At 54.4% G+C, this 70,896-nt stretch overlaps 2 long non-coding RNA genes and 3 gene segments (V, D, J or C); 4 read left to right on the top strand and 1 right to left on the bottom strand.

Annotated features, from left to right (window-relative positions):
- The first annotated feature begins 26,336 nt into the window (after positions 1-26,336).
- On the top strand, positions 26,337-28,713 carry LOC144319962 (Ig gamma chain C region-like). The segment is given in 5 exon segments: positions 26,337-26,502; positions 27,027-27,332; positions 27,640-27,681; positions 27,807-28,136; positions 28,239-28,713. Coding segments are annotated over 5 exon segments (1,176 nt in total).
- A 1,284-nt stretch (positions 28,714-29,997) lies between these two features.
- Positions 29,998-32,954, top strand: LOC144320222 (uncharacterized). Its single transcript, XR_013385782.1, has 2 exons — positions 29,998-30,125; positions 31,729-32,954. It is a non-coding gene; the product is annotated as an uncharacterized LOC144320222 (long non-coding RNA).
- Positions 32,955-33,415: 461 nt separating this feature from the next.
- Positions 33,416-53,792, bottom strand: LOC144320221 (uncharacterized). Its single transcript, XR_013385781.1, has 2 exons — positions 53,725-53,792; positions 33,416-33,820 (listed from the first exon to the last, which is right to left on the bottom strand). It is a non-coding gene; the product is annotated as an uncharacterized LOC144320221 (long non-coding RNA).
- On the top strand, positions 47,647-49,452 carry LOC144321307 (immunoglobulin heavy constant epsilon-like; the record flags this gene model as incomplete). The annotated part of the segment is given in 4 exon segments: positions 47,647-47,989; positions 48,186-48,509; positions 48,602-48,922; positions 48,997-49,452. Coding segments are annotated over 4 exon segments (1,329 nt in total), but the record flags the coding sequence as incomplete, so codon positions are not given.
- A 2,221-nt stretch (positions 53,793-56,013) lies between the features above and the next one.
- On the top strand, positions 56,014-63,062 carry LOC144319961 (Ig alpha-1 chain C region-like). The segment is given in 4 exon segments: positions 56,014-56,023; positions 61,537-61,842; positions 62,077-62,424; positions 62,626-63,062. Coding segments are annotated over 4 exon segments (1,053 nt in total).
- Positions 63,063-70,896: the final 7,834 nt, after the last annotated feature.

The following is a 70,896-nucleotide window of genomic DNA, read 5'->3' as shown; positions in this document are numbered from 1 at the left end:
ATCACTCTCCACTCACAGTCCCATCACTACCCCTCACTGTTCCCACACTGTCCCCTCACTATCTCCTCAAAGTCCCCTTATTGTCCCCTTACTGTCCCCCATTGTCTCCAGACTGTCCCTCTCTGTCCCTGCACTGTTCACTCAGTCTTTTCCCTGTCTCCTCACTGTCTCCCCACTGTCTACACTATCCCAACTCTGTCCTATTGGTTTCTTCTCATTGTCCCCACACTGTCTCCTCACTGTCCAATCACTGTCCCTTGACTGTCCTCTAAGAGTCTGTTCACTGACTCCTTACTGTCTCCTCACTGTCACCTCATTTACTTTTCACTATACTCTCACTGTCTCCATACTGTCCCCTAACTCCACACTATCTCCTCACTGTCCCCACACTGTCTCCTCAAGGTCTCCTCACTGTCCCCAAATTATCTTTTTCTCTCCCCTCACTGTCTCAACAATGTCCCCTCTCTCTCCCCACAGTATCCCCAGATTGTCTCCTTACTGTTCCCTCACTGTCTACACACATCACCTCACTATCGCCTGTCCCCTCACAGTAACATCACTGTCTCCACACTGTCTCCTCACAGGACCCACATTGCCACCACAGTGTCCCATTACTATACTCACACTGTCCTCACACTGTCCCCTAAATGTCCTCTCACTGTCCCCACAGTGCCCCCCACACTATCTCTTCATTGTCCCCTCACCATCTCATAACTGTCTCATCACTGTCTCCTCAACTGTCTCCCCACAATATCTCAACAATGTCCCCTTACTCTCTCCACAATATCTCCACATTGTCTCCTTACTGTCCCCTCATATACACGATCACTTCACTGTCCTCTATACCCACACTGTCTCCTCAATTCCATCACAGTCTCCTCACTGTCTCCATACTGATCCTCACAGGACCCACACTGTCCCCACAGAGTCCCAACACTACCTCCTTACTGTAGCCTCACTGTCCCCTCACTACCCCCACACTTCTCTGTCCCATCCTTGTCCTCTCACTGTCTGCTCCCTCTCCCCACACCATCCCCTCCAGGACCCCCTCACAGTACCTAGCCTTGGGGACAGGAGCCTGGTCATGGAGGGAAGTGGTCCGTGGGGGTCCAGGCCAAGCTCACACCCACCTCTCCCTGATGCAGGTGAAGTGGATCTTCTCGTCAGTGGTGGAGCTGAAGCGCTCAATTGTCCCCGACTACAGGAACATGATCGGACAGGGGGCCTAGGGCCAGCCCTCTGGGATGGATGTCCAGCATTGCCCTAGACCCCATGTAGGAAACGAGTGCCTTGGTTTGTGCCACTAGCCTGCTTCCAGGCCTGCTCCTCTGCCCTCTGACCTCAACAAGCTCTGACCTCACAGTCATCCTGGGCCTGTACCTCCACCATCTGGCCTTGTGGCCACCATGGGCTGTATCTTGCGCTCTGGTTCACTGTCTGGAGAATCGAGGGAACACCAAGAATGTCCCCAACCTGAGCTGATAGACACCTGCTGGCCCCTCCTAGCAGCCACCAAGATACATCTGGGGCCATGTGGACACTGAGGCATAGGGCAGTATGGCCCCCAGGGGATGGCCCCTAGGTAGATCAGCTCATTCATACCCCCAGGAGACAGAGGGATGGAAATCCCAGTGTCTATCTGGGTAGGGTCTGGCCTCTGTGAACACTCCATCAAAGCCAGGCTCCAGAATGCTGGATGTCCCCAGACAGGCACGTTCTGGCACGTCGAGAGGAAGCCATGGGCCACTGTCACCCAACGGGGAAACTATGACATTTCGCTAATGGTCAGTCAGGTCTTCTACACCAGAGGAGACCACAGTGAGAAGGCCCAGCCCTGAGGCTGCTGAAGGAGCTCCACAGCTGCTGGACGACAACACTTGGGGAAGCAGTGATGTCACCCAGACACCCCTCCTGGAGAGGGACTGCTGACCCAGTCCCAGGCAGGGGGACGCAGGCTCCATGGACAGAGCTGGAGGGTCCTGGAGGGTCCTGGAGGGCCAAGGCAGCAGACCCAGCCCACTCTGTCCTGTGGCCTGGACCTGAGTCCCATGGGGCAGGAACTCCTGCTAGCTCGCAGTACCAGATGAGGAGCAAGGGTCAGAGAGAGAGCATACAGCCATGGGTAATGGCCGGGGGGCCCCTACACCTGGATCTCTGCCTGTCCTGGAGCTACTGCAAAGTGGGAGCCCCTACATAGCCTGAGACGGCCATGCCAGGGAGGAGAAACAGAGCCCCTGTGCCCCCTGGGAGAGAATGTGCAGGGATCACACAAACTAAAGCCACTGTTGTAGCTTGGCTAGCTTGTTTTAATCTCTTTACATTTCAGGAGCTCATTAATTTCCTTATAGTTTCTTTCTTTTCTTAAAGACAATAAAATATAAAACTTCCAGAAATCACTGGGGAAAGACTTCCTCTGTTGATGGGCTGGTGAAATCCACAGCCATGCCACACCATGCATTGGCTCCCTCCAGCCATGGGAGTCGGGTGGGGAGCAGACCCAGCCTGGGGCTGGAGACACAATGGCTACCTGCCCTGGCTGTGGACAAAGCAACAGGCATGTGTTGGGTGTGTATTAGTCAGTGCAGGCTACCAGACAAAGACCCTCATTCTGGCATCTTAAACCACATGCGTTTATGCTTTCACAGTCCTAGTAGCCAGCAGTGGGATATGCATGCCTCACAGGGCCCCTCTCCGTGTCCTCCCTGGCCAACCTCCTGTGCTGCCTGTATCCTGACACCTGCTCTTACAAGGACAGGAGTCCATATGGAGGACCAGCAATGCTGATGGGGCTAATGACCTCCTTTCACCTTGCTACCTCTCAAAGAACCCATCTCAAATGCAGCCACATTCTGAGGTCCTGGGTCAGGGCTCAAGACTTGAATTTGAGGGACACATTTAGGCCAACATAGGCCAGTTGGGTCGAGGCACGAGGACCAGTTGGGATCACAGGTGAAGGCCAGGCCAGGCAAGGCCATGGGGAGAGCATTGGCAAAGGTAAGCAAAGCAGGATGCCGGTCAAGTGATCAGGGCACTGGGTAAGGAGAGACCCTCAGGGGATGTCATGTGAACTCCACTTGGGGACAGAGACCGTGTTTTCCAGGTAAACAAGGAGTGAGGGCAGGGAGGGCACCAATGAAGACTCAGGAAGGGTTGTTCACACGCAGGTCTACTCAGGCCACAGATCCAGGGCCATCAATTACAGAGTTGAGATTCTGTCCTTGTGGTGACTGGGAGGTCTCAGGTCCAAGAGAGATGCCCCTGGATTGTAGGGGACACACACTACTCAGAGGCAGAGGCAGGACCATACTTCCCAGCTCTTTCCAGTAAGGTATCCAGGGAAGGGAGGTGGGGATGTTGGCAGCATTGGGCTTTCCCAGGCCAGCAGGAGGCTGAGGGGCCAGGAGCCGAGCCACCGTCCATTCTGGCACCAGTGGGAGTGGGGAGCGGGCTCTGAGTCTGCAGTCCGATAGTGCAGCCTGAGGAAGAACACAGATCTTGATCAGCATGTCCGCAGCCCCCTGGGATGGTCAGGAAACACCCTTCCAGCTCCCTGTGGGTGACAGGGAATTGTCTGCAGAACAGGGGCTGTCTCACCAGTGGCCAGGGCGGCAGGAGAGGCAGCTACAGACTCCTGGCCTGGGACCCACAAATTTCCTGCCACAGAGAGCACATCCAGGAGAACGACCCAGCCCTCAGGGACCCTGGAGGCTCCAGGTTACCATCCTGAGGCTCACGCCCACCCTCCTGCCCCTTCACACTACACATCTACCTGAAAAGCCTATTTGCCAGTGTCCACACAACCTGTCCAGCCCCCTCTTACTCTGCATGCCAGCACCTGCCCCACTCCCATTCCCTGGAACAATGATCATCCCACATCCCACCCACCACTCCCAAGGGTATGGCAGGATCTCCCATAACAGGAGGACCTCATGTCCTCCTTGTTGACACCAAGCCCAGACAGAGCTACACTCTCACCCTCAGGGCTACGATGCCTACCCTGTGAGTACAACTGCTCACAGGCTCTAGGGCTCCCATATGTGACCCTCAAATATTGTCCGAGCATGCAGACACCCCTCACATCTCCACATGCATCCTATCACCCACACACAGTATGTGAGACTTACACAAGCTTCAGAGACTATGCATCAAACAGCACAAGAGTAACAGACCAGAGGAAATAGATGAGAAGTAGGAGACAGAGACCCAGCATAACAGACCCAGGAAGAGAAGGATGAGAGATAAAGGAAAGAGCCCCAGAGTCACACAAACAGGAGGAGAATGAAGAGAAGTAGGTGATAGAGGCCCAGAGTCAAAGAACCATGAAGAGAAAGATGGTAACTAAGAGATAGAGACCCAGAGTTAAAGGACCAAGACAAGAGTGAGTACTTTCACATACAGACCCAGAGTCACACAACCAGGAGGTGAATGATGGAAGGTAAGAGATAGAGACCCAGAATCACACGCAAAAAAAAGGAAAATGTTCATGTCTTTTGCCCATTTCATGATTGGATTGTTTGTTTCTTTGCTGTTGAGTTTAATAAGTTCTTTATAGATCTTGGATACTAGCCCTTTATCTGATAGGTCATTTGCAAGTATCTTCCCCCATCTGTAGGTTGTCTTTTCATTTTGTTGACTGTTTCTTTTGCTGTGCAGAAGCTTTTTATCTTGATGAAGTCCCAATAGTTCATTTTTGCTTTTGTTTATCTTGCCTTCATGGATGTATCTTGCAAGAAGTTACTGTGGCCAAGTTAAAAAAAGGTGTTGCCTGTGTTCTCCTCTAGGATTTTGATGGAATCTTGTCTCACATTTAGATCTTTCATCCATTTTGAGTTTATCTTTGTGTATGGTGCAAGAGAGTGGCTAGTTTCATTCGTCTGCATGTGGATGTCCAATTTTCCCAGCACCGGGTGTTATTCTATATGTTGGCAAATTGAACACCAATAAAAAATAAATTTATAAGAAAAAGGAAAATGGTGAGAGATAAGAGATAGAGGACTAGAGTCACAGAACCAGGAGGTGAATGGCGAGAGGTAAGAGAGAACTAGAGTTACAGAACCAGACGATGAATGCTGAGATATTATAGAGACACAGAACCAGAAGATTGATGAGAGGTAAGAGATACAGACCAAGAGTCAAGAAGCAGGATGTGAATGATGAGGAGAAACAGAAACCCAGAGTCGCAGAGACATTAAGAGATTGATGACCCATAAGAGATAAAGACCTAGAGACAAAGAGCCAAGGAGCTTGATGAGAGTAAGATAAGGAGACAGGTCAAATAACCAGGAGGAGAAATGAGAAGTAAGAAATAGAGGCACAGAGTCACAGAAGTAGGAGGAGTAGATGAATGGTGAGAGATAGAGACCCAGAGTCAAATAGCCTGGAATAGAATTGAGGGTAACAGATAGAGACCTGGAGTGAAAGAACAATTTAGAGAAATGAGAAATAAGAGATAGAGACTGAGGGTCACAGAAGCAGGAGAAGAACGATGGAAACTAAGAGAGAGACCCAGAGTTACAGAACCAAGAGAAGGGTGATGTTGCAGATATAGATCCAGAGTCACAGACAAGGAGGTGAATGATGAGGTAAGAGATAGAGACTAGAGCTATTGAACCAAGAGGTGAATGATGAGAGGTATTTTAGATACCCATAGTCACATAACCAGGAGCAGAGTGATGAGAGGTAAGAGATAGAGAACCAGATCAAGATCCAGGAGGTGAATGATGAAGTAAAAGATAGAAACCTATAGTCATAGAAATGGGAAGTTAGATGAGTGATAAGAGATAGAGACCCAGTGTCACAGAGCCAGGAGGAGATTGATGAGAGGAAAGAGATAGAGACCCAGAGACTCAGAGCAAAGAGGAAATTGATGAGAGTAAGGGAAAGAGGCACAAGGTCAAATAACCAGGAGGAGAGATGAGAGGTAAGAGATAGAAACCCAGAGTCACAGAACTTGGAGTAGATGAGTGTTGAGAGATAGAGACCCAGAGTCTCAGAGCAGGAGGAATTGACGAGTGGTAAGAGACAGAGACGTGGAATCACACAAGAGGAGGCAAATGAAAAGAGGTAAGAGATAGAGACCCGGAGCCATGGAACCATTTAGAGACATGAGAAGTAATAGATACAGACTAAGGGCCACAGAAGCAAGAGAGGAATGATGAAAGGTAAGAGACAGAGACCCAGTATCATAGAACCAGCAAGAAATAATAAGAGATAATAGATCCCCAGAGCTCAGAACAAGGAGATTAATGAGAGGTAGGAGATAGACAGCAGGGTCACAGAACAAGAAAGGATTGATGACAGGTAAGCGATAGAGATCCAGGGCCACAGAGACAGGACTAGATTGATGAGAGGTAAGAAACTGTGACACAACATAGATCAGTGGAACAGAATAGAGAATCCAGAAGTGGACCCTGAACTTTATGGGCAACTAATATTCGATAAAGGAGGAAAGACTATCCATTGGAAGAAAGACAGTCTCTTCAATAAATGGTGCTGGGAAAATTGGACATCCACATGCAGAAGAATGAAACTAGACCACTCTCTTTCACCATACACAAAGATAAACTCAAAATGGATGAAAGATCTAAATGTGAGACAAGATTCCATCAAAATCCTAGAGAAGAACACAGGCAACACCCTTTTTGAACTCGGCCATAGTAACTTCTTGCAAGATACATCCACGAAGGCAAAAGAAACAAAAGCAAAAATGAACTATTGGGACTTCATCAAGATAAGAAGCTTTTGCACAGCAAAGGATACAGTCAACAAAACTCAAAGACAACCTACAGAATGGGAGAATATATTTGCAAATGACATATCAGATAAAGGGCTAGTTTCCAAGATCTATAAAGAACTTATTAAACTCAACACCAAAGAAACAAACAATCCAATCATGAAATGGGCAAAAGACATGAACAGAAATCTCACAGAGGAAGACATAGACATGGCCAACATGCATATGAGAAAATGCTCTGCATCACTTGCCATCAGGGAAATACAAATCAAAACTACAATGAGATACCACCTCACACCAGTGAGAATGGGGAAAATTAACAAGGCAGGAAACAACAAATGTTGGAGAGGATGCGGAGAAAAGGGAACCCTCTTACACTGTTGGTGGGACTGTGAACTGGTGCAGCCACTCTGGAAAACTGTGTGGAGGTTCCTCAAACAGTTAAAAATAGACCTGTCCTACGACCCAGCAATTGCACTGTTGGGGATTTACCCCAAAGATACAAATGCAATGAAACGCCGGGACACCTGCACCCCGATGTTTCTAGCAGCAATGGCCACGATAGCCAAACTGTGGAAGGAGCCTCGGTGTCCAACGAAAGATGAATGGATAAAGAAGATGTGGTTTATGTATACAATGGAATATTACTCAGCTATTAGAAATGACAAATACCCACCATTTGCTTCAACGTGGATGGAACTGGAGGGTATTATACTGAGTGAAGTAAGTCAGTCGGAGAAGGACAAACATTATATGTTCTCATTCATTTGGGGAATATAAATAATAGTGAAAGGGAAAATAAGGGAAGGGAGAAGAAATGTGTGGGAAATATCAGAAAGGGAGACAGAACGTAAAGACTGCTAACTCTGGGAAACGAACTAGGGGTGGTAGAAGGGGAGGAGGGCGGGGGGTGGGAGTGAATGGGTGACGGGCACTGGGTGTTATTCTGTATGTTAGTAAATTGAACACCAATAAAAAAAAAAAGAAAAAAAAGAATAAATAAAAGAAATCTTTAAAAAAAAAAAAGAAAGAAACTGTGACACACAAAGAGATGGAAAAATATTCCATGCTCATGGATTGGAAGAATTAATATTGTGAAAATCTCAATGCTACTCAGAGCAATTTACACATTTAATGCAATCCTATCAAAATGCCATGGACATTCTTCACAGAGTTGGAACAAATCATCTTAAGATCTGTGTGGAATCAGTAAAGACCCCCAATAGCCAAGGGAAATTGAAAAAGGAAACCAGAGCCGGGGCATCACAATGACAGATTTCAGATTGTACTACAAAGCTGTGGTCATCAAGACAGTGTGGTACTGGCACAAAAACAGACACATAGATCAATGGAACAGAATAGAGAACCCAGAAGTGGACCCTCAACTTTCTTTGGGGTAAATCCCCAGCAGTGCAATTGCTGGGTCGTAGGGCAGGTCTATTTTTAACTCTTTGAGGAACCTCCACACAGTTTTCCAGAGTGGCTGCACCAGGTCACATTCCCACCAACAGTGCAAGAGGGTTCCCCTTTCTCCACATCCTCTCCAACATTTGTGGTTTCCTGCCTTGTTAATTTTCTCCATTCTCACTGGTGTGAGGTGGGCTCTCATTGTGGTTTTGATTTGTATTTCCCTGATGGCAAGTGATGCAGAGCATTTTCTCATGTGCCTGTTGGCCATGTCTATGTCTTCCTCTGTGAGATTTCTATTCATGTCTTTTGCCCATTTCATGATTGCATTGCTTATTTCTTTGCTGGTGAGTTTCATAAGCTCTTTATAGATCTTGGATACTATCCCTTCATCTGATAGGTCATTTGCAAATATCTTCTCCCATTCTGTAGGTTGTATTGTAGTTTTGTTCACTGTTTATTTTGCTGTGCAAAAGTTTCTTATCTTGATGAAGTCCCAATAGTTCATTTTTGCTTTTGTTTCTTTTGCCTTCGTGGATGTATCTTGCAAGAAGTTACTGTGGCCAAGTTCAAAAAGGTGTTGCCTGTGTTCTCCTCTAGGATTTTGATGGAATCGTGTCTCACATTTAGATCTTTCATCCATTTTGAGTTTATCTTTGTGTATGGTGAAAGAGAGTGGTCTAGTTTCATTCTTCTGCATGTGGATGTCCAATGTTCCCAACACCATTTATTGAAGAGACTGTCTTTCTTCCAGTGGAGAGTCTTTCTTCCTTTGTCGAATATTAGTTGACCATAAAGTTCAGGGTCCACTTCTGGGTTCTCTATTCTGTTCCATTGATCTATGTGTCTGTTTTTGTGCCAGGACCACACTATCTTGATGACCACAGCTTTATAGTACAACCTGAAATTGGCATTGTGATGCCCCCAGCTCTGGTTTTCTTTTTAAGTATTCATCTGGCTATTGGGGGTCTTTACTGATTCCACACAAATCTTAAGATGATTTGTTCAACTCTCTTTAGAAAGTCCATGGTATTTTGATAGGGATTGCATTAAACATGTAAATTGCCCTGAGTAGCATTGAGATTTTCACAATATTAATTCTTCCAATCCATGAGCATGGAATAATTTTCCATCTATTTGTGTCTTCTTCAATTTCTTTCAGAAGTGTTCTAGGGATCCCTGGGTGGCGCAGCGGTTTGGTGCCTGCCTTTGTCCCAGGGCGCGATCCTGGAGACCCGGGATCAAATCCCACGTCGGGCTCCCGGTGCATGGAGCTTACTTCTCCTGATGCTTATGTCTCTGCCTCTCTCTCTCTCTCTCTCTCTCTCTCTCTCTCTCTCTCTCTCCTCTCTCTCTCTCTCTGTGACTATCATAAATAAATTTTAAAAAATTAAAAAAAAATTTAGAAGTGTTCTATAGTTTTTAGGGTATAGATCCTTTACCTCTTTAGTTAGGTTTATTCTTCGGTATCTTATGCTTTGGGATGCAATTGTAAATGGGATTGACTCCTTAATTTCTCTTTCTTCAGGCTCATTGTTAGTGTATAGAAATTCCACTGATGGAAATATCAGAAAGGGAGACAGAATATGAGAGACTCCTAACTCTGAGAAACGAACTAGGGGTGGCAGAAAGGGAGGTGGGTGGGGGTGGGGGTGACTGGGTGATGGGCACTGAGGGGGGCACTTGATGGGATGAGCACTGGGTGTTATTCTATATGTTGGCAAATTGAACACCAATAAAAAATAAATTTATTTAAAAAAGTAAATGTCACTGATGGGGATCCCTGGTTGGCTCAGCGGTTCAGCACCTGCGTTTGGCCCAGGGCGAGATCCTGGAGTCCCGGGATCGAGTTCCCTGTCAGGCTCCCGGCATGGAGCCTGCTTCTCCCTCTGCCTGTGTCTCTGCCTCTCTCTCTCTCTCTCTCTCTCTCATAGATAATTAAATAAAATCGTTAAAAAAAAAAAAGAAATGCCACTGATTTCTGGGCATTGATTTTGTATCCTGCCACACTGTCAAATTGCTGGATGAGTTCTAGCAACCTTGGGGTGGAGTCTTTTGGGTTTCTATGTACAGGATCATGGCATCTGTGAAGAGGAGAATTTGATTGCTTCTTTACCAATTTGAATGTCTTTTATTTCTTTTTGTTGCCTGATAGCTGACGCTAGGACTTCCATTACTATGTTGAATAGCAATGATGAGAGTGGACATCTCTGTCATGTTCCTGATCTAAGGGGAAAGGCTCCCGGAGTTTCCTCATTGAGAACGATATTTGCTGTGGGCTTTTTGTAGATGGCTTTTAAGATGCTGAGGAATGTTCCCTCTATCCCTTCACTCTGAAGAGCTTTGTTCAGGAATGGATGCTGTATTTTGTCAAATGCTTTCTCCGCATCTATGGAGAGGATCCTATGGTTCCTGTCCTTTCTTTTGTTAATGTTGTATATCACATTGACTGACTTGCAGATGTTGAACCAGCCTTGTATTCTGGGGATAAATCCCACTTTGTCATGGTGAATAACTTTCTTAATGTACTGTTGGGTCCTATTGGCTAGTATCTTGTTGAGAATTTTTGCATCTGTGTTCATCAGGGATATTGGTCTATAATTCTCCTTTTTGGTGGGGTCTTTCTCTGGTTTTGGAATTAAGGAGATGCTGGCCTCATAAAATGAGTTTGGAAGTACTCCATCTCTTTCTATCTTTCGGAACAGCTTCAGTAGAATAAGTATTGTTTCTTCTTCAAATGTTTGATAGAATTCCCCTGGGAAGCCATCGGCCCTGGACTTTTGTGTCTTGGGAGTTTTTGTTTCTAATTTTATTTTTAATAATAAATTTATTTTTTTTAATTTTTATTTATTTATGATAGTAACAGAGAGAGAGGCAGAGACACAGGCAGAGGGAGAAGCAGGCTCCATGCACCGGGAGCCCGATGTGGGATTCGATCCCGGGTCTCCAGGATCGCGCCCTGGACCAAAGGCAGGCGCCAAACCACTGCGCCACCCAGTGATCCCTAAATTTATTTTTTTATTGGTATTCAATTTGTCAACATACAGAATAACACCCAGTGCTCATCCCATCAAGTGCCCCCCTCAGTGCCTGTCATCCATTCACCCCCACCCCCCACCCTCCTCCCCTTCCACCACCCCTAGTTCATTTCCCAGAGTTAGGAGTCTTTATGTTCCATCTCCCTTTCTGATATTGCCTACCCATTTGATCTCTCCTTTTTCATTTGTGATTTTATTAATTAGAACCTTTTCTCTATTGTTTTTAATAAGGCTGGCTAATGGTTTATCTATCTTATTAATAATTGCTAAGAACCAACTCCTGGTTTTCTTGATCTGTTCTACAGTTCTTGTGGTCCCTATTTCATTGAGTTCTGCTTGAACCTTTATTAACCCTCTTCTTCTGCTTGGTGTAGGTTTTATTTGCTGTATTTTCTCCAGTTCCTTTAGGTTTGAGGTTAGCTTGTGTTTTTGAGTTTTTTCCAATTTTTTGAGGGATGCTTGTATTACAATGTATTTCTCTCTCTCAGGACTGCTTTGTCTGTATCCCAAAGATTTTGAATGGTTATATCTTCATTCTCATTAGTTTCCATGAATCTTTTAATTCTTCTCTAATTTTCTGAATGACCCTGTCATCTTTTAGCAGGATGCTCTTTAACCTTCAAGTGTTTGAATTTCTTCCAATTTTATTCTTGTAATTGAGTTCTAGTTTCAAAGCATTCTGGTCTGAAAGTAGGCAGGGGACAATCCCAATCTTTTGGTATCAGTTAAGACCTGATGTGTGACCCAGTATGTGGTCTATCCTGGAGAAAGTTCCATGTGCTCTTGAGAAGAATGTGTATTCATTTGCGTTTGGATGTAAAGTTCTGTAAATATCTGTGAAATCCATCTGGTCCAGTGTATCATTTAAAGCTCTTGTTTCTTTGGAGATGTTGTGCTTAGAAGACCTGTCATTTGCATAAAGCGCCATGTTGAACCCTCCCAGTATAAATGTATTATTATCTAAGTATGTCTTAACTTTGTTTATTAAATGATCAATATACTTGGCAGCTCCCACATTCGGGGCATAAATATTCATTATTGTTAGGTCCTCTTGTTGGATAGATCCTTTAAGTATGATATAGTGTCCCTCTTCATCTCTTACTACAGTCTTTGGGATAAACTTTATCTGATATGAGGATGGCTACCCCTGTTTTCTTTTGAGGACCATTTGTTTTTTGTTTTTTTTTAATAAATTTATTTTTTATTGGTGTTCAATTTACCAACATACAGAATAACACCCAATGCTCATCCCGTCAAGTTCCCCCCTCAGTGCCCATCACCCATTCACCACCACCCCCCACCCTCCTCCCCTTCCACCACCCCTAGCTCATTTCCCAGAGTTAGGAGTCTTTATGTTATGTCTCCCTTTCTGATATTTCCCATACATTTCTTCTCCCTTCCCTTATATTCCCTTTCACTATTATTTATATTCCCCAAATGAATGAGAACATACAATGTTTGTCCTTCTCCGATTGACTTACTTCACTCAACATAATACCCTCCAGTTCCATCCACGTTGAAGCAAATGGTGGGTATTTGTCATTTCTAATGGCTGAGTAATATTCCATTGTATACATAAACCACATCTTTATCCATTCATCTTTTGATGGACACCGAGGCTCCTTCCACAGTTTGGCTATTGTGGACATTGCTGCTATAAACATCGGGGGGCAGGTGTCCTGGCGTTTCACTGCATCTGAATCATTGGGGTAAATCCCCAACAGTGCAATTGCTGGGTCGTAGGGCAGGTCTATTTTTATCTCTTTGAGGAACCTCCACACAGTTTTCCAGAGTGGCTGCACCAGTTCACATTCCCACCAACAGTGTAAGAGGGTTCCCTTTTCTCCGTATCCTCTCCAACATTTGTTGTTTCCTGCCTTGTTAATTTTCCCCATTCCCACTGGTGTGAGGTGGTATCTCATTGTGGTTTTGATTTGTATTTCCCTGATGGCAAGTGATGCGGAGCATTTTCTCATGTGCATATTGGCCATGTCTATGTCTTCCTCTGTGAGATTTCTGTTCATGTCTTTTGCCCATTTCATGATTGGATTGTTTGTTTCTTTGCTGTTGAGTTTAATAAGTTCTTTATAGATCTTGGAAACTAGCCCTTTATCTGATATGTCATTTGCAAATATCTTCTCCCATTCTGTAGGTTGTCTTTTAGTTTTGTTGACTGTATCCTTTGCTGTGCAAAAGTTTCTTATCTTGATGAAGTCCCAATAGTTCATTTTTGCTTTTGTTTCTTTTGCCTTCGTGGATGTATCTTGCAAGAAGTTACTGTGGCCAAGTTCAAAAAGGTGTTGCCTGTGTTCTCCTCTAGGATTTTGATGGAATCTTGTCTCACATTTAGATCTTTCATTTGAATGATAAATGGTTCTCCAACCTTTCATTTTCAGGCTCTAGGTGTCCTTACATCTAAAATGAGTCTCTTCAGAACATGAGAGACTCCTAATTCTGGGAAAGGAACAAGAGGTGGTAGAAAGGGAGGTGAGCAGGGTGTCGGGTGACTGGGCTGCGGGCACTGAGGGGGCACTTGATGGGATGAGCACTGGGTGTTATTCTGTATGTTGGCAAATTGAATATCAATAAAAAATAATTTTATTATTTAAAAATATTAAATATTAATTAATTAATTCATTAATTAATTAAAATAAAATAAAATAAATAAAACGAGTCTCTTGTAGACAGCAAATAGATGGGTCTTGCCTTTTTATCCAGTCTGAAACCCTGCATCTTTTGTGATGGGATCTTTAAGCACATTCACGTTCAGAGTTACTATTGAAAGATATGAATTTAGTGTCATCATAATACCTATTCAGTCCCTGTTTCATGGATTGTTTCTTTGGACTTCCTCTTTCTTTTACAGAGCCCCCCTTCATATTTCTTGCAAAGCTGGTTTAGTGGTCACATATTCTTTCAGTTTCTGCCTATCTTGGAAGCTCTTTATCTCTCCTATTCTGAATGAGAGCCTTGCTGGATAAAGTATTCTTGGCTGTATGTTCTTCTCATTTAGGACCCTGAATATATCCTGCCAATCCTTTCTGGCCTGCCAGGTCTCTGTGGAGAGGTCTGCTGTTAATCTGATATATTAAGATATAGTGACCTAGAATCACAAAACCAGGAGAAAATAATGAGAGGTAAGAGTTTGTAATCCAAAGTCACAGAACCATGAGGTGAATAATGAGTGGTAAGAAATAAAGACCCAGTGACAACTGGGTGACTCTGCGGTTTAGTGCCTGCCTTCAGCCCAGGGCATGATCCTGAAGTCCCAGGATTGAGTCCCACATCGGGATCCCTGCATGGAGCCTGCTGCACCTTCTGCCTATGTTTCTGCCTCTCTCTGTGTGTCTCCCATGAATAAATAAATAAAATATTTTAAAAACAAATAAGGAGGAGGTGAATGATGATAACTATGAAATAGAGACCCAGAGTCACACAAAAAGCTGGAAAATGCTGAGACATAAGATAGAAACCCAGAGTCAAAAACCAGGAGTCGAATGTGAGAGGTAAGGGAGTGACAGAGTCAAGAACCAGGAGGTGAATAATGATATGTCAGATTACTAACTTTGAGTCAGAAAACCAAAAAAATGATGAGAGGTAAGAGATAGAGACCCAAAGTCACAGAACCATGAGGAGAATGATAGCATGTAAGATATAGGGACCCAGAGTCAAGAACCAGGAGTACAATGATGAGAGGTAAGAAATAGAGATCCAGGGACACAGAACAAGCAAGAGACAGATCCAAGGTAAGAGATAGACACCCAAATGGATAAAAAAGATGTGGTTTATGTATACAATGGAATATTACTCAGCCATTAGAAATGACAAATCTCCACCATTTGCTTAGACATGGATGGAACTGGAGGATATTATGCTAGTGAAATAAGTCAATCAGAGAAGGACAAATATTATATGGTCTCGTTCATTTGGGGAATATAAAAAATAGTGAAATGAAATAGAGGGGAAGGGGAAGAAATGGGTAGGAAATATCAGAAAGGGAGACAGAACATGGAAGACTCCTAACCCTGGGAAACGAACTAGGGATGGTGGATGAGGAGGAGGGTGGGGGGTGGGGGGGACTGGGGGCGGGCACTGAGGGGGGCACTTGACGGGATGAGCACAGGATGTTATTCTGTATGTTGGCAAATTGAACACCAACAAAGAATAAATGTATTATTAAAAGAAAGAAATGGCAAATACCCACCATTTGCTTCGATGTGGATGGAACTGGAGGGTATTATGCTGAATGAAATAAGTCAATCGGAGAAGGACAGACATTATATGGTCTCATTCATTTGGGGAATATAAATAATAGTGAAAGGGAATAGAGGGAAAGGGAGAAGAAATGGGCAGAAATATCAGAAAGGGCGACAGAACATGGAAGACTCCTAACTCTGTGAAATGAACTAGGGGTGGTGGATGGGGAGGAGGGTGGGGGGTAGGGGTGAATGGGTGGCGGACACTGAGGGGGGCACTTGATGGGGTGAGCACTGGGTGTTATTCTGTATGTTGGCAAATTGAACACCAATAAAAAATAAATTTATTATTAAAAAAAAGAGATAGACACCCAGCTTTCAGAACCAGGAGGAGATTGATGAGAGGTAAGAGATAGACCCAGGGTCAAAGAGCCAGGAGGAAATGGTGAGAGATAAGAGTTACAGACCCACAGTCATGTAAACAGGAAGAGACAGATGAGAAGTAAGAGATAGAGACTCTGGGTCACAGAACCAGGAGAGAGATGACAGGTAAGAGATGGAGATCCAGAGTCACAGACCAGGAGATTGATGAGAGGTAAGAGATAGAGAGCTAGAGTAAAAGAACCATCAGGAGACAGATCAGAAGTAAGAGATAGAGACCAAGGGTCACGGACACAGGAGGTGAATGATGAGAGGTACGACATGGAGACCCATGGTCACAGAAGCAGGAGCAGATTGGTGACAGTTATTAGATAGAGACCTGGAGTCACACAAAAAAGGAGAAGAATTTAAGAAGTAAGAGATGGAGACCCAATGTCACAGAACCAAGGGAGACTGATGAGAGGTAAGATATAAAGACCCAGAGTCACAGGGCAGGAGGAGAGAGATAAGAGGTAACAGATGGAGACCCAAAGTCACAGAACCACAGGTGAATAATGAGAGGTAAGAGATAGAGGCACAGAGTTACACAAAAAGGAGGAGAATGTTGAGAAGTAAGAGATAGTGGCCCAGAGTCACAGAAGAGGGAGGAGTAGATGACTGGTAAGAGATAGAGACCAGGAGTCACAAAGCAGGACGATATTGATGAGAGATAAGAGACAGAGACCTAGAGTCCAACAAAAAGGAAGAGAATTTTGAGAAGTAAGATATATATAGAGATACCCAGTGTCACAGAACCAAGGAAGACTAATAAGAGATAGAGACCCGAGTCACACAAGCAGGAGGCAAATGATGAGAGGTAAGAGATAGAGACCCAGAGTTGCAGAGCAAGGAAGAGACAGAAGAAAATTAAGAGAGAAACCCAGGATCACTGAACCAGGAGGAGAGAGATGACAGGTAAGAGATAGAGACCAAGTCACAGAACCAGGAGGAGATTGATGAGAGAGGTAAGAGATAGAGACCCAGGTAAAAGAAACAGCAGGAGACAGATCAGAGGTAAGAGATAGAGCATGAGGGTACAGAACCAGGAGGTGAATGATGAGAGGTAAGATGGAAACCCAGAGTCAAGAACCAGAAGGTGAATGTTGAGAGGTAAGAGATAGAGACCCAAATCACAGAACCATGAGGTGAATCATGGGATGTAAGAAATAGAAACCCTGGGTCACAGAATGAGGAAGAGATTCATGAGAGGTAAGAGATAGAGACCCAGTATTCAGAACCAGGAAGAGATTCATGAGAGGTAACAGACAGACCCAATGTCACAACCAGGATGAAGTGATGAGAGGTAAGAGTTACAGACCCAACGTTACAGACCCAGGAAGAGACAGATAGGAAATAAGGATTGGGACAAGGGTATAGAACCAGGAGGAGAGAGACAACAATACGAGATAGAGACCCAGAGTTACACACCAGAGGGGAGTTTCACAAGAAGTAAGAGATAAAGAGCCAGGGTAAGGATCCTTGGGTGGCGCAGCGGTTTAGCACCTGCCTTTGGCCCAGGGCACGATCCTGGAGACCCGGGATCGAATCCCACATCGAGCTCCCGGTTCATGGAGCCTGCTTCTCCCTCTGCCTATGTCTCTGCCCCTCTCTCTCTCTCTCTGTAACTATCATAAATAAATTTAAAAATTTAAAAAAAAGAACCAGGGTAAAACAACCAGGAGAATACAAATCAGAAGTAAGAGATAGAGACTGAGGGTCACAGAACCAGGAGGTGAATGGTGAAAGGTAAGAAATGGAGACCGAGGGTCACAGAGCAGGAGGAGATTGGTGAGAGGTATAAGATAGAGACCTAGAGTCACACAAAATGGAGAGGAATTTTGAGAAGCAGAGATAGAGATCCAGAGTTACAAAAAGGCAAGAAGTAAATGAGCATTGGACTTAGAGACCCAGAGTCACAGAGACAAGAGGAGGTTGATGAGGGTAAAAGAAAGAGACCCAGAGTCAAATAACCAGGAGGAGAATTGAGAGATAAGTGATAGACCCAGAGTCACCAGGAAGAGATATGAAAATTAAGAGATAGAGACCCAGAATCACAAAGCAGGAGGACAAGGATGCAAGGTAAGAGATAGGAACCTAGGGTCACTAAGCCAGCAAGAGACAGATACAAGGTAAGAGACAGATACGCTGAGTTCAGAACCAGGAGGAGATCGAAGAAAGGTAAGAAATTGTGACTCAGAGTCAAGGAACCAATAGGAAATGATAAGAGGTAAGAGAGAGAGTATACACACATGCAGACACAGACCGCCATGCCCACACATGCACCTGCACATGCATGCACACACAGGCATACTCTGGCTCCCAAGTACTCACATGCACATAGGACAATGTGCACACATGAGCAGACTTGAGCCCAACACACACACACACACACACACACACACACACACACACGTAGACACGCAGAAAAGGGCCTACACCCACACGCAGGCACATGGAGACATGCATACACACCCAGAGGGGCACTAGCACACACACACACACACACACACGCACAGCTGAGAAGCAGCCCGTTTACTGTCTGTCCCAGGTCACTGTTGTCCAGGAGCAACATTGTGGGGAGGGAGGGGACTCTGCAGGCAGGACACCTGTGAAGGCCAGAGCAGAGCAGCCTGGACCTGAGTGCCCCATGCCTGCTGCCTGCAGCTGCCAGGCCTGCCCCTGGACAGGAGGGGGCAGGGGCAAGGGTGGTGCATGGAACCAAGGCAGGGCCACAGCCCCAGAGAGGAGTGGAGCGGGACAGCACAGACCTGGGAGCTCAGAGCTCAGCTGCCTACTGGGAACGGGGAGGAGAGGAGAGCCATTCTCTTCCCCATGGGTGGCCCAGGCTGGAGACGGGGCCCACCAGCAGCATGGCACTGGTGTAGATGTCAGCGTACAGCCTGGACACCAGCTGGGCGCTGAAGACCCTGCCCCACAGCCTGGGCAGATGAGTAGGGGGATGCCAGGGTGAGCCAGAGCTGTCAGTGGAGTCTTAGCCCAGCATGCTCACCTATGTGCACCTGCCGGGCCTGGCACCACCTGACCTGGGCCCTCAGGGGCAACAGGCTCCCAGGTGGGGCTCTCAGCAATGTGGTTTCTCTCAGAATCACGCGTCCTTCCAGGGAACTGGGTGCTACCCCTCTGCCTCCCACACAGCACCTGTCCCCAGGGACAAGGGCAAGCAGGACAGACTGTGACAGACAGCCCTGAAGGGCAGAGGGGCCGGGCTGGGCCCTGCCTCCCCTAGGCATCACATCCAGGCTTTCTAGGGCCTGGCTCCGTCCCATGCCACCCAGCCCCAGTGGGCAACAACCTCTCTAGGTCTCCCAGGTGAGCTCGAATGTCCCCCCAAGGGCACCAGACCTGCCAGAGACCACCTCCACACAGCCTCCCAGCATGGGAATGCTGGCCCTGGCATCCCGGGTCCAGATGGTGGTAACCTGATGCCCCTCTCTCCAAAACTCTGCACAATATCTCCCAGCACTCACATGGATGAGCTGGGGTGGCACGTGCTCTCAGGTTTACAGGGTTTTTGGGGGGCACCCAGGTCTGCACTGGGTGAAGGTGAGGCATAGACCCAGCCTATCACAGCTCCATACACATCGGTGACATGTCATCACTAGACAGCTGCCCCGACAGCCCAGAATCCGATGCAAGGGCACCTCCAGAAAGCCACTCTGCAGTCCCCATCCCGTGCTGGGCAACCACAAAACAGATCCACAGCACAGTCCACCTCAACCTCCAGCAGCTACAGAGGACTTGCACAAATAGATAGATGATAGATGTGTGGATAGAGAGAGAAAGAAAGAAAGAAAGAAAGAAAGAAAGAAAGAAAGAAAGAAGATGATTGATAGATGATAGATAGATAGATAGATAGATAGATAGATAGATAGATGATAGATAATGTTACAAGAGACATGACTCATTTCCTGCCACAAGACCCACCCCCACCTGCCAGGTTCTCAGAGGCCCAGGCCTGGGGGCCTTCCTCCCATCCCCTGGACTGGGGGTCCCTCAGGGCAGTGCTGAGTGTCTCCCTTGTCTGACTGGTGCCCCAGTTCAGGAGACCTGCCTTGTGGACCCCAGCTCGAGGACAATCAGGGCTCAGCTCACACAGGCCCGAGGACCAGAGACCCCTGCACAGGGGAAGAAGGCATCTGCCCGAACCTGGGAGGAGGTGTGCCGGTCACCAGTCAGGCGGGGCCAGCAGAGGCCTGTCACACGGGGAGCACAGCCTGAGAGCAGGGTGTGGGGGACAGTACCAGGGATGCTACATTCACATGCCCTCAGGCACCAAGAGGCCACCATGTCAGATCCCTCTGTCCCTCTCTCTCTCCTTCTCTTATGAACCCAGCACAGTGGGCTGAACGCTGGCACCCAGAGGCTATGTCCACCCTCAATGCCGTGGCACCTGTGGATGTGACCTTGTTTGGAAAGGGGTCTTTGCACATCTGATTCAAGTCAATGAGCTTAAGATGAGAAGCTCCAGGCCTACACCCGATGTAGGTGTCCTACAAGACGCACACAAGGAGACACACAGATGCAGAGGAGAAGCCTCATGAAGACAGAGGCAGAGGCCGGAGGGACATGGCCACAACCCGGGGCGTGTGTGGCCCACAGAGGCTGGAAGAGGCAGGAAGGACCCTCCGTGGAGCCTGTGGAGGGGGGCTGTCCTGCCCCCCCCCAGACCTCAGACATCTGGCCCCCAGAGCTGGGAAGGGAAATTTCTACTGCTCAAGTCCATATGTGGTCCCTGTCACAGCAGCCCCAGGACACTTGCACACGCAGCCAGAAGGGCTTGGCCAAGAGGAGGTTCAGGAGACTCCTGGGTCTTTTCAAGCCACGTGGGCCTAATGCTGTCCAGAGCCCCTGACCCTGCAGGGTGCTGGTCACACAGGGCACATCCCCTTAACCCTGAGGTGGCTGAGTCACCCTGGGGATGGCCACTGACACCTGGAGGGAGCTGGGTCACACTGGGCAGAGGCCCTGATCATGGAGGGCGCTGGGTCAATGTCAGCAGAGTGCACTTCAGACCTGTTTCCTGAGTTCCCAGTGATTTGACAAGTCTACACATCACTCTCTGTCCACATGGAGGGCCGTCAGCCCGTGTCACCCTCATGCCATCCAGCGCCAGCGACTTCCCTGCCAAGCTGCTTTCCCCTTCCCGTCCCTGCATCTGTAACCCTATAACTAGAAGACCGTGCTCTTTCAGAACAGGTTCAGGGCCATAGGTGAGAGAGCAGAAAGGAGTTTCCACACGGCCCAGAGCCCGACCAGGTGCCCAGGTTCACTGTGATTGACAGCTAGCACGGAGTGCTCCGGTGGGTAGGCACGAGGAGCCAGTGCTAATACATCCCGCTGAGGTCAAGGGCACGGCAGACGTGGTGCTCACCGCCCCTGCAGGCCCATCCCGGAGCCCTGGCCCAGGCAGCCCTGCCCCACGTCCCCCACGCAGGCCCTGTCCAAGGTGCTGCCCTGGTCAGTCCTGCTCTGCCAGCTGCTGTCCCCGGGCTCCCCCACCACAGTCTCTGCACAATTCCTTCCTTCCACACAAGAGCCCCTCTGCTCACCTGCTCCTCCCTCGCTCAGCCCTAACACCCTGGCCACCAACCCTCTCACTGTCATAGTCGCCCTCATTTCCTGAAGTTGTGAGCTAGAATGAGACAGCACGGAGCCTTCTCTAGCTGCCCCCTCCCTTGGCACACAGAGTTGGTATGGGACCCACAGGTGCCCACAGGGCCGACTCCAGGGTGGGATCGAGGGATGCAGGTGTGTTGGGGGCTTGACCATGAGAGCCCTGCTGCACTTCACACATGATTCCTGCCTAAAAGGCTTGTGCAGTTTGTGTGGACACCCTGGACGGGGCTGCAGCACAGGCTCAGGGAAGGCAGTCAAAGCCCCTGCTCTTCAGACATGTGGGGGCCCCCTGATGGCAACCACACAGGCTCCCAGAGCAGGGACGTGCGGGGGTAGGTCAGGCCAGCCCAACAGGTTCCCAGCTCAGCTTCAGAGGCCACAGGGAGACCAGCTGAGGCTGCGATATGACCTGGGCTGGCTGTGGGGACCCAGATAGGCCATCCTCCAAACTCCCCACGTTAAGGTAGATTATTTCTGTCTCCCTTTCTGATATCTTGCCACCATGGATGGCGACAGGGCAGACGGCATTCTCCTGGGAGGACAGGACAGGGCTCAGGGCTACAGCCACTCTGCTCACTGGCCAGGGAACAGAGAGGAGCCCACCAGGGTTGGGTTCCCTGAGGACCCAGGGACGGCTGGTGGCTCTGGGCAGTAGGGACCAAGCTTCAGGCATATACCTGCAGGAGCTTGAGAGCAGACAGCAGCACATGGGGCCGTCCCGGGGCTCCTGGGTTAACCCCTAGGGCCTCTGGGCACCCACCATACTCCACCCACACACACCCACATGAGCAGACCTTGACCATGTCCAGACTCCCCCCAGACTCTGTAACACAGAAAGCGCCCAGAAGAAAAGGGAACTTCAGGATGCTGGCCAGGCCATTGGTTTCAATGCTGTTGTTAATCTTCCCAGGGCTGCTGGGACCTAGGAAGCAGGGCTGTGGGCACAGAGCTCAGCCACAAGGAGCCCCAGGGGGGTTTCGTCAGAGCAGGGATGGGGCAGGCTGCAGGGGGACCAAGGCTACAGAAAAGCCACCTCCACAGCCCGGCCCGAGATGAGTGGAGTGTGCTCGGAGCCAGGACAGAGGGAGGGAGTTGGGGCAGTAGAACCAGCCACAGGACCTGAGGAGACACCAGGCCCTCAGGACCCATGGAGGCAGCAGCAGCTGAGCTGGCAATGGGGAGGGCAGGCTGCCCGCAGGCCTACGTGATATCCCAGGAACACATCGGTCGAGTGCGACGGGACGAGCACATCCAGCCACCATGGGTGGATGCACGACACACTGATAGCTGGGGAAGGACCTGGACCATCAAGGAACATGACGGGCCCGGTGGGCAGGAGCCTGAGGGCCGTGCTTCATCACACCTGCCGGGGTCCAGGCCTAGACTGCATGAGCCACTGAAGGAGCAATGTCTAGATGGACAGGTGGGTCACAGGTGAGGACGTGGGGGGGCTACTCACCAGAGGAGGGGAAGACACCCCAGGAAGCCCAGGGCCTGTCCAGGTTAAGGAAGCAGCTCATGCCCCCGGGAGGGTCACAGGTGAGGACCGAGCAGCCCTGATCTGCATCAGATGAGCAGAGGTGAGTTGGAGTGGAGCAGGTGGACCAGCATAGGCTCACAGGACCCAGAACCCAGGTCAGCAGAGGGGCTGAGGGGCGGATCCACATGGACAGGAGCTCAGGGGTGAGGGTAGGATCCAATCCGGGACACGGGGGGGGATGCAGGACAGGGGCAGACCTGGAACACACAGAGACTGGGGTGCAGCTAATGGAGCTCTGGGGACAGATCCTAGGACAGGAGGGCAGGAGTGCCCGTGTCTGTGAGATCCTGGGACCAGGAGAGAGTATCCCTGGGTGAGCAGGAGCCACGGGGGGCAGCACGAGCAGAGGGCAGCCCCCAGAACTCAGGGAGCAGGGGAGCTGGTGCAGGTGAGCAGGGGCAGGTGGGGAGCAGGAGGGAGAGGGGTCACCCCAGGAGCTTAGGGAGCAGGGGATCTGGTGCAGGGGAGCAGGGCAGCTGGGATGCAGGAGGTGCAGGAGTCACCCAAGAGGCCTAGAGAGCAGGGGAACAGGTGCAAGGGAGCAGGTCAGGTGGGGAGCAGGAGGGTCAGGGGTTGGCTCAGGAGCTCAGGGAGCAGGGGAGCAGGGGCAGGGGAGCAGGGGCAGCAGGGGAGCCAGAGAGCCAGAGGTCACCCCAGGATCTCAGGGAGAAGAAGAGCTGGGTGCAGGGGAGCAGCATATGGGGAGCAGGAGGTGCAGGGGTCACCCCAGGGGCCCAGGGAGCAAGGGAGCTGGTGCAGGTGAACAGGGAAGGTGGGGGAGCAGGAGGGGCAGGGTTCACCGCACGAGGTCAGCGAGCAGGGGAGTTGCTACTGTTGAACCAAGCAGGTAGGGAGCAGGAGGTGCAGGGGTCACCCCAGTATCTCAGGGAGCAGGCGAGCTGTTGCAGGTAAACAGGGCAGGTGGGGGAGCAGGAGCAGCAGGGGGCACCCCAGAAACTCAGAGAGCAGGGGAGCTGGTAGAGGGTAGCAGGGCATGTGGATAGAAAGAGAGGCAGGGGTCACCCCACGAGTTCAGCGAGTAGGGGAGCTACTATGGTAGAGCAGGGCAGGTAGGGAGAAAGACATACAGGGGTCACAACAGGACCTCAGGGAGCAGGGAAGCTGGTGCAGTGGAGCAGGGCAGGTGGGGGAGCAGGAGGGGCAAGGGTCACCCAGGAGCTCAGAGAGCAGGGGAGCTGTTGCAGGTGAACAGGGCAGGTGGGGAGCCAGAGAGGCAGGGGTCACCCCAGAAGCTCAGGGAGCTGGGGAGCTAGTACAGGGGAGCAGGACACGTGGGGGAACAGAAGGTGCATGGGTCACCCCAGGAGCCCAGGCAGCAGGGAGCTGGTGCAGGTGTGCAGGTGAGGTCTGAGGAACAGGAGGGTGGGGTCACCTGAGGATCCCAGGGCCCAGGGGGATATGCTGCAGGTGAGCAGGGGCAAGTGGGGGAGCAGGAGGGAGAGAGGTCACCCCAGGAGCTTAGGGAGCAGGGGAGCTGGTGCAGAGGAGCAGGGTAGGTGGGGTGCAGGAGGGGCAGGGGTCACCCAAAAGGCCTAGGGAATAGGGGAGCAAGTGCAGGAGAGAGATCAGGTGGGGAGCCAGAAGGACAGGGGTCGCCTCAGGAGCTCAGGGAGCAGGGGAGCTGGTGCAGGAAAACAGGGGCAGCAGGGGAGCAAGAGAGCCAGGGGTCACCCCAGGATCTCAGGGAGAAGAACAGCTGGGTGCGGGGAGCAGGGGCAGGTGGGGAGCAGGAGGTGCAGGGGTCACTCCAGGAACCCAGGGAGAAGGGAGCTGGTGCAGGGGAGCAGGGCAGGAGGGGAACAGGAGGGTCAGGGGTCACCCGAGGAGCTCAGGCAGCATGGGAGCTGGTGCAGGGGAGCAGAGCAGATGGGGTGCAGAAGGGGCAGGGGTCACCCCAGAAGCCCAGGGAGCGGGTGCAGGTGAGCAGGGGCAGGAAGGGAGCAGGAGGTGCAGGGGTCACCTTAGGAGCCCAGGGAGAAGGGAGCGGGTGCAGTGGGGCAGGGCAGTAGGGGAGCAGGAGGGTCAGGGGTCACCCCAGGAGCTCAGGCAGCAGGGAACTAGTGCAGGAGAGCAGGGCATGTGGGGTGCAGGAGGGGCAGGGGCCACCCCAGGAGCCCAGGGAGCAGGGAGCTAGTGCAGGGGAGCAGGTCAGGTGGGGAGTAGGAGGGGCAGGGGTCACCCGAGGAGCCTAGGCAGCAGGGAAGCCGGTGCAGATGAGCAGGGCAGGTGGGGGAGCAGGAGGGTCAGGGGTCACCCCAGGAGCTCAGGCAGCAGGGAACTAGTGCAGGGGAGCAGGGCAGGTGGGGTGCAGGAGGGTCAGGGGTCACCCCAGGAGCCCAGGAGCAGGGAGCTAGTGCAGGGGAGCAGGGCAGGTGGGGAGTAGGAGGGGCAGGGGTCACCCCAGGAGCCCAGGAGCAGGGAGCTAGTGCAGGGGAGCAGGGCAGGTGGGGAGTAGGAGGGGCAGGGGTCACCCCAGGAGCCTAGGCAGCAGGGGAGCTGGTGCAGATGAGCAGGGCAGGTGGGGGAGTGGGAGGGGCAGGGGTCACCCCAGGAACCTAGGCAGCAGGGGAGCAGGTGCAGGAGAGCAGGGCAGGTGGGGAGCAGGAGGGAAGGGATCAACCCAGGAGCACAGGCAGAAGGTGAGCTGGTGCAGGGGAGCAGGGGTAAGTGGGGGTGCAGGTGGTTCACGGGTCTCCCCAGGGTCTCAGGGAACAGGGGAGCGGGTGCAGGTGAGCAAGGCAGTAGGGGTGCAGGAGGGGGAGGGGTCACCCCAGGAGCCCAGGGAGAGGGGAGAGGGTGCAGATGAGCAGGGCAGGTGGGGGAGCAGAGGGCCAGGGGTCACCCCAGGAGCCCAGGGAGAAGGGAGGGGGTGCAGAGGGAGCAGGGCAGGTGGGGAGCAGGAGGTGCAGGGGTCACCCCAGGATCTCAGGGAGCAGGGGAGCAGGTGCAGGGGAGTAGGGTAGGTCGGGAGCAGGAGGGGCAGGGGTGCGCTCAGATCTCAGCTCAGCAAGACCCAGGAACATGCCCCTTCTCAGAGGCCCAGAGGGGCAGGGAGGTACCGCCTTGTTCCAGAATCTCAGCGCCGAGGCCTGAGCGCCCAGCGGGGCTGGACTGGGTGGCGGCTGAGCCAGCGCCGCCCGCGCAGGGGTTGAGAGTCAGGGCAGCTGAGCCTCCTGGACCTAGGGAGTGTGAGGCGGTGAGGTCGGGTGGGGAGCAAAGCCTCGCCAAGGCCTTGGGGCCCAGGGAAAAGGGGGGCCACTCTAGGAAGGAGGGAGCCACCGGTTTCCACTCAGGGCAGCAGCATGTTTCTGCAGGCCCCTGAGACCCGCCCGGGAGGGCGGGTCATGGCCAGCCGTGTCCCGGGGTGCAGGGCCAAGGATCCAGAGGCAGGAGAACAAGGGGCCCGTGGGGAGCCCCAGGCAGGGCTGCCAGCCGTGGTGGGCATGCGAGGGCAGTTTAAGGGCCCTGAGCTGAGCAGCGGGGCCCAGGTCCAAGGGGACAAGCCGGCGGGTGGCGGCATCTGAGCTGCAGCCTACTTGCTGTCACCATGCAGGAGGGGACAGCCAGGGCAGGGCCGCGCTCCCTCCCACCCCGAGGGGCGCACAGGCTCAGGGCAACCCTGGGTGCGGGAGGCCAGTGGGAGCTGCCCAGGCCCCAGAGCAGGAGTGGAAAAGGCCGGGGCCAAGGCAGGAGCTGCCCTGAGGGACATCAGGATGCCATGCCTGGAAGGCCTGGGGCAGTCCCGAAGGCTTGGGCAGAGACGGGATCCGGGGCCCGGGTGCTTCGGATCGGGGCTGCCACAGAGGCCGTGGTCAGGTGGGGCAGCCAGAGAAAACCTGAGTGGGGACCCAGGGGCCGAGGCCCTGGGAACGTGATCCAGGTGGTCACCCAGCACTGACCAGGCCGATGAGTCCAGGTTCTGTGACCACAGAGAGCTGGGCTGCACGCCAATGTGCAGACTCCCTGAAGCATGTGGGTGTGGTGCCCAGAGCCACCCCAGGCCCAGCACCCCTGAGACCCTGGGGGTCTCACAGCCTCCTCTCTTGCAGCCTCCACCACGGCCCCCTCGGTTTTCCCACTGGCCCCCAGCTGCGGGTCCATTTCTGGCTCCACGGTGGCCCTGGCCTGCCTGGTGTCAGGCTACTTCCCCGAGCCTGTAACTGTGTCCTGGAATTCCGGCTCCTTGACCAGCGGTGTGCACACCTTCCCGTCCGTCCTGCAGTCCTCAGGGCTCTACTCCCTCAGCAGCATGGTGACAGTGCCCTCCAGCAGATGGCCCAGTGAGACCTTCACCTGCAACGTGGTCCACCCAGCCAGCAACACTAAAGTAGACAAGCCAGGTGAGACGTCGGGCCTCAGAGAGGGGTCCACTCGGGGACAGGCCAGGTCAGCTGTCCCTCCTGGACCCATGTCACCAGGGAGTCACCTCAGTGTCCCCGCCCTCAAGGCCTCCCCTTTCTGGGAAGTTGTCCTCTGGGCGTGGCTGCCTGGTCCAGATGACCACAAGCTGCATTCCCCACTGCATTCCTGGGGCCCATTGGGTGCCACTGGTCGGGAATCCCCTCATGAGCTGGCCTGACCTAAGTTCACCCCATGACCTGTGCACACCCCACGCTCCCAATAACCCCCAGTCTGCTCTCTCTGCAGTGTTCAATGAATGCAGATGCACTGATACACCCCCATGCCCAGGTGAGTCAGCAGGGCCCCGCTCTGCACCCCAAGAAGATGGTGTACATCCAGGCACAGCCTTGTGGGCTAATGGGTGCTCAAGAGGAAGTCACCCAAATGCTGACCCTAACTGTCTCCCATTCCAGTCCCTGAACCTCTGGGAGGGCCTTCGGTCCTCATCTTTCCCCCGAAACCCAAGGACATCCTCAGGATTACCCGAACACCCGAGGTCACCTGTGTGGTGTTAGATCTGGGCCGTGAGGACCCTGAGGTGCAGATCAGCTGGTTCGTGGATGGTAAGGAGGTGCACACAGCCAAGACGCAGTCTCGTGAGCAGCAGTTCAACGGCACCTACCGTGTGGTCAGCGTCCTCCCCATTGAGCACCAGGACTGGCTCACAGGGAAGGAGTTCAAGTGCAGAGTCAACCACATAGACCTCCCATCTCCCATCGAGAGGACCATCTCTAAGGCCAGAGGTGGGCAGCAGGGCAGAGGGGCTGCAGGGAAGGAGATCTCCCCTGTAGGGTCCAGTCCTCCACCCTGATAGTGACCATCTGTGCTGACCCTTTACCCCGCAGGGAGGGCCCATAAGCCCAGTGTGTATGTCCTGCCGCCATCCCCAAAGGAGTTGTCATCCAGTGACACAGTCAGCGTCACCTGCCTGATAAAAGACTTCTACCCACCTGACATTGATGTGGAGTGGCAGAGCAATGGACAGCCGGAGCCCGAGAGGAAGCACCGCATGACCCCGCCCCAGCTGGACGAGGACGGGTCCTACTTCCTGTACAGCAAGCTCTCTGTGGACAAGAGCCGCTGGCAGCAGGGAGACCCCTTCACATGTGCGGTGATGCATGAAACTCTACAGAACCACTACACAGATCTATCCCTCTCCCATTCTCCGGGTAAATGAGCAACACGCCCGGCACCCAGCAAGCCCCCCACCCTTGGCTCTCAGGATCCCCTGAGGACACCTGAGCCCCTGTCCCTGTGTACATAACCCTGGGTAGGCACCCATCATGAAATAAAGCACCCAGCACTGCCCTGGGCCCTGCACGCTGTCATGGTTCTTTCCGAGGTAGAGCTCGGGACACCCGGGCACTGGGTGGTACGGGCAGGCCAGCTCTGAGTCTAAGGTGTCACCATTGGTGGGTGAGCTCTGCACCTTGAGTGGGGAGGGCTGCACAGGCTGCCACAACATGGGGCCAGGAGCTGCCTGAGGCTGGGGAGCGCACTTTGCCAGAAGTCCAGCCCCTGTGGGCCCTCAATCCAGCCAGAAGCTAACCAGGGCTGGGGTGTGTGGACAGGGACGGCAGTAGTTCTCCCCTCCAGGGCCCCTCAGGGAAATGAACACGCAGACATTCCCACCTCTGTATCGAGTTGTGGGACACTGTGCACAACCCTGGGCTCCCTGTTCCCTGGGCCTGCAGAGAGCTCTGCTTGGTAGCTCTGTGTCAATGCAGTAGCCATGCCTGTAGCCTCCCATCAGGAGGGGACAGGCCCTGTTTGCCCTCAGACACGACACTCCATCCATGTACAGTCCCCCACCCTGCCTCCAGTGAGGAGGTCCCACCTGAGTTCATCCCCCCTGGGGCCAGGCCTGTCCACTCATGGGGACGCTCACCCCATGCCCCAGTGGGGCAGAGGCAGGTGGCCCTGTGCCCAGGGGAGGGACCATTGGAGACATCCACATGGACACTGAAAACAAAGCCATCGTGCTGAGCACCTCTACCTTCTCTCTCTCTCTCTCCCCTCTCTCTCTCTCTCTCTCTCTCACACACACACACACACACACACACACACACACACACACACAGACCTTATACCCTGGTCCTCACACAGGACCAACTGCAGTGCCCAGAGCAGAGCCAGTCTTGGGAACCCTCACCATGGACAACACCCTGGTCCCCACCCCTCCAACACCCATCATCTGCTCAGCAGCTCATCCACACACTGACCACACTGACCTGCCCTCCTCTGCCCCAGGGAACCTACACCCCCTCTTGATGTGCACAAAACCCCCACAACCCAGCTTATCCTGATGCTCCCACCCACTTGTTCACTAGGGACACTCCCTGTCACTCTAGGCCCTTCCCTGGGCTCCGCTGACCCTCCCACAAGGGCTTGGCCCCAGGGCAAGAGGAGGTGGGCACCCTTCTCCCCACAGGGTCCCAGCACAGGACAGAGCAGAGAGGGTGCGGGTCCCCCACCGGCCTGGCCCAAGCGGTAGGGATGGGGTGCTGAGGCTGGCACCCAAGGTTGCAGAGGGCTGTGACTGTCCCTCAGGGAATCAGCCCCTCAGGCATGCATGAGATTAACCACCCCCTTCCTGTCCAGAGCTGATCCTGGATGACAGCTGTGCTGAGGACCAGGACGGGGAGCTGGACGGACTGTGGACCACCATCACAATCTTCATCACCCTCTTCCTGCTCAGTGTGTGCTATAGCGCCACTGTCACCCTCTTCAAGGTTGGCACACCTGTACTCTCCCTGGACTATGGCCCACTGTCCCGTCGCTGTCCTCACCATGTCCCCACATTGACCACACACAGAACACATGCTTATCCCACACTGTGGCACGTTGTCTCCTTGCTGTCTCCTCAGTGTCCTCTTCCTATTGGAACAATGTTCTCTCACTGTCCCATGACTGTCCCCTCACTATCTACTCACTATCACCTCACTGTGCCCTCACTGTCTCCTCACTGTCCACATACTGTCTATTCAATGTCTCCTCTGTGTCTCCTCACTTTCTCTTCACTATCTCCTTGCAGTCCTGTCACTGTCTCCTCACTGTCCCCTCATTGTCCCACACTATCTCCTCACAGTCTCCTCATTGTACCTTCCCTGTCTCCTTAATGTTCCCTCATTGTACCCTTTCTGTTCCTCACTGTCGCCTATCTCAACACTGATCTCTCTGTCTCCTCACTGTCCCCTCATTGTCTCTTTACAGTCTCCTCACTGTCCCTCATTGTCCCATCACTGTCGCATCATTGTCCCATCACTGTCCCCACAATGTCCCCAAAATGTCCCCACAATGTCTCCTCACTATCCCCTCCTTGTACCCTCGCTGTCTCCTCACTGTCCTCTCACTATCCCTTTATTGTCCCCTCACCGTCCCCTGTTGCCTCACTGTCTCCTTACTGTCCCAACGATGTCCTGTCAGTCTCCTCATTGTCCCCTCATTGTCCCGTTGTTGTCTCCACACTGTTCTCACACTGTCATCACTGTCTCCTCTCTGTCCCCACACTGTCTCCATACTGTCTCCTGTCTCCTCACAGTCTCTTCACAGCCCTTTCACATCCCCTCACTGCCTCCTCACTATCTCCTCACTATCCTTCACTGTCTCCTCACAGTGTTCTTACTGTTCCCTGCACTGTCCCCACAATGTTTCTTCACTATCCCCTCACTATCCCCACACTATCTCATCACTGTCTACACACAATACCCACACTGTGCCCTATCTATCCGTCATGGTCCCTCACTGTCGACACAATTTCCCCACACAGACCCCTCACTGTACCCACACTGTCTCCTTATTGTCCTCTCACAGTCACTTCACATCCCCTTCACATCCCCTCACTGTAGTTGCAATCCTCTCACTGTCCTTCACTGTCTCCTCACTGTGCCCACAATGTCTCTTTACTACACCGTCATTGTCCCCACACTGCCCCTTACTATCTTAACACTGTCTCATCACTGTCCACACACGATACCCACACTGTGCCCTATCTATCCCTCATGGTCCCTCCTATCCACACAGTGTCCCCACACAGACTCTTCAGTGTCCCCTACTCTCTCCTCACTGGTCTCTCACTGTCTCCTCACTATCTCCACAATGTCACTCACTGTGCCCATGAAGTCTCATCACTATCTCCTCACTATCTCCTCACTACCCCCACACGGTCCCTTCTCTGTCCCACCCATGTCCTCTCACTGTCTGCTCCCTCTCCCACACACTGTCCCTTCCAGGATCCCCTCACATTACCTAGCCTTGGGGGCAGGAGCTTGGTCATGGAGGGAGGCGGTCTGTGGAGGTCCAAGCCAAGCTCACACCCTCCCCTCCATGATGCAGGTGAAGTGGATCTTCTCGTCAGTGGTGGAGCTGAAGCGGTCAATTATCCCTGACTACAGGAACATGATCGGAGAGGGGGCTTAGGGCCAGCCCTCTGGGAAGGATGTCCAGCACTGCCCTAGATCCAATGCAGGATCCAGGTGCCTCAATCTGGGTCACTCAGCCTGCTTCCAGGCCTGCTCCTATGCCCTCTTACCTCACCAAGCTCTGACCTCACAGTCATCTTGGGCCTGCACCTCTATCATCTGGCCTCGTGGCCACCATGGGCTGTCCCTGCCCCCTGGCCCACTGTCTGGAGAATCAAGAGAACACCAAGAATGCCCCCAACCTGAGCTGATGGACACCTGCTGGTCCCTCCTAGCAGCCACCAACATATGCCTTGGGCCATGTGGACACTGAGGCATCAGGCAGTATGGCCCTCGGGGATGGCCCCTAGGTAGACCAGCACATTGATCCCCCAAGAGGCAGACGGCTGTGAGTCCAGTGTCTATCTGGGCAGGGTATGGCCTCTGTTAACACCCCGTCCAGACCAGGCTCCAGAATGCAGGATGTCCCCAGACAGGCACATTCTGGCACGTCGAGAGGAAGCCATGGGATGCTGTCACCCAATGGGGAAACCCCTGATATATTGCTAATGGTCAACCAGGTCTTCTCCACCAGAGGAGGAGGGCCTGGGCCTGAGGCTGTTGCAGGAGGCCCACAGCTGCTAGACAACACTTGGGGAAGCAGTGATGTCACCCAGACACCCCTCCTGGAGAGGGGCATGCTGACCTGGTCCCAGGCAGGGGGGACACAGGCTCCATGGACAGAGCTGGAGGGTCCTGAGAGGCCAAGGCAGCAGACCCAGCCCACTCTGTCCTGTGGCCTGGACCTGAGTCCCATGGGGCAGGAACTCCTGCTAGCTCGCAGTTCCAGGGAGTAGCAGGGGTCAGAGAGAGAGCCTACAGCTATGGGTAATGGCCAGAGAACCCCTAGGCCTGGATCTCTGCCTGTCCTGGAGCTAGTGCCAGGTGGGAGCCCCTACGTGGCCTCAGATGGCCATGCCGGGGAGGAGAAACAGAGCCCCTGTGCCCCCTGGGAGAGAATGTGCAGGGATCATGCAATGAAAGCCACTCTTGTAGCTTGGCTAGCTTGTTTTAATCTCTTTACATTTCTGGAGCTCATTAATTTCTATTACTGTTTCTTTCTTTTCTTAAAGACAATAAAATCTTTAAAAATTCCAGAAATCACTGGAGAAAATCTTCCTATGTTCATGGGCAGGTGAAATCCACAGCCATGCCACACCATGCATTGGCTCCCTCCAGCCATGGAAGTCGGGTGGGGAGCAGACCCAGCCTGGGGCTGGAGGCACAGTGGCTGCCCGCCCTGGCTGTGGACAGAGCAAAGGGCATGTGTTGGGTGTGTATTAGTCAGTGCAGGTTTCTAGACAAATACCCCATTCTGGCAGCTTAAACCACATGCATTTATGCTTTCACAGTCCTAGTAGCCAGCAGTGAGAGATGCAGGATTCACAGGGCCCCTCCCCGTGTCCTCCCTGGCTGACCTCCTGTGCTGCCTGTATCATGACACCTGCTCTTACAAGGACAGGAGTCCATATGGAGGACCAGCAATGTTGATGGGGCTAATGACCTCCTTTCACCTTGCTACCTCTCAAAGAACCCATCTCAAATGCAGCCACATTCTGATGTCCTGGGTCAGGGCACAAGACTTTAACCTGAGGGACACATTTAGGCCAACACAGGCCGGTTGGGTTGAGGCACGAGGACCAGATGGGATCGCTGATGAAGGCCAGGCCAGGCGAGGCCATGGACACAGCATTGGCAAAGGTAAGCAAAGCAGGATGCCAGTCAAGTGATCAGGGCACTGGGTCAGGAGAGACCCTCAGGGGATGTCGTGTGAACTTCACCTGGGGAGAGAGTGACTGTTTTTTCCAGGTAAACGAGGAGTGGGGGCAGGCAGTGTGCCAATGAAGACTCAGGAAGGGTTGGTCACACGCAGGTCTACTTAGGCCACGGATCCAGGGCCAGTGATTACGGAGTTGAGATTCTGTCCTTGTGGTGACTGGAAGGTCTCAGGTCCAAGAGAGATGCACCTGGATTGTAGGGGACACACACGACTCAGAGGCAGAGGCAGGACCACACCTACTAGCCTTTCCCAGTAAAATCTCCAGGGAAGTTAGGCAGGGTCATTGGCAGCATTGGGCTTTCCCAGGCTAGCATGAGGCTGAGAGGCCAGGAGCCAAGCCACTGTCTGTTCTGCCCGACTCTGAGTCTGCAATAAAAAAATACACAAAAAAAAATCTCAGAAATAAAATCTCAGATGATGAATCCTAGTCAAGTGTAAGATAAGCTAGAAACCTAATTTTCAACAATAATTCAAAACTTGGAAAGTGATGTTCTACTGGGTGATATGCTATATGTTGGCAAATTGAACTCGAATAAAAAAAGAAGAATGTGATTCTTGAGGTGTGGTTGGTACTATCCCAAGAGATAGTAATCTTTATTTTTTATAATAAATTTATTTTTTATTGGTGTTCAATTTGACAACATACAGAATAACACCCAGTGCTCATCCCGTCAAGTTCCCCCCTCAGTGCCCGTCACCCACTCACACCCCCCTGCCCTCCTCCCCTTTCACCACCCCTAGTTCATTTCCCAGAGTTAGGAGTCTTTATGTTCTGTCTCCCCTTCTAATATTTCCCACACATTTCTTCTCCTTTCCCTTATATTCCCTTTCACTATTATTTATATTCCCCAAATGAATGAGAACATACACTGTTTGTCCTTCTCCGATTGACTTATTTCACTCAGCATAATACCCTCCAGTTCCATCCACGTTGAAGCAAATGGTGGGTATTTGTCATTTCTAATGGCTGAGGGATATTCTATTGTATACATAAACCACATCTTCTTTATCCATTCATCTTTCAATGGACACCGAGGCTCCTTCCACAGTTTGGCTATTATGGACATTGCTGCTAGAAACATCGGGGTGCAGGTGTCCCAGCATTTCATTGCATCTGTATCTTTGGGGTAAATCCCCAACAGTGCAATTTTTAATACCTTTAAAAAAAGGAAACGCCCTTCCAGCTCCCTATGGTTGAGAGGGAATTGTCTGCAGAAAAGGGTCTGTCTCACCAGTGGACAGGGCAACAGGAGGGGCTGCCATAGACTCCTGGCCTGGGCCCCATGATGGCTGTGGCACAGAGAGCACATCCAGGAGAATGAGCCAGTCCTCAGGGACCTTGGAGGCTCCAGGTTACCATCCTGAGGCTCACACCACACCCTCCATCCCCTTCACACTATACATCTACCTGAGAAGCCAATTTGCCAATGCGCCACACAGCCTGCCCAGCCCCTTCTTACTTTGTGTGCCAGCACCTGCCCCTGTCTCATTCCTTGGACCAATGATCCTACATCCTGTCCACTACACCCAAAGGAAGAACTGGACATCCTACATCAGGAGGAGCCCATGTCCTCTTTGCTGACACCAAAAACAAGTCAAGCTATACACTCACCCTTGGGGCTACAACACCTACTCTGTGAGACTTACCACCCAAAAGGTTCTGGGGCTCCCAATTGTAAGCCTCCAATATAGTCCTCATACTTGGACACCCCTCAACTACCATGTGACCACAGTGACTCACACATACTATTTGACATTTACACAAGCATAGACTATGTATTGGAACACTCAAGAACCATAAGAAAATAAAAGAACCATAGAAAATAGATGAGAAGCTGGAGATAGAGAATCAAGTCACAGACCTAGGAAGAAAAGGATGAGAGTTAAAAAAAAGGAGACACAGAGTCACAAAAGCAGGAGAATGATGAGAAGTGAGAGATAGAGATGAAGAGTCACAGACCAGAAGGGGAGTTATCAGAGGTAGGAGATAGGGACCAAGAGTCACAGAACAAGCAGGTGAATGATGAGAGGTTGCAGATACAGACCCACAATCACAGAACCAGGAGGGGAATGATGAGAGGTAAGATATACAGATCAAGGTCACAGAACCTGGACATGAAAAATGAATGTAAGAGATGGAGACCCAGAGTCACACAACACAAGGTGAATAATGAGAAGTAATAGATGGAGCTGCAGAGTCACAGAACCAGGAGGAGAAGAATGAGAGGTAAGAGGTAGAGACCCAGAGTCACACAAGCAGGAAGTGAATGATGAGAGATAAGAGATAGAGATGAAGAGTCACAACCAGGAGGGGAAATATGAGAACTAAAGTAAGAGAAGTAATAGATGGAGCTGCAGAGTCACAGAACCAGGAGGAGAAGAATGAGAGGTAAGAGGTAGAGACCCAGAGTCACACAAGCAGGAAGTGAATGATGAGAGATAAGAGATAGAGATGAAGAGTCACAACCAGGAGGGGAAATATGAGAACTAAAGGACAGAGACCCAGATTCACAGAACCAGGACATGAATGATGAGAGGTAAGAGATAGAGACCCAGAATAACAGAACAAGTAGGGGAATGATGAGAAGTAATATATAAAGACCCAGAGTCACAGAACCAAGAGGTGAATGATAAGAGGTTGAAATAGAAACCCAGAGTCACAGAACCTGGAGGAGAGTGATGAGAGGTAAAAGATAGAGACCCAGAATCATACAAGCTACGGGTGAATGATGAGAGGTAAGATAGAGAGATGCAGAGTCACAGAACCAGGAGGAGAATGATGAGAAGAAAGAGATAGAGACCCATAGACACTGAAATGGGAGATGAATGTCAAGAGGTAAGAAAGAGGTAGAGACCCAGAGTCACAGAGCCAGGAAGAGAAAGATGAGAGGTAAGAGATTGAGACCGAGGGTCACCATACCAGGCAAAGATTGATAAGAGGTAAGATAGAGGCCCAGAGTCACAGATCCAGGAGGAGAATGATGAGAGGTAAGGGATAGAGACTCAGAGTAACAGAACCAGGACATGAATGATGAGAAGTTGGAGTAGAGACCCAGAGTCACAGAAGCAGGAAGAAAAGAATGACAGGTAAAAGATAGAGACCCAAGGTCAAGAACCAGGTGGAATTTGCTTCAACGTGGATGGAACTGGAGGGTATTATGCTGAGTGAAGTAAGCCAGTCGGAGAAGGACAAACATTATATGTTCTCATTCATTTGCGGAATATAAATAATAGTGAAAGGGAATATAAGGGAAGGGAGAAGAAATGTGTGAGAAATATCAGAAAGGGAGACAGAACGTAAAGACTGCTAACTCTGGGAAACGAACTAGGGGTGGTAGAAGGGGAGGAGGGCGGGGGGTGGGAGTGAATGGGTGACGGGCACTGGGGGTTATTCTGTATGTTAGTAAATTGAACACCAATAAAAAATAAATTAAAAAAAAGAACCAGGTGGAGAATGATAAAATATAAGATATAGAGTTGCAAAGTCAGAGAACAAGGAGAATAATGATAAGAGATAAGATAGAGACCCAGTCACAGATCCAGGAAGAGAAGAATGACAGGTAAGAGATGGACACCCAGGGTCAAGAATCAGGTGGAGAATAATGAGATATAAGAGATAGCACTTAGGGGGGCACTTGACGGGATGAGCACTGGGTGTTATTCTCTATGTTGGTAAATTGAACACCAATAAAAAATAAATTTATTATTTAAAAAAAAGAGATAGAGTTGCAGAGTCAGAAAACAAGAAGAATTATAAGAGGTAAGAGAGAGACGCAGAGTCACAGAACCAGGAGGAGAAGGATAAGGTAAGGGATAGAGACTGAGTCACAGAGCAAGGAAAGAAAACTGAGAGGTAAGAGATAGAGACCTAGAGTCATAGAATGAGGCGGACATTGATGAGAGGTAAGAGAGAGTCACAAAACGAGGAAGGAAAGATGAGAAGTAGGAGATAGAGACCCAGATCACATAACCAGGAGGTGAATGATGAGAAGTAAGAGATAGTTTCACTATCACAGAGTCAGGAGGAGATTAATTAGAGGTAAGAGATAGAGACCCAGAATCACACAAACAAGAGAAGAATGATGAGAGGTCATTCTCACAGCAACCCTTGCAAGATCCATCTATGAAGTCAAGGGAAATAAAAGTAAAAATGAACTAATGGGACTTCATCAAGATAAAAAGCTTCTGCACAGCAAAGGAAACAGTCAACAAAATGGAAAGACAACCTACAGAATGGGAGAAGCTATTTGTAAATGACGTATCAGATAAAGGGCTAGTTTCCAAGATCTATAAAGAACTTATTGATCTATGTGTCTGTTTTTGTGCCAGTACCACACTGTCTTGATGACCACAGCTTTGTAGTACAAGCTGAAATCTGACATTGTGATGCCCCCAGACATGGTTTTCTTTTTTAAAATTCCCCTGGCTATTAGGGGTCGTTTCTGATTCCACACAAATCTTAAGATGATTTGTTTGAACTCTCTGAAGAAAGTCCATGGTATTTTGATAGGGTTTGCATTAAACGTGTAAATTGCCCTGGGTAATATTGACATTTTCACAATATTAATTCTGCCAATCCATGAGCATGGAATATTTTTCCATCTCTTTGTGTCTTCCTCAATTTCTTTCAGAAGTGTTCTATAGTTTTTAGGGTATAGATCCTTTACCTCTTTGGTTAGATTTATTCCGAGGTATCGTATGCTTTTGGGTGCAATTGTAAATGGGACTGACTCCTTATTTTCTTTCTTCAGTCTCATTGTTAGTGTATAGAAATGCCACTGACTTCTGGGCATTGATTTTGTATCCTGCCACACTGCCAAATTGCTGTATGAGTTCTAGCATCCTGGGGTGGAGGCTTTTGGGTTTTCTATGTAGAGTATCATGTCATCGGCAAAGAGGGAGAGTTTGACTTCTTTGCCAATTCGAATGCCTTTAATGTCTTTTTGTTGTCTGATTGCTGAGGCTAGGACTTCCAGTACTATGTTGAATAGCAGTGGTGAGAGTGGAAATCCCTGTCGTGTTCCTGATCTTAGGGGAAAGGCTCCTAGTGCGTCCCCATTGAGAATGATATTTGCTGTGGGCTTTTCGTAGATGGCTTTTAAGATGTTGAGGAATGTTCCCTCTATCCCTACACTCTGAAGAGTTTTGATCAGGAATGGATGCTGTATTTTGTCAAATGCTTTCTCTGCATCTATGGAGAGGATCATATGGTTCTTGGTTTTTCTCTTGCTGATATGATGAATCACATTGATTGTTTTATGAGTGTTGAACCAGCCTTGTGTCCCGGGGATAAATCCTACTTGGTCATGGTGAATAATTTTCTTAATGTACTGTTGGGTCCTATTGCCTAGTATCTTGTTGAGAATTTTTGCATCCATATTCATCAGGGATATTGGTCTGTAATTCTCCTTTTTGGTGGGGTCTTTGTCTGGTTTTGGAATTAAGGTGATGCTGGCCTCATAGAACGAATTTGGAAGTACTCCATCTCTTTCTATCTTTCCAAACAGCTTCAGTAGAATAGGTATCGTTTCTTCTTTAAACGTTTGATAGAATTCCTCTGGGAAGCCATCTGGCCCTGGACTTTTGTGTCTTGGGAGGTTTTTGATGACTGCTTCAATTTCCTCCCTGGTTATTGGCCTGTTCAGGTTTTCTATTTCTTCCTGTTCCAGTTTTGGTAGTTTGTGGCTTTCCAGGAATGCATCCATTTCTTCTAGATTGCCTAATTTATTGGCGTATAGCTGTTCATAATATGTTTTTAAAATCGTTTGTATTTCCTTCGTGTTGGTAGTGATCTCTCCTTTCTCATTCATGATTTTATTAATTTGAGTCTTCTCTCTCTTCTTTTTAATAAGGCTGGCAAATGGTTTATCTATCTTATTAATTCTTTCAAAGAACGAACTCCAGGTTCTGTTGATCTGTTCCACAGTTCTTCTGGTCTCGATTTCGTTGAGTTCTGAACTTTATAGTCAACTAATATTCGATAAAGGAGGAAAGACTATCCATTGGAAGAAAGACAGTCTCTTCAATAAATGGTGCTGGGAAATTCGACATTCACATGCAGAGGAATGAAACTAGACCACTCTCTTTCACCATACACAAAGATAAACTCAAAATGGATGAAAGATCTAAATGAGAGACAAGATTCCATCAAAATCCTAGAGGAAAATACAGGCAACACTCTTTTTGAACTCAGCCACAGTAACATCTTGCAAGATACATCCACGAAGGCAAAATAAACAAAAGCAAAATTGAACTATTTGGACTTCATCAAGATAAGAAGCTTTTGCACAGCAAAGGATACAGTCAACAAAACTCAAAGACAACCTACAGAATGGGAGAAGATATTTGCAAATGACATATCAGATAAAGGGCTAGTTTCCAAGATCTATAAAGAACTTATTAAACTCAACACCAAAGAAACAAACAATCTAGTCATGAAATGGGCAAGAGACTTGAACAGAAATCTCACAGAGGAAGACATGGACATGGCCAACACGCACATGAGAAAATGCTCTGCATCACTTGCCATCAGGGAAATACAAATCAAAACCACAATGAGATACCACCTCACCCCAGTGAGAATGGGGAAAATTAACAAGGCAGGAAACAACAACTGTTGGAGAGGATGTGTAGAAAGGGGAACCCTCTGCACTGTTGGTGGGAATGTGAACTGGTGCAGCCACTCTGGAAAACTGTGCAGACCATTTGCTTCAACGTGGATGGACCTGGAGGGTTTTATGCTGAGTGAAATCAGTCAGTTGGAGAAGGACAATCATTATATGGTCCCATTCATTTGGGGAATATAAAAAATAACAAAAGGGAATAAAGGGGAAAGGAGAAGAAATGTGTGGGAAATATCAGAAAGGGAGACAGAACATGAAGACTCCTAACGCTGGGAAACGAACTAGGGGTGGTGGAAGGGGAGGAGGGCGGGGGGTGGGGGTGACTGGGTGACGGGCACTGAGGGGGGCACTTGACGGGATGACCATTGGGTGTTATTCTGTATGTTGGCAAATTGAACACCAATAAAAAATATATTTATTATAAAAAAATAAAAATTAAATTAAATTAAAAATTAAAAAATAAAGAGAATAAAGTGTTAAAAAATAAATAAAATAAAATAAACAAACACATTCAGACACCGACCCCCATGCAAACACACACACACACACGGAAATCATATGCACACATATACACACACACAGGACTCCATGCACACACATGCACATCGAGATACACATGCACACACACAGACACTGGTCTCCACATACACACACATGGGGGGATAATGCAGACACAGGCCTACACACACACACACACACACACACATAGAGACACCCTGGGACACACAGAGGCACAGACCCCCAACATGGAGATGCACGTGCACATGCGTGCCCACATGCAATACATGGAGATACACATGCACACACACAGAGACCCAGGCCCCACTCATCCACATGCATATGGAGACATTGGGACACACACAGAGGCACAGACCCCCCAACAAACAGATGCACATGGAGACACACATACAGTCATGAGCTCACATACAAGAACATGGAGACACACATGCAAACACGGGCCCCATGCACACACATGCACATGGAGATACACATGCAGACATGGGCCATACACACACACACACGTAGACACACCCAGATAAGGGCTTCCACCCACACACAGGCACATGGAGACACCTATACACACCCACAGGGGCATTGGCCACACACACACACACACACACACACACATGCACAGCTGAGAAGCAGCCCGTTTACTGTCTGTCCCAGGTCACTGTTGTCCAGGAGCAACATTGTGGGGAGGGAGGGGACTCTGCAGGCAGGACACCTGTGAAGGCCAGAGCAGAGCAGCCTGGACCTGAGTGCCCCATGCCTGCTGCCTGCAGCTGCCACACCTGCCCCTGGACAGGAGGGGGCAGAGGCAAGGGTGGTGCCTGGAACCAAGGCAGGGCCACAGCCCCAGAGAGGAGTGGAGCGGGACAGCACAGACCTGGGAGCTCAGAGCTCAGCCGCCTACTGGGAACGGGGAGGAGAGGAGAGCCATTCTCTTCCCCATGGGTGGCCCAGGCTGGAGACGGGGCCCACCAGCAGCATGGCACATCCTGGGATGTCAGCATAGAGCCCGGAGACCAGCTGGGCACTGAAGCCCCTGCCCCACAGCCTGGGCAGAATGAGCAGGGGGACACCAGGGTGAGCCAGGGCTATCAGTGGAGCCTTAGCCCAGCATGATTACCTATGTGCACCTGCCGGGCCTGGCACCACCTGACCTGGGCCCTCAGGGGCAACAGGCTCCCAGGTGGGGCTCTCAGCCCTATGGTTTCTCTCAGAATCATGCATCCTTCCAGGGAACTGGGTGCTACCCCTCTGCCTCCCACACAGCACCTGTCCCCAGGGACAAGGGCAAGCAGGACAGACTGTGACAGACAGCCCTGAAGGGCAGAGGGGCCGGGCTGGGCCCTGCCTCCTCCAGGCATCACATCCAGGCCTTCCAGGGCCTGGCTCCACCCCATGCCACCCAGCCCCAGTGGGCAATGGCCTTTTTCGGTCTCCTAGGTGAGCCAGAATGTTCCCCCAAGGGCACCAGACCAGCCAGAGACCACCTCCACACAGCCTCCCAGCATGGGAATGCTGGCCCTGGTATCCTGGGTGCAAATGATGGGATCCTGAGGCCTCGCTCTCCAAAACTCTGCACAACATCTCCCAGCACTCACATGGATGAGCTGGGGTGGCATGTGCTTTCAGGCCTACGGGGCTTTCTGGGGGGCACCCAGGTCTGCACTGGGTGAAGATGAGGCCTAGACCCAGCCCATCACAGCTCCATACACATCGGTGGCATGTCCTCACTGGACAGCTGCCCTGACAGCCCAGAACCCAATGCCAGGGCACCTCCAGAAAGCCACTCCATGGTCTTCACCCCGTGCTGGGCAACCAGAAAACAGATCCACGGCACAGTCCACCCCAGTCTCCAGCAGGTACAGAGGACTTGCAGACACATGGGCCAACTTCACAGCCAGGCCCAGACCCCCCAAGGTCCCTGCAAGCCCTCACTGGCCACACCACCCAGCTGAAGCCACAGTAAGAGGCCCAGCTCTGAGATGCTAGTATGGGAACAAGTGTGTGGGCAATGGGTGAGGTTCCTGGCCACTGAGGACTCTGGCCCTGCACACTCACACGCACAGCCCCTCCCACGGGGCCAGCCACCAACCTGCTCCTCCAGGCAGTGGGACACAGGAACAAGGGTGGCATGCCACCGGGAAGCCCTGCATCCATGTCTCAGGCACATAACATGCACATAACAGCCCCCCCCTTCCTCACAGGGCTGCCTCAAGGCAGTGGTGGTGGTGCCCGGGGCCTCCTCCCTTCCTGGGGCATCCCAGTGGCCACCACGGTATTGCAGTGCACAGAGTCAGCCATGCTATCAAGGGAGAGGCCATGAGCTGGGCAGCAGGGGCCTCAGAGAGGAGCCCACTTCACCCATGGCACAGGAGTCTCACCTGAAACCCCACCATTGCTGCAGACTTCCCAAGAACATAAAGAAAGGGAATTTCCAGGGCTGCTGAGGCCCTGGGGGTTCCCACCCCATTTTTAGCCAGGGCACTGAGGCAGAGCTCCCCTCCCCCCAGGCCCTATTATCTGGACACAAAAATAACAGCCATTGTACTAATGATTCACCTCATCTGTCCAGGAGCCTATCCAGGGAGCTGCAGACAGCCAGGCCAGGCCCCCTCTTGGAGCACCAGGCACCTCAGGTATCCCAGCCACTCGAGCTGGCACAAGCTGCAGTCCACTACGCAGCCAGGAGGAACAGAGCTTCCTGGTCACTGCTCATCTCCCAGATGTCTCTTCCCTGCACATGGACACACGGGAGCAAGACTCTGCCCAAAGCTGATCTGGAGAAGACTAGGGGCCAAGAATCAAAGACACGACAGGACTAGGGCAGAGCCCAAGGCTGAGAAGGTCCAGGACCATGCAGAGGGCATGGACAGAGGGCCTGAGCATGGAGCTGCCTGCAACCAGCAGGGCAATGACCACCAGCCCAAGGTCGGGGGGAAGCACCAGGGAGCTGTCCCTATGGTGGACTAGGTGGCAGGCTGGACTGGCCCACATCCTCAGGTGTGTGAGCTGGGTTGCCTGAGCCAGCCTGAATAAGGTGGGCCAGGTTGCCTGGGTCTGCCCTATACAGCTTGAGGGGAAGGAGTTAAGTGAAAGAGGTCAAACTACTCCAGGCTCAGCTGGACCAGGCTGGTCTCTCTGGGCTCCACTGTGTGAGTGGACTGAGATGGGCCAGGCTGGGCTGACTTTACAGAACCAGGGTGGATGGGGAAAGCTGGGGTGAGCTAAGCTGGGGTGAGCATGGTGGACAGAGCATAGGACAGGCTTGACCAATCTGGGTACTTGTGGCGGTGCTGGGCTATCCTGAGCCAAGATGATCTGAGCCAAGCTGAGTGGCTCAGGGAGTCAGGGAGACTTGGGTCAGGTGAAATGCTCTCTTCAGTGAGGACTGTCCTGGGCTGGGCTGATGTGGATGGAAAGGGCTTGGGCAAGCAGGTCCAACTGAGCAGATCTGAGGCAGCCTGGCAGGACTGTCCTGGGTTGACTCACCTTGGCTCAAATAGCTGAACTAGGCTAACCTGAGCTGCACTGCACGCAGCATTGTTGAGCTGAGTCGGGAAAACCTGGGCAACCTGACCAGACCAGCAACATTTAGGCTGGAAAACAGATGGGCTACCTGTGCCTAAATGAGCTAAGCCTGTCTGACCTGGACAGGGCTAGGTTCCACTGGGCTGCACTGACCAGGGCTGGGCTTGCCTGAGCTGAGCTGGACTGAGCAGGGCTGAGCTGAGCTGAACTGGGCTGGGCTGGGCTGATCTGGGCTGAACTGGGATGAGCTGAGCTGGGCTGAGCAGGGCTGAACTGAGCTGAACTGGGCTGAGCTGAGATAAACTGGGCTGAACTGGGCTAAGCTGAACTGGGCTGTACTGGGCTGAGCTGAGCAACTGGACTGAGCTGGGCTGAAGTGGACTGATCTGGGCTCAGCTGGAAGGAACTAGGCTGAGCTGGGCTGAGTTGAGCTGAACTGGACTGGACTGGGCTGGGCTGGCTTGGGCTGAGCTGCCCTGAACTGGGCTGAGCTGAGCTGTACTGCACTTGGCTAAATGGGCTAGGCTGACCTGAGCTGGGCTGGGCTGGGCTGAAATGGACTGAGCTGGGCTGAGCTGATCTGGGCTGAACTGAGCTGAGCTGAGCTAAGCTGGGAAGAACTGGCCTAATCTGGGCTGCACTGAACTCTACTGAACTGCACTGAGCTGGACTGAACTGGGCTGAGCTGAGCTGGGCTGAACTGGACTGGACTGGGCTGAAATGGCCAGAACGGGGCTGAGCTGGGCTGAACTGGGCAAAGCTGGGCTGGGCTGAGCTGGGCTGAACCAGGCTGAACTGGGCTGAAATTGGCTGAACTGGGATGAGCCTAAGTAGGCTGAGCTGGACTGAACTGAGCTGAGCAGTGCTGAACTGGGCTGGGCTCAGCTGAACTGGGCTGAGTTGAGCTGGGCTGAGCTGATCTGAACCAGCCTGAGCTAAGCTGGACAGAATTGGGCTGTGCTGGGCTGAGCTGAGCTGAATTGCACTGAGCTGGGCTGAAATGAACTGGGCTGAGCTGGGCTGGACTGGACTGGGCTGAACTGGGCTGAATTGGGCTGAGCTGGGCTAAACTGGGCTGAACTGAGTTGAACTGGCCTGAGCTCTCCTGAGCTGGGCTGAGCTGAGCTGGGCTGGGCTGAATCAGGCTGAACCAGGCTGAACTGGGCTGAAATTGGCTGAGCTGGGATGAGCCTAACTAGGCTGAGCTGGACTGAACTGAGCTGAGCAGTGCTGAACTGGGCTGGGCTGAGCTGAACTGGGCTGAGTTGAGCTGAGCTGAGCTGATCTGAACCAGCCTGAGCTAAGCTGGGCTGAGCTGGCCTGAGCTGGGCTGAGCTGAGCTGTGGTGAACTGGGTTGAACTTGGCTGATCTGAGCTGGGGTGAACTGGGCTGATCTGAGCTGAGTTGGACTGAACTGGCCTGAGCTCTCCTGAGCTGGGTTGAGCTGAGCAGGGCTAGGCTGAACCAAGCTGAACTGGGCTGAAATTGGCTGAGCTGGGATGAGCCTAACTAGGCTGAGCTGGACTGAACTGATCTGAGAAGTGAACTGGGCTGGGCTAAGCTGAACTGGGCTGAGTTGAGCTGGCCTGAGCTGACCTGAACCAGCCTGAGCTAAGCTGGGCTGAACTGGGCTGAACTGGGCTGAGCTGGGCTAAGCTGAGCTGAATGGGGCTGAAACGGGCTGAGCTGGGCTGAACTGATCTGAACTGGGTTGAACTGGCCTGAGCTCTCCTGAGCTGGATGAGCTGGGCTGAGCTGAGCTGGGCTGGGCTGAACCAGGCTGAACCAGGCTGAACTGGGCTGAAATTGGCTGAGCTGGGATGAGCCTAATTAGGCTGAGCTGGGCTGAACTGAGATGAGAAGTGCTGAACTGGGCTGAGTTGAGCTGGTCTGAGCTTATCTGAACCAGCCTGAGCTAAGCTGGGCTGGACTGGGCTGAGCTGAGTCGAATTGAACTGGGCTGGACTGAGTTAAGCTGAGCTGAATGGGGCTGAACTGGGCTGAGCTGGGCTGAACTGGGTTGAACTGGCCTGAGCTCTCCTGAGCTGGGCTGAGCTGAGCTGGGCTGAACCAGGCTGAACTGGGCTGAAATTGGCTGAGCTGAGATGAGCCTAACTAGGCTGAGTTGGACTGAACTGAGCTGAGCAGTGCTGAACTGAGCTGGGATGAGCTGAACTGGGCTGAGTTGAGCTGGGCTGAGCTGATCTGAACCAGCCTGAGCTAAGCTGGGATGATCTGTGCTGGGGAGAACTGGGCTGTGCTGGGCAGAACTGGGCTGAGCTGGGCTGAACTGAGCTGAGATGGGCTGAAATTGGCTGAGCTGGGACAAGCTTAAGTAGGCTGAGCTGGACTGGACTAGGCTGAACTGGGTTGGACTGAACTGGGTTGAAATGGGCTGATCTGGGATGAGCTTAACTAGGCTGAGCTGGACTGAACTAGGCTGAGCTGGACAGGGCTGAGCTGAGCTGCACTTGGCTTAACTAGGTTGAACTGGGCTGAGCTGGGCTGAACCGGGCTGAGCTGAGTAAGACTAAATTTATTTCGCTAGTTGGTTTGGCCTGGCCCTGAGTCATGTAGGGTGTTCCTAGGCCCAGCGGCGGGGGCCCATGGGAATAATGTGAATGGAACTGACCAAGTGGAACAAGCCTGGCTGGCACGCTAAGTTAAGCTGAGCTGGATGAACTTGGTTGAACTTGTAGACTGATCAGATGAGTCGGCTGCTTGAAATGGGTTATCCTAGGCTGACCTGGGCCAGGCTAGGCCAAGGTGGCCTCCTTGAACTTAGGTAATCTGATTAGGCAGAGCTGGTGAGGCTGTGTGTGGAGCTGGTTTGTGTCCCTGGCATCCTCTGTCCTGACACAAGGCCATGGGACTGGTCTCACTGGACTGGCCGGGCAGAGTGGAGCTGAGAGGCAGGAGCAACATGACCTGGGGTCTGGGCTCCTAGGCCAAGGGAGCACAGGCAGGTGTGCAAACCCAAGTCATCAACTGGGGGAAGATTGACCTGGGCTCTGACGGGGTCTCCTCTTCTATGAATGGGGCCCATTGTCAGGCCTCCTGGAAGTTCTGCAGGGACAGTAGAGAACCAGAGAGGGCTGTCTGGTCAGGAGAGGAGGAGTCCTGGCCAAAGGTAAGGGCAGCAACTACTTCTGACAAGTGGTTCATCAGAAAGTGTTCCAAGCAGAATCAGGGAATAAAGAAAGAGTCCAAAACAAGCATCTCTCCCCCAAGGCTGGAGAAGGGGTCCCAGTGACCCTCCGTCTCTGCCCCCATGCTTTTCCTTCTCAGACGCCCCCCCAGGGGGCCAGGAGCAGGATACCCCAGGTCAACAGCGGGCCTGGCATATGATGGGGTGACAGTCCCAAGGCAGGCACTGACACTGGCCCTGTCCCCACAGCCACCAGCCAGGACCTGTCTGTGTTCCCCTTGGCCTCCTGCTGTAAAGACAACATCGCCAGTACCTCTGTTACACTGGGCTGTCTGGTCACCGGCTATCTCCCCATGTCGACAACTGTGACCTGGGACACGGGGTCTCTAAATAAGAATGTCACGACCTTCCCCACCACCTTCCACGAGACCTACGGCCTCCACAGCATCGTCAGCCAGGTGACCGCCTCGGGCGAGTGGGCCAAACAGAGGTTCACCTGCAGCGTGGCTCACGCTGAGTCCACCGCCATCAACAAGACCTTCAGTGGTAAGCCAGGGTTGGGCTGGCCCACATGACACTGGAGGGAGAAGGGACAGGCTGGGCGGGAGTGGTAGGAGAGGGGTGGTGGGCGGGCCCGAATGCCGCCATGGCTGGTAACGCCCAGCACATGTGGGGCTGGGGCTGACACATGAGTCCCGTGGGCTCAGAGACACCACTGCCACATGGCTGCCTCTACTTCTAGCATGTGCCTTAAACTTCATTCCGCCTACCGTGAAGCTCTTCCACTCCTCCTGCAACCCCGTCGGTGATACCCACACCACCATCCAGCTCCTGTGCCTCATCTCTGGCTACGTCCCAGGTGACATGGAGGTCATCTGGCTGGTGGATGGACAAAAGGCTACAAACATATTCCCATACACTGCGCCCGGCACAAAGGAGGGCAACGTGACCTCTACCCACAGCGAGCTCAACATCACCCAGGGCGAGTGGGTATCCCAAAAAACCTACACCTGCCAGGTCACCTATCAAGGCTTTACCTTTAAAGATGAGGCTCGCAAGTGCTCAGGTATGGCCCCCCTGTCCCCCAGAAACCCAGATGCGCGAGGCTCAGAGATGAGGGCCAAGGCACGCCCTCATGCAGCCTCTCACACACTGCAGAGTCCGACCCCCGAGGCGTGAGCAGCTACCTGAGCCCACCCAGCCCCCTTGACCTGTATGTCCACAAGGCGCCCAAGATCACCTGCCTGGTAGTGGACCTGGCCACCACGGAAGGCATGAACCTGACCTGGTACCGGGAGAGCAAAGAACCCGTGAACCCGGGCCCTTTGAACAAGAAGGATCACTTCAATGGGACGATCACAGTCACGTCTACCCTGCCAGTGAACACCAATGACTGGATCGAGGGCGAGACCTACTATTGCAGGGTGACCCACCCGCACCTGCCCAAGGACATCGTGCGCTCCATTGCCAAGGCCCCTGGTGAGCCACGGGCCCAGGGGAGGTGGGCGGGCCTCCTGAGCCGGAGCCTGGGCTGACCCCACACCTATCCACAGGCAAGCGTGCCCCCCCGGATGTGTACTTGTTCCTGCCACCAGAGGAGGAGCAGGGGACCAAGGACAGAGTCACCCTCACGTGCCTGATCCAGAACTTCTTCCCCGCGGACATTTCAGTGCAATGGCTGCGAAACGACAGCCCCATCCAGACAGACCAGTACACCACCACGGGGCCCCACAAGGTCTCGGGCTCCAGGCCTGCCTTCTTCATCTTCAGCCGCCTGGAGGTTAGCCGGGTGGACTGGGAGCAGAAAAACAAATTCACCTGCCAAGTGGTGCATGAGGCGCTGTCCGGCTCTAGGATCCTCCAGAAATGGGTGTCCAAAACCCCCGGTAAATGATGCCCACCCTCCTCCTGCCGCCACCCCCCAGGGCTCCACCTGCTGGGGCAGGGGAGGGGGGCTGGCAAGACCCTCCATCTGTCCTTGTCAATAAACACTCCAGTGTCTGCTTGGAGCCCTGGGCACACCCATTCTTGGGGGTGGGCAGGGTTGCAGAGCAGGGATGTCTTGGCACAGAAGGGACCCCCAGGAGAGGGGACAGGAGGGGACAAGGCAGGGCAGAGGTGTGGCTATGGCTCTGTCCACCATAGCCATCCATGTGGGAGGCCCTCCCTGCCACCCCTCTATGGAGTACGCCCACTCAGAGGGGTCCCAGGGAAGGGACCACAGACACCCCAGCCAGCCCGGGGCCCCTCCCTCTCCTGAAAGCCCCCGAAGTCTCAGCCTCCACCCTCACCAAGTCTCCTGTCAGCCGCTCCGGACATAGACCTATCACCAGGTCCAGGTGCACACACGCACGCAGGCCCTCTGAGAGGAGAAATCAGCCAAGTCAGACCCCCACACGGGTGCCTGAACACAGAAACCCAGACAGCCCCACCCCGGCAGGCCCTCAGCGTCACCTCCCTTGTACACACGGGCCAGACAGGCCCCCGACCCCACACTGGGGCCACTGCGCACCTACTCCCACATGGCCCTTCTAATCGCCCCCCTGCCTACACGGCCACACCAGGAGGGGTCAGCACCCAGTGCCCTGTCTTGCTGCTCAGCCTCACTCCACCCTGAACTGATCCCAGGGAAGCCCCCAGCCCTTGCACAAAAGTTCCCATGAGCCTCACACGAGGTCACACACACCTCAGCCGTCCTTCAAGGCACACCAAGTAGCAAAGTGGTTCCAACAATCACCCACCACCACCAAGCACCATAGGGCAGACGCACCCTACAGGGACACACGTGGCTCCTACCTACCTGTCCCACCTGGACCACTGCATCCAAGATGGACATGGAGAGGCCTCCCGCCCCCCACCCGGGAGCCTCCTCTGTGTCCCTGGCCTCCCTAGTCCAGACACCCCCTGTAGGCTGCACCCCAAGGATGAAAGAACGCACACACTGACACTCCAGGACACACACACACACGCATGCACACGCCTAGAGCATGGGCTCTGTCCTCTTCTCCCACTGGACCCAGAACAGGCGCTGGCCCCATCCCAGGGCCTGAGCCCTCCCCCACCCAAGCGCCAAGCCTGCGTACAGGTCTCTGCTAGCCCTAGACCCCCAAACCAGGCATGCCCCCCCCCCACACACACACACGGCTCACCTTCTGAAGACACAAGCCTGGAAACACCAGCTCCCGCATTCCCCGCGGGAGCCCTGGGGTGATGCACGTGGCCCACTGTCACCCTGCAGAGTGGAAGCCCACCTGTGCAAGGCCAGGAGGGCCAGGAGGCTGGGGATGGCCATGAGCCCGGTGTGTAGCCAGGTGGCAGCTCTGGGCACTGTCAGGCCTCAGCAGGTCCACACGGCCGACCCAGCCCCTCAGAGCACCCAGTCCACTGCTTCCTGGGGTTATTCCAGGTCCTCTGAGCTGGGCTCCTGAGCTCAGGCTCCTCAGGGCTCCTGGCAGGGCGGCAATCCCAGGACAGTTCACACACATCCTCAGGCTGGCAGGAGTATAAAGGAAGTGGGTACAGAGCTGGGGTGGCCAGGCCGGTGGCCCCAGGCCATGCAGCAGACAGCAGAGCCATCCCAGAGGGCGGGGGGTGGGTGAGAGAGGGCAGGGCACTCCCACAGCCACCGGCCACCTCGCAGGGCCTCGGACCCCAACCCTCTGGGGGCAGCTGCACCTCAAAACGGGCTGGACCAGGTGGCCTGCCACTCCAGCCGCCAGCAGGGCTGCCGAGGCCAGGGCATCATTCTTGTGTCCCCTCGGGGAGGGGGGGCGGGCCTGCCTTCCCCCCACCAGCACATGAAGCGGCTGGACCGGGGAGGGCTGACTGGCCGGTGCCCGCAGAGCTAGAGCTCCAGGAGCTGTGCGCGGATGCCACTGAGAGTGAGGAGCTGGACGAGCTGTGGGCCAGCCTGCTCATCTTCATCACCCTCTTCCTGCTCAGCGTGAGCTACGGCGCCACCAGCACCCTCTTCAAGGTGGGCATGCAGAGCCCCTGTGCCGGGGGTGGGGGCAGCGCAGAGGGAGGGAGAGCTCCCGGAAGAGCTGTCCTCACATGTGCCCTCCCCCCAGGTGAAGTGGGTACTCGCCACCGTCCTGCAGGAGAAGCCACAGGCCGCCCAAGACTACGCCAACATCGTGCGGCCGGCACAGTAGGCCCAGAGACACGGTGACGAGGCCTTGCTTTCTGCCCCCCCCCCCCGGCTGAGGGCAATCTGCTGGCCCTGAGTGGGAGGAGGAAAGCAGACAAAGCCCCAGAGGGGCCAGAGCCAGACGCCCAGCACACAGGCATCCAGAAGCTTCTGGCTCAGCTCCAAGGCACTGATGGAACCTGCCAATCACAGCCCCTACCCCCCCCCCAGTTGGCAACAAGCCTCAGAAGAGTATCTGTCCCTGCCATTGTGACCTGAGCTGGGCCTGGGCGCTGACCCCCGGGATCCTCCCTGTCCTAGGGTCAGGACCACTCCTCATCTCCCTGAGCAGCTCCCCCCAAAGCACAGGGAGAGGGAAGCCCATGGCCTGGCCCAGAGCCAACCCCGCGACTCAGAGTCCAAGTCCAGGGCAAGACCTCGGCGCCCAGACTCAGTCCACCTCGCTGGCACCAGCTCCAAGTCCCCCCAGCCCTGTGCCCAGCCCCGGGCCCCCTGCCCCGCCTTCCTGCCATCCACTGGCAGCTCCGTCCCTGCAGAAGGCCAGGACAGAGAAGCATGGCTGGGCAGAGGCCGCAGGACTGCTCGGGGCTGTGGGACAAGGGAGCACCCAGCAGAAGGAGCTTCCCACGGGTCCCGCCTCAGCCCGCAGCTGCCCACCCCGCCCTGGCCTCTGCTGAACCCTCGCTCCCCGCCTGGCGGCCCTGTTGCCTTCCTTCTGAGTTTCTTAGTAAAGTTCATTTTTACAAATCTCATGCCACCTGAGCAAGTGCTGGGAGGGGTCCTGACAGTCCTGTGAGGTGCCACGAGGCAGAGTCTCCTGCAGAATGTGGACAAGGGGCTGAGGAAAGGAGCAGGGGTCAGGTCTGACCTGATGGCCCAGGGGGTCGGCCAGCAGCTCTCTGCTGCCTTGGACACCCCCAGAGACACCCCAGCTCAGTCCCTCACACCTCTGCTGGCCTCCAGCAGGGCTCACTGCCCCTTCCACGCTAACACAAAAGCAACAGTCTCCCTGGGCAAACCCAAAGTAGCTACTTCCATGGTCAGTGCAGGAGGCCATAGGAATACAGCTGCACAATCACCAAGCACAGGGCCTCCATCAGCCTCCAGGGACACCGGCACCCACCCCAGACTGTCTACCCCCTGAGCACACACACAGGCCAATCCTGGGCCCCACCCCACCAGCCAGCCTGGGATGCCCGGCGAGCTGAGCAAGTCAGACGTGCAAGCAAGAGCTGTTGGGGGCCAGCCAGCGCCATCCTCAACAAGAAATCCAACAAGCCTGGAAGGCAGGAGCCCAGGGGCTGGAGAGACGGCCAGCTGGCCAAGCACAGTGCTGGGTGTGAGGCTGTGCCCCTCCTCAGAATAAAGAGGTGGTTCCCAGGCTGGATACACCTTCCCTCTAGGGTCTGCGTGAAGTTCCCTGGAAAAGGGGGGACAACATGTGAACACACGTGACGAAAGGATTAATCCCTCATATACAAAGAGTGCTCGGGAACCGATGCAAGGAAAGAAAGTGAGCTGTGGGTCCTTTGCAGAAAGGGAAAACCAAGTGGTCAACTATGGGAAGAAAACGTTAAAATAGCTACGAAAGCTACACTAAGAGGGACGCCAGGGAGAGGCAGCCCTCTCAGCCCCATCTGAGGCCGTGTGAACTGTTAGCACCATCATTCAGGCCCTGGCCACACGCCCAGTGTACAAATGCCCAGGATGCTCTGCACGGGAGGCGGCACGCATGCCAGTGGCCCTCTGAGACAAGCCCCATCCCTGGCTCATGTCACACAGATCTGAATCAAAGTGAGTGACGGCTCGCCTGCAGCCTGTGGGAGTCACACCTGGGCTACTGGCATCCCACGGGGGGGGGGGGTGGGGAACACCCAGGATTGGGTGGCTCGGGGGCTCCTCCCAGCCTCGGAGGATTTGGTCTAAACAGAAGGAAGCTGGGGCGGGGTCTAAGAACTGGAGGAGGCCACGCTGCAGCCCCACAAGGCGCTCACACACAGGCACACACGCTCTCAGGAAATCGGGCCCCACGCTGGTAAAGTAAAGGAGATTTTCAGCTTTAAGGCCATTCCTGAGCTCCCAGGAAGGCTCTACTTCGATTGTGACCAAGGTCACAGGGACGCAACCATACCTCAGAGCAGGGGCTCTATTGCTGCTCCCAGGACATGCTGTCCATCTGCTTCAGCTGTGAGTGACCTGCAGAAAACAGTGCAGACGCCAAGATAAGAGGAAGGCCGCCCCAAGTCCCCGTTGGGTTGCATCATGCAGCCTTGCATGTACCAAAACCAGGAGGCGATCGGTCGCTTTCTGAAATGACCTTGGTCGCGATGATCTGTAACTCCTGATGGGAGACAGACCCTGTAGGAAATACCGCTCCCAGGGCAGGCAGGGTCCCCGCCACCATCCTCACTGCCTTCTCCTTTCTCATTAGAATTTTCACAAAGGGTGCAGGCTTCTTGTGATGAGCACCGAGAGTCGTATGTACGTGATGATTCACTGAATTCTACTCCAGAAAACAATATTGCACTGCATGTGAACTGAGTAAACTTTAAATAAATAAAAAAAAATTGCAGAGGGTGCAGGGTGGAACTGTATTCTCCCTACATGGGCCTAGGCCCTGTAGAGGCATAGCTAGGAGGCGGAGTATATGGCAGCCCTGAGACCTGAGTATCATCCAAAATGATAGATAGATAGATGATAGATAGATAGATAGATAGATAGATAGATAGATAGATGATAGATAGAAGGATGGGATGAATGGAAGGATAGAAAGAAAGGGATGGAAGGATGGTTGGGTGGGTGGATGGATGCATGGATGGATGGACAGATGGAAAGTAGATAGATAGATAGATAGATAGATAGATAGATAGATAGATAGATGAAGGATAGACCAATAGATGATACATGGACAGATCAATGGATGGATGGTGGATAGATAGATAATAGAAGGATAAGTTGATAGATGAGAGAAGAATAGATAGATAATAGATACATGATAGGAGTTTTATAAATGGATGAACAATACATAAGTGGATGGGTAAATAGATGACTAGATAGATGAATCGAAGATAAACAGATGACGACGATGGTTGGATAGGTAGGTAGATATGAGATGGAAAGATATATGAATAGATAATAGATAGACAGCTGATACATAGATGATAGATAATGTTACAAGAGACATGACTCATTTCCTGCCACAAGACCCACCCCCACCTGCCAGGTTCTCAGAGGCCCAGGCCTGGGGGCCTTCCTCCCATCCCCTGGACTGGGGGTCCCTCAGGGCAGCGCTGAGCGTCTCCCTTGTCTGACTGGTGCCCCAGTTCAGGAGACCTGCCTTGTGGACCCCAGCTCGAGGACAACCAGAGCTCGGCTCACACAGGCCCCGGGCACCAGAGACCCCTGCACAGGGGAAGAAGGCATCTGCCCGAGCCTGGGAGGAGGTGTGCCGGTCACCGGTCAGGCGGGGCCAGCAGAGGCCTGTCACATGGGGAGCACAGCCTGAGAGCAGGGCGTGGGGGACAGTACCAGGGATGCTACCTTCACATGCCCTCGGGCACCAAGAAACCACCATGTCAGGTCCCTCTGTCCCTCTCTCTCTCCCTCTCTTATGAACCCAGCACAGTGGGCTGAATGCTGGTGCCCAGAGGCTATGTCCACCCCCAATGCCGTGGCACCTGTGGATGTGACCTTGTTTGGAAAGGGGTCTTTGCACATCTGATTCAAGTCAATGAGCTTAAGATGAGAAGCTCCAGGCTTACACCCGATGTAGGTGTCCTACAAGACGCACACAAGGAGACACACAGACGCAGAGGGGAAGCCTCATGAAGATGGAGGCAGAGGCCGGAGGGATGTGGCCACAACCCGGGAGCGTGTGGAGCCCACAGAGGCTGGAAGAGGCAGGAAGGACCCTCCGTGGAGCCTGTGGGGGGAGGGCGGTCCTGTCACCCCAGACCTCAGACATCTGGCCTCCAGAGCTGGGAAGGGAAATTTCCACTGCTCAAGTCCATCTATGGCCCTGTCACAGCAGCCCCAGGACACTTGCACATGCAGCCAGAAGGGCTTGGCCAAGAGGAGGTTCAGGAGACTCCTGGGTCTTTTCAAGCCACGTGGGCCCAGTGCTATCCAGAGCTCCTGACCCTGCAGGGTGCTGGTCACACAGGGCACATCCCCTTAACCCTGAGGTGGCTGAGTCACCCTGGGGATGGCCACTGACACCTGGAGGGAGCTGGGTCACACTGGGCAGAGGCCCTGATCATGGAGGGTGCTGGGTCAATGTCAGCAGAATGCACTTCAGACCTGTTTCCTGAGTTCCCAGGGACTCATTCATGGCTGCAGCCAGGTGAGCAATACTGTGACATCACCTCCAGGGCCAAACGACACCTCTTCTGCCCTGTGTTCCAGGCTGCCTGTGCCCACGATGCCCACAGGTGGGTGCCTGGGCTGAGGAGCAGGGCGGCTGATGGAGAAGGTGGACCATCTGCTGGACCTGTGGGTGTTGCCCACCCTGCCTCTCATTTCTCCTGCTCCCTGGGCCCGGGCCTGCTTTGGGGGGACTCCAGTGCTTCAGACCCTCAGAGGCTGTGGAATCCAGGGTCCAACAGGCAGGCAAAAAGGGAAAGCTCCAGGGGCGTCATGTGCACAGCAGTGTTCACAGGGTGGAGGCGGGGGACAAGTGGCACGCGGCCTGGGAGGAAACATCCCCCACAGGTGATGCTGCTGCAGGGACCCCGGGGTTCTTAGTGAGGCCCCCCACTCCTGGAGCCGGCCGCAGTGTGTGCAGCACCCTGGGCTGCCTTCCCTGCATCCACCTCCTTCTCCCCCTTCCGCCTGCCCGGACTCCCCATCCCTGGGCCACCCCAGCCCACAGGGAAGACAGGTTAGCAGACACCTCCATTCAGCCTGCAGCTTGCTGCCACTCCCCCTGGTGGTGTCCTTCCTGGGGGTGGACCAAGGGCTCCTGTGTGTGGCTCCAGAACCTTCCCTGCTTGAAGGAGTGAAGGATCAGATGGGCACAGACACCAGCTGGGCCCGATCTGCACCAGGGACAGCCACACAGTGTGCAGGGGAGCAGACACGTGGGTGCCACCTGGGCGCCAGCAGGAGAGCCCTGGGCTGGGAGGGTAGGACATGGGTGGCCCCGCAGCTGCCCCCTACCCCTGAGCTCCAGGGGCCCAGACAGGTACAGCCTGCCACCCCCGCCACCTGCTCATAGACCTGGCTGAGGAAGGCAGCCACTGGTCATGGCCAGACTGGACTGGCTTTTCACCCTCACACCCGCCCCTGTGGCCATAAGGCCTACTGAGGCCCGCAGGTCCCCCAGGGGTCACTCTGGGCAAGCCTTCTCCCTCCAGGGCACGTTTGCCAGCCTTCACTCCATCTCCACCTCCCAGACCATCTCTACATCAGTGTCCCTGAGCCCCCCACCGCGTCCACCTCAGCCTTCGCTTCCTTGCACCTCAGCCTCCAGCCAGCCACATGAAGCAATGACCTCCACTGGGGCACCTGCCTCGCACCCACATGGCCTCAAGCCAGAGTCAGACTCTTGGGGGTCTCACAGGCCAGGCCACATACACCTGGCCCCACCACAGACAGACCACAGACCAGACATGACGTGGAGGCAAGCAGCCACCACTGTGGGACAGGAAGTGGGCAAGTGACCCCGTCTGTGGGCCAGGCACAGTCATGCAATCCCTCCCAGCCCACCCCTCACAGCCTCAGCCCGCCTATAGCGGCAAATGCCCCAGAGCAGGGCAGGGGGCTGCTGAGACCACAGGGCCGTCAGGCAGGCTGACAGGAGGCCTCGGCCCCATCCTCACTCCAGTCCCCTAGGGAGGCAGGCTGGGGGACATGCAGCAGTGCACCACCTGGCAGAGGGAGGCCGGGCCTCTCAGATGCAATAGACCCCTGGGCGGCCTACAGCAGGTGGGTCCGAACGTGGTCCAGACCTTTTCTCCTCAGTCAGACCATCCTGAACGCTGCTGGGCCCAAGAGGATGGAGACAGGCAGAAGGGACAGTGAGCAGAAGAAGAAGGGAAGATGGGCCTGGAAGCCATTGAATCACAGAGCAGAGAGCTGGGAGAAGCACAGTTGTCTAGACTACCGGGGGCTACTCTAGGCTGGGCTGGGCTGAGCTGGGCTGAGCTGGATTGAGCTGGGCTGAGCTGGGCCGAGTTGGGCTGAGCTGGGCTGGGCTGAGCTGGGCTGAGCTGGGCTGAACTGGATTGAGCTGGGCTGAGCTGGGCTGGGCTGAGCTGGGCTGAGTTGGGCTGGGCTGGACTGAACTGAGCTGAGCTGGGCCGAACTAGGCTGATCTGGGCTGGGTAAACTGAGGAAGGCAGCCACTGGTCATGGCCAGACTGGACTGGCTTTTCACCCTCACACCCACCCCTGTGGCCATAAGGCCATAAGCTGAGCTGGGCTGAGTTGGGCCAAGCTGGGCCGAGTTGGGCTGAGCTGGGCTGGGCTGAGCCAAACTGGGCTGGGCTGGGCTGAGCTGGGCTGAGCTGGGCTGAGTTGGGCTGGGCTGGACTGAACTGGGCTGGGCTGGGCTGAGCTGAGGCAAACTAGGCTGAGCTGGGCCAAACTGGGCTGAGCTGGGCTGGGCTAAACTGAGCTGAGCTGGGCTGGGTTGGGCCAAGCTGGGCTGAGTTGGGCTGAGATGGGCTGGGCTGAGCTGGGCTGAGCTGGGCCAAACTGAGCTGGGCTGAGCTGGGCTGGGCTGGGCTGAGCTGGGCCGAGTTGGGCTGGGCTGGACTGAACTGGGCTGGGCTGGGCTGGGCTGAGCTGAGCCAAACTAGGCTGAGCTGGGCCAAACTGGGCTGAGCTGGGCTGGGCTAAACTGAGCTGCGCTGGGCTGAGTTGGGCCAAGCTGGGCTGAGTTGGACTGAGATGGGCTGGGCTGAGCTGGGCTGAGCTGGGCCAAACTGAGCTGGGCTGAGCTGGGCTGGGCTGGGCTGAGCTGGGCCGAGTTGGGCTGGGCTGGACTGAACTGGGCTGGGCTGAGCTGGGCCGAAGTAGGCTTAGCTGGGCCAAACTGGGCTGAGCTGGGCTAGGCTAAACTGAGCTGAGCTGGGCTGAGTTGGACCAAGCTGGGCCAAGTTGGGCTGAACTGGGCCGAACTGGGCTGGGCTGAGCTGGGATGGGCTGAGCTGGACCAAGCTGGGCCAAGTTGGGCTGAACTGGGCCGAACTGGGCTGGGCTGAGCTGGGATGGGCTGAGCTGGGCTGAGTTGGGCTGGGCTGGACTGAACTGGGCTGAGCTGAGCTGGGCTGAACTAGGCTGAGCTGGGCCACACTGGGCTGAGCTGGGCTGGGCTAAACTGAGCTGAGCTGGGCTGAGTTGGGCCAAGCTGGACCAAGGTGGGCTGAGCTGGGCTGGGCTGGGCCGAGTTGGGCTGAGCTGGGCCGAACTGGGCTGGGCTGAGCTGAGTTGTGCTGAACTGGGCTCAGCTGGGTGGGGTGGACTAGGCTGAGCTAGGCGAAGCTAAGCTGGACTAAACGGCTGAGCTGGCCTGGGCTGAGCTGGGCTGGGAAGAGCTGAGCTGAATGGGCCAAGCTGAGCTGAGCTGGCCTGGGCTGGGCTGGGCTGGGCTGAGCGGGGTTGAGCTGAGCTACACTGAACTGGGCTCAGCCGGGTGGGGTGGACTGGGCTGAGCTGGGTGGGCTCGACTGGGCTGAGCTGGGCAAAGCTGAGCTGGGCTGGGAAGAGCTGAGCTGAATGGGCCAAGCTGAGCTGGGCTAAAATGGGGTGAGCTGAACTGGGCTGGGCTGGAGTGAGCTGGGCCGAGCTGAGCTGAGCTGAGCTGAGCTGAGCTGGGCTGAGCTGGCCTGGGCTGGGCTGGGCTGGGCTAAGCTGAGCTGCACTGAACTGAACTGGGCTGAGCTGGGCTAAACTGGGTTAAGCTGGGCTGAGCTGAACTAGGCTGAGCTGAGCTGAATGGGCCACGTTAAGCTGCCCTGAACTGGGCTGAGCTGGGCTGGGCTGGGCTGAACTGAGCTGAGCTGAGCTGAGCTGAATGGGCCAAGCTGAGCTGTGCTGAACTGGGCTGGGCTGAACTGGGTTGGGGTGAACTGGGCCGGGCTGACCTGGGCTGAGCTGGCCTGGGAAGAGCTGAGCTGAATGGGTCAAGCTGAGCTGGGCTAAAATGGGGTGGGCTGAAATGGGCTGGGCTGGAGTGAGCTGGGCCGAGCTGGGCTGAGCTGAGCTCGGCTAAACTGGGCTAAACTGGGCCGAAGTAGGCTTAGCTGGGCCAAACTGGGCCGAGCTGGGCTAGGCTAAACTGAGCTGAGCTGGGCTGAGTTGGACCAAGCTGGGCCAAGCTGGGCTGAGCTGGGCCGAACTGGGCTGGGCTGAGCTGGGCTGAACTGGGCCAAGCTGGGCCAGGCTGGACCGGGCTAGGCTGGGCTAGGCTGAGCTGGGATGAGCTGAAATGAATGGGCCAAGCTGGGCTAAACCGGGCTGGGCTGGGCTGAGCTGAGCTGTGCTGAACTGGGCTGAGCTGGGCTAAACTGGGTTAAGCTGGGCTGAGCTGAACTAGGCTGAGCTGAGCTGAATGGGCCACGTTAAGCTGCCCTGAACTGGGCTGAGCTGGGCTGGGCTGGGCTGAACTGAGCTGAGCTGAGCTGAATGGGCCAAGCTGAGCTGTGCTGAACTGGGCTGGGCTGAACTGGGTTGGGGTGAACTGGGCCGAGCTGACCTGGGCTGAGGTGAGCTGAGCTGGACTGAGCTGAAATGGGTTAAAATGGGCTAGGCTGAGCTGGGCTGAGCTGAACTAGGCTGAGCTGAGCTGGGCTGGGCTGAGCTGGGCTGAATTGGCTGAGCTGGGCTGAGCTGAGCTGAGCTGAGCTGAACTGGACTGAGCTGACCTGAGCTGAACGAAGCTGAGCTGAGCTGGGCTAAACTGGGCTGAGCTGGCTGGGCTGAGCTAGGCTGAGCTGAACTGGGCCAGGCTAAACTTGTCTGAGCTGAGTTGGGCTGAGCTGAGCTGGGCTGAACTGCGCTGAACTAGGATGAGTTGGACTGAGCTGGTCTAAACTGGACTGTATTGGGTTGAGCTGGGCTGTTCAGGCTAGTGACTGAGGTGAATGTAAAGGAATAGGTTGGGTTTGTATCACCCCCCAGAGATTCAGTCCTCAGCCCCGTTTTTCTGCATGTTCTTAGGGGTCCATAGGGTCATGCTAGTTAGGTTGTACCCATAATGCCCTCTTTCCCCACCATCACTTCAGGGAATTGGTCCTGTATATGTGGGTAGACCACACTCTGTATTTCTGGCTTTTCCAGCAGGGACACCTTTGGATGGAGTTGGAATTGGGCCTCTAACCTCCAAAACCTCATAAGCCACAGAGGTCACCTGTCAGTAACAGGGAGGCTAGACATGGGACTAGTGAGGGTGGGTGGTTTGACTGGGACCCTGACTGGTAAGAGGAAGGGGGTCCCAGAAGGAGCCAGTGCCTTCTCCTCCCCTGTGTCACCCCCTACACAGCCTTGCTTCAAGCCTGGGCTGCTCTGTCCTGGTCCGTGCTCTCCCTCTGGGCCCATCTCTGGTGATACCCAAAGCCCAGCAGAGTGCATGTCTGGGCCCACTGCATGGATGGGAAACTGAGGCTCCAGGAGTACCTGCAGACTCAGTGAGTGGGAGAGCCACATTCAATAACCACAAATCCAACCTGGGGGTGGCTTGAACCAGAGGCCCTCCCCGAGGAAGGTGGCCATGCTAGAACCCTGACGAGCATGTCCAGAAACAGTGCAGTTGGACTCAGGCGTGTCGTTCTGACCTCAGGTCCTCGGCATATGAGCTGCATGACCTTGGGGCTGTCACTGACCATCTCTATGCAGTTTCCTCTAGTGCAAAGAAAAAATAGCCCTCACCCTGGCCTGTGAGGCCATGTAAGGGGTCCAGACAGCACTGGCCCACCAGCTCACAGAGTGTCCTGTGTCACAGAGTCCAAAACCAGCCCCAGTGTGTTCCCGCTGAGCCTCTGCCACCAGGAGTCAGAAGGGTACGTGGTCATCGGCTGCCTGGTGCAGGGATTCTTCCCACCGGAGCCTGTGAATGTGACCTGGAATGCCGGCAAGGACAGCACATCTGTCAAGAACTTCCCCCCCATGAAGGCTGCTACTGGAAGCCTATACACCATGAGCAGCCAGTTGACCCTGCCAGCTGCCCAGTGCCCTGATGACTCGTCTGTGAAATGCCAAGTGCAGCATGCTTCCAGCCCCAGCAAGGCAGTGTCTGTGCCCTGCAAAGGTCAGAGGGCAGGCTGGGGAGGGGCAGGGGCCCCACATCCTCACTCTGACCCTCCACTTGGAGCCGTGTCCCCAAGGACACTCCACGGGGAGGACAGTGGGCTGCTGGGCTGAGCTCCCAGCAAGTGGCCAAGGTGGGGCCTCCATGAAGGACCTGGAGGGTGGCAGGGGGCAGGCAGGCAGAGGGTGCACACTGACCTGTTCCAATCTCTCTCTCTCTCTCTCTCTCTCTCTGCTCCTGAAGATAACTGTCATCCGTGTCATCCATGTCCCTCGTGCAATGAGCCCCGCCTGTCACTACAGAAGCCAGCCCTCGAGGATCTGCTTTTAGGCTCCAATGCCAGCCTCACATGCACACTGAGTGGCCTGAAAGACCCCAAGGGTGCCACCTTCACCTGGAACCCCTCCAAAGGGAAGGAACCCATCCAGAAGAATCCTGAGCGTGACTCCTGTGGCTGCTACAGTGTGTCCAGTGTCCTACCAGGCTGTGCTGATCCATGGAACCATGGGGACACCTTCTCCTGCACAGCCACCCACCCTGAATCCAAGAGCCCGATCACTGTCAGCATCACCAAAACCACAGGTGGGCCCAGACCCTGCCCGTGAGGCACTGCTTGGCACACAAAAGTTTGTGAGGCAACTCCTAAGCCTGCTTCCTTCCTCTAGCCCCTGGGCTTGGGTGCTCCCACCCACATTTTACAAAGGGAAACTGTGGCATGGGGTGCTATGGGGAAGAAGGCTCTTCCCCCACCCCAGATCCCTGACCTGGCTCTCTGTCCTGCAGAGCACATCCCGCCCCAGGTCCACCTGCTGCCGCCGCCGTCGGAAGAGCTGGCCCTCAATGAGCTGGTGACACTGACGTGCTTGGTGAGGGGCTTCAAACCAAAAGATGTGCTCGTACGATGGCTGCAAGGGACCCAGGAGCTACCCCAAGAGAAGTACTTGACCTGGGAGCCCCTGAAGGAGCCTGACCAGACCAACATGTTTGCCGTGACCAGCATGCTGAGGGTGACAGCCGAAGACTGGAAGCAGGGGGAGAAGTTCTCCTGCATGGTGGGCCACGAGGCTCTGCCCATGTCCTTCACCCAGAAGACCATCGACCGCCTGGCGGGTAAACCCACCCACGTCAACGTGTCTGTGGTCATGGCAGAGGTGGACGGCATCTGCTACTAAACCGCCCAATCTTCCCTCCCTAAATAAACTCCATGCTTGCCCAAAGCAGCCCCGTGCTTCCATCAGGCCGCCTGTCTGTCCATATTCGGGGTCTGTGGCATACTGAGGCAGGGGTAGAGCCCAAAGAGGAAAGGGTACCTGCGCCCCTGACCCTTTTGGGCTTCACTTGTCTTGCTCAGCCTGGCACCTCAACGTGCCTTTCACACCCATGGGTTTGTGTGTGTGTGTGTGTGTGTAAGAGTGTGAGCATTAGTGTGAGCGTATGGTGTGCATGGTAGTTAGACAAGCTGGGAGCAAAACCTGCAGTTGACAGTCGGGGGGGAGCACAGCACAGTGGTAAGTCCTCTGGGGGCAATGATGCGGTTGCTTGTGTCTCAGAAAATGCCTCTAGGGGCAGCCTTGAGGGACCAGAGGGAGGCAGGAGAGCAGGTGACCAGTGAAGAGGCTGGTATCACTGTCAGGGGTTGAGGCAGGATTCCAGAGGGACCCACACCACCCTTGGTGGGTGCGGTGCATGCAGTTGCCCCACTGGTGCACTGGACAGGGAGCTGCCCTGTACCACACTGCTCTGTACATGGCTCACTCACAGACACACACAGCCACCCCCTCTATGCTCATGCTCACGCATCTGTACACACACCGGAGCCCTCCAGCTGCAGGAAGTTCCTAGCCCAGCCCCAGCCTCAGGAAGGTGAGGGGGATCCCCACCCTAGCCCCAGCAAGATTTCCCAGGCCCAGGGCCACTGCCCCAGGCCTTCCCTGTGTGCCCCACTGACCCCACACAGGCAGCCTTTACCCCCCGCCTGACCCCCAGACTCAAGTCTCCCATCCCTTCCTGAGCCCAAGGATAGCCCAAATCACAGATAGGGTAGGGGTGGGGGGCAGGTTAGAGAGGAGGCAGCAGAGAAAACTCCCACCCAGGGCCCCTGTGCAGCTGCTCCTGGATGGTCTGGTAGAAAGGGAGGTTTGAGGAGACAGCATAGAGGTGGTACGGGGACACTGTGGGACACCTGGCCTTACCACTCCCACAAGGGGGCAGCGGGGCCCCTGCTCTTGTCTCAGACACCTTCTGGGCTTCCCCGTGGGACCTGGCCTTCTGCTCCTCTCTCTGCTCCCAGGGCCAAAGTGAGGTGGGACGGACCCCCCCACACACACACCCACAGGCTCACTGCTCCCCTTTCAAGGGTCTAATCACCAAAGGGTAATAGAGGGAACAACAGGTTCATTGCAGGGGAGGTGTTGCCATAGAGAAGGTACTCCAGCCACCAAGGGAGCTAGCACCCAGCCCGAAGCAGGAGTATTCTAGAGAGGGGGAGGGGAGGAAGAGTCAGTAGATGGACAGATCATAGGACATGTAGTGGATGGAAGCATGGACAGATGGGTGGATGGAGGGAGGGAAGAAGGGATGGATGGACAGGTGGGTGGATGGAGGGAAGGAGGGATAAATGGATGGGTGGATGATGGATGGATGTATGGATGGACAGATGGATAGATGGGTGGGTGATGGATGGATGGTTGTATGATGGTGATGGATGGAAAGATGGACAGACAGGTGATGGATGGATGGACAGATAGATGATGGATGGATAGATGGATGGATGGATGGATGGATGGATAATTGGATGTGTCAGCAATGACAAGCAAGTCCAAATCCCATTTAACATAGAAGGTCTGTGCCCTGGGATCCTGAAAATAGCCTGTGCTGGTGGCCTTCACCTGGGCCTCCCTCCTGCTCCTTGTAGCTTATCAGCCACATTCCCTGGGAAGGCAACGTGCCTGTCTAGCCCTTGACACATTGAACTACAGACCCAGATTTATGTCTCAACCTGGAGCACCCTGAGGGTGGCAAGTCTGGTCCTCTCTGGTGCCACTCAGGGTCCAGACCAAGGCCAAGCCAAGAGCAAGGACTTGGTGAGCAAACACATGGAGCTGGGATCCAGGAGGCTTTGGGTTTGAGCTCTGTTTACAGCAGCAGAGCCAGTGCCCACCCTCTTGCCTTGCCAGGTCCCTCTCCCTACGGTTCTGTCAGGACTCCTTTAGAGATGGGGGTCCTTTGGGTGTCTAAATTACTCTAAGGGCCCCAGCCCCGTCCCTGGGCACCTGTCACCTCATCCTCCCCAAGGCAGCCTCAGACCTCAGAGAGGGCACCCCCATTGCCCCTGTCCTGACCCTGAGAGTGTGTGGGAGGGGAAGGCATTGGCTCAGCCCCCGTCCATGCAGGCATGGGCCTGGCAGACTCACAGTGTCTTGCAGGTTACCGGGAGCCACTTCCCTGGCTGGTGCTGGACCTGTCGCAGGAGGACCTGGAGGAGGATGCCCCAGGAGCCAGCCTGTGGCCCACTACCGTCACCCTTCTCACCCTCTTCCTACTGAGTCTCTTCTACAGCACAGCACTGACTGTGACAAGCGTGCGGGGCCCAACTGACAGCAGAGAGGGCCCCCAGTACTGAGCAGAAGCCAGCCAGACACAGGTAGGGGTAAGGAGGCAGAGTGCTGGGCTGACTGGGGCAGGGAGGTCGCCCACCAGGGCACCTGCCTATTCCCCACCCCTGGGGGTCTGACACTGAGGATTATGGGCAGTCCTGGGGTCAGAGCTTAGATATCTCCCAGCAGCATCTGGGAGTTAGCTTCCCCTGGGCTCCAGTCACAGCAGGACTCGATCCATCTCCCCTGAGGCAGGCAGGGTGAGGGACAGGGCATTGGCGAGGAGTTCCCCTGGGCCCTGATCCCACTGTGTTTGCAGGGAGGAGTCTGGAGGAGCCTCCTGGAAGCCCAGCTGGATGTCAGAGCTCAGCCCTGCTCAGAAGCTGCCCACCCGCCCCACACACAGGCCTTGCTGGTGCAATAAACTGATCTCAAAGGCAAAGGTTCTCAGACTCTAAATGAGAGGAGGGGAGAGGAGAGGGATAGAGGCTTGGGAGAGGGGGAACATCAGCCTCATGACCCAGGTTGAGGCTCCCTTCACCTATAGTCTACCTGATCTGGTCCTGCATAAGCCACAGGCTTAGGACAAAAGTCGTCCTTCACCAAGGACAGTATGAAACAAAACCTTCCTAAACACTGCACCCAGGACCTTTTCCTGGTCACTGAGCCCTGCTCCTCATCACCAGGCCCTTGTCATGATCACTGAGCCCTGGTCCTGGTCACTGGGCCCTGGTCCTCATCACTAGGCCCTGTCATGATCACTGAGGCCTGGTGCTGACCATAGACCCTAGTCCTCATCACTGGGCCTTGGTCCTTGTCACTGAACCCTGGTACTGGTCACTGAGCCCTAGTTCTCATCACTAGACCTTGGTTTCATCACTGGTCCCTGGTCCTGGTCACTGAAACCTAGTCCTGGTCATGATCACTGAGCCCTGGTCCTCATCACTAGGCCCTGTCATGATCACTGAGGCCTGGTGCTGACCACTAGACCCTAGTCCTCATCACTGGGCCTTGGTCCTTGTCACTGAACCCTGGTACTGGTCACTGAGCCCTAGTTCTCATCACTAGACCTTGGTTTCATCATTGGTCCCTGATCCTGGTCACTGAGACCTGGTCCTGGTCATGATCACGGAGCCCTGGTCCTCATCACTAGGCCCTGTCATGATCACTGAGGCCTGGTGTTGACCACTAGACCCTAGTCCTCATCACTGGGCCTTGGTCCTTGTCACTGAACCCTGGTACTGGTCACTGAGCCCTAGTTCTCATCACTAGACCTTGGTTTCATCACTGGTCCCTGGTCCTGGTCACTGAAACCTAGTCCTGGTCATGATCACTGAGCCCTGGTCCTCATCACTAGGCCCTGTCATGATCACTGAAGCCTGGTGCTGACCACTAGACCCTAGTCCTCATCACTGGGCCTTGGTCCTTGTCACTGAACCCTGGTACTGGTCACTGAGCCCTAGTTCTAATCACTAGACCTTGGTTTCATCATTGGTCCCTGATCCTGGTCACTGAGACCTAGTCCTGGTCATGATCACTGAGCCTTGGTCCTCATCACTAGGCCCTGTCATGATCACTGAGGCCTGGTGCTGACCACTAGACCCTAGTCCTCATCACTGAACCCTGGTACTGGTCACTGAGCCCTAGTTCTAATCACTATACTTTGGTTTCATCACTGGTCCCTGGTCCTGGTCACTGAGACCTGGCCCTGGTCATGATCACTGAGGCCTGGTGCTGACCATTAGACCCTAGTCCTCATCACTGGGCCTCGGTCCTTGTCACTGAACCCTGGTACTGGTCACTGAGCCCTAGTTCTAATCACTAGACCTTGGTTTCATTACTGGTTCCTGGTCCTGGTCACTGAGACCTCGTCCTGGTCATGATCACTGAGCCCTGGTCCTTATCACTAGGCCCTGGTCATGATCACTGAGCCCTGGTCCTTATCACTAGGCCCTGGTCATGATCACTGAGGCCTGGTGCTGACCACTAGACTCTAGTCCTCATCACTGGGCCTTGGTCCTTGTCACTGGACCCTGGTACTGGTCACTGAGCCCTGGTTCTAATCACTAGATGCTGATCCTCATCACTGAGCCCTGGTCTTAATCACTATGGCCTGGTCCTAGTCACTGGGCTTAGGTCATGATCACTGAGCCCTGGTCCTAGTCACTTAGCCCTGGTCCTAATCACCATGGCCTGGTCTTAGCCCTAGGAGGAGGCTGAGTCATTGTGAGCACAGTGCAACCCAGGCCAGGTGGCCCCACTAGAGGACACTGGGCTTAGGTCATGATCACTGAACTCTGGTCCTCATCACTGTGTACTGGCCCTGGTCACTGGTCTCTTGTCCTGGCCACTGAGCCCTGATCCTGGTCATGATCACTGAGCCCTGGTCACTGAGCCCTGGTCCTTACATTGTTCCCTGGTACTTACCACTCAGCCCTGGTCCCAGTTACTGTGGCCTGATCTAATCACTGGGCTCTGGTCCTTAACATTTTGCTCTGATTACTTATCAACAGTCCTAGTTACTGAACCCTGCTCCTGATCACTGGGCCCTGGTCCCAGTCACTCTGCCCTGGTCCTGATCACTAATCCCAATTCCTGGTCACTGAACCCTTGCCCTAAAAACTGCGTCACAGTGTTCATTACATATGCAGGAAGTGACCCAATGTCCATTTATTCTGAGTTGGAGCCCTTGTTCATGGCTTGCATTACAACTTAGATCTGGAGTCCTGTTCCCATGTTCTGGGTCCTTAGTCCTAACCCTCATCAGAAGTGATCCACAGTAAGGAGAGGGAGCCCCTCAGACAATCCAAGACCCTCTTGGCATGGGCACTGGACAGAGGATGAGATAGTGACCCCCAAGTCCGGTTTCATCTTTTCCAGGGCCCAGAGGGGCATAAAGATGCTGACTTGAAGGAAAGAGAATCAGCCCAAGTCCAGGGCCCGGGAGGCATGAATGAGCTAGACCCCCAGGCCATGAGGGTCACCAGTACAGGGGTGCCAGAGGGAGGGGGCTCAGGTACAGGAGTGGGAACAGGGGTAGAGGCGATGGTGTCTGTGTTCTCTTGTTTTTCTCATGTTTGTCAGTCTTCACCTGCTGAACACCCAAAATAGCCCTAGGAGGGGGCTGAGTCATTGTGAGCACAGTGCAACCCAGGCCAGGTGTCCCCACCAGAGACTGCTATTCCAAGAATCAGGCCCGAAAACCAAGACCTGGGCAGATGGCGGGAGGCCTGAGCAAGGGAGGTTCCCCAAACCTGCAAACCACCCCAGCCCCCACCTCATGTGGGCCCCCATCAGCCAGGGTCTGTCCGGGGTCAGCATGGATCACCTGGGACAGCAAACACCAGCCTGGGATCAGCCAGGGTCAGCCAGGGTCAGGACTAAGAGAGGCCAAGTTCAGCCAGATTGAGACAAAAGTCATCCTATGTCGGCCAGGGTGAACCAGGGTCAGCCAGGCTCAGACCTCGGGGGGCCAAGGTCACCCAGATTGAGACAAAGTCACCCTAGGTACGCAGGCTCAGCCAGGGTTCTGCTCAGATCCGTGCAGGACACTGTGACACCCACACCTTCAGGCCAGATCAGTGGGGCTCCTGAGGGTATGGGACCCACGGGCGTGCAGGCCCTGAGGGCTGAGGTCTGTGCCCACAAACAGCCAGGCTGGCTGGCACCCCAGCAGCCATGCTCTCCGGGCCATGCACCAGGACAGGCGCGCTCGCTCCACGGGGCTCACGGCAGGACCCACATCCCGCGCCGGGGACCCCAGGGTCCGGGATGGGGGCGGGGACCATGGCAGAGTCGGTAGCGACACAGGGAGTGGGAGAGACAGAAACAGAGGGCAGGACACTGCCCAGGCCCCGGGGCCCAGCCCCACATGCACGCACTCACGGTTGGGCCCTGACCACCACCTCCCTCTGCACTCTCGACCTAACTCACCCCCTCACGTCCACAGAGGGGGGCGGCCAGATGCCCACGTGCCTATGTCCGCATGCCCACTCACACTGCCCCCTCCGCACCCTGGGGGCTCGGGGTCCCTGCCGCGCCCTGTGGGGCTGAGCGGCACACCCGGGTGTCTGGGTCCCTAGACCAGCGCCCCGTGCACCTCGGGGGCCCAGCTGCCAGGGGGCACCTGCCCTGTGCTCCACGAAGGCCCCCGGATGGTGCAGGGACACGAGGGCGGAGGTCAGCCACCGCGGGAGCAGCTGAGCAGTCCTGGGCAGAGGCGGGTGCGGTGTGCGGGTGGGGCAGGGCCGCTTGGGCACCCACGCGCCCCTCGGGAGTCTGGCCCCCATGGCCCCTGGGACGCCCACCCAGCCCTGCGCCCTGCGCTCTGTTGCTGTGCAGGCCCGAGCAGGCCTCTGGGCCTCAGGGGGGAGCACGCAGGCTGCATGGGTCCCCAGCAGGGGGCTGGGAAGAGGGGGCCCCTGTGGCAGGGGACACGGGAGCTCTGGTGCTCTGAGGCCCTGGGACCCCAGCTGCTGGGCTCAGGCCTGGGGCTCATGCAGGGGCCCCCACAGGGGGAGGACACCTGGGGCCTGGCCTTGCTGCCCTGGGGCCGGTGCCTGGGGGATGACCAGAGAGCAAGAGCAGCACACGGCACAGCCTGACGACACGGGTGGACACTGGGAGGGCCTCAGGACAGGGGTGGGGAGTTCCAGAGTGGCGGAGGCCTTGGGGAGTCGCGTGTGGGTTCGGGGTCTGCGGGAGGGATCCCGGAGCCACCCAGAGAGGCCGGGCTGCGTGAGGAATGGGGACAGAGGAGCCGTGAGGCGGGGGCCTCTGGGGGAGGCGGGCTCTGCTGGCACCGAGCTCAGGCCCCGAGGCGCTGCCCCCTGGAGAACAGGGGTCGGGGGTGCGGGTGGGCCACGCGGGGGCCAGGCCCGCGGCTCTGCTGCGAGGGAGTGTGGAGGCCGCGGGGTGTTTTGATGCTCACAGCACGTGTCTCAGACGTGACCAGGGTAGAAGGGCGAGCTGGCGGTGGCCGGCGGGGCGGGGCGAGGGGCGGGTGGCCCGGGTGCAGGGCCCGGGGGTACCGACTCTCGGTTACGGGGTGAGAGCGCCGCTCGGCAGGGGGTCGCTGGCGCTGGGACGGCGTCGTGGGTGACATGAGCTGATGGCCCTCCCCGGGGCAGCAGGAGTGATGTGTAGACATGTGGGGTCACCGTGTCCCTCACCTGACCCTAATGATCGGGGCCGTCACCTCTCTCAGGGACGAGGGCCCCACGTCGCCTCTGCCTGGGTCCCCACACACACGCCAGGGGCATGAGCATCCTGCCCCCACCGCCCCTCCTGTCCTGCTCTCCATTCAGGGCCCCCCGACCACCCTGGCGGGGGAGGACGTGCGGCAGGGGGCTAGGAGTCAGGGGCCCCCTGGGTGCACCCTGCCCCGCAGCCCGGGACACCCAGACCCCGCCTGCAGATCCTCAGCCTGGGCCCCTAGAGGCAGCCAAGCTGTGCTGTC

The sequence above is a fragment of the Canis aureus genome, chromosome 9 (assembly GCF_053574225.1).
Source record: "Canis aureus isolate CA01 chromosome 9, VMU_Caureus_v.1.0, whole genome shotgun sequence".
NCBI classification, from domain to species: domain Eukaryota; kingdom Metazoa; phylum Chordata; class Mammalia; order Carnivora; family Canidae; genus Canis; species Canis aureus.
The sequence above is the reverse complement of the archived record's forward strand: the minus strand, read 5'-3'. Positions and strand labels throughout refer to the sequence as shown.